The 72089-nt window shown below is 36.8% G+C and overlaps 2 protein-coding genes across 5 annotated transcripts; both read left to right on the plus strand.

Annotated features, from left to right (window-relative positions):
* Positions 1–34962: 34962 nt before the first annotated feature.
* On the plus strand, positions 34963–46177 carry LOC107806827 (uncharacterized). 4 transcript variants are annotated; one of them, XM_016631078.2, is made up of 12 exons: positions 34963–35556; positions 36580–36628; positions 37531–37968; positions 39740–40098; positions 40184–40378; positions 40457–40654; positions 40911–40985; positions 41061–41127; positions 41240–42293; positions 42385–42438; positions 45362–45436; positions 45588–46177. In XM_016631078.2, exons 1-12 carry the CDS (start codon positions 35221–35223, stop codon positions 45643–45645), a joined length of 2958 nt encoding a protein of 985 aa, XP_016486564.1. In that variant the 5' UTR covers positions 34963–35220; the 3' UTR covers positions 45646–46177. The 4 variants fall into 4 exon arrangements, with proteins under 4 accessions (XP_016486564.1, XP_016486566.1, XP_075097252.1 ...); XM_016631077.2 differs by having other exon boundaries at positions 34969–35556; positions 37528–37968; XM_016631080.2 differs by lacking the exon at positions 45362–45436 and having other exon boundaries at positions 37528–37968.
* A 3517-nt stretch (positions 46178–49694) lies between these two features.
* LOC142174377 (uncharacterized) lies at positions 49695–51492 on the plus strand. The gene is made up of 3 exons (XM_075240162.1): positions 49695–50168; positions 50300–50628; positions 51408–51492. The coding sequence occupies exons 1-3, from the start codon at positions 49695–49697 to the stop codon at positions 51490–51492; spliced, it is 888 nt and encodes a 295-aa protein (XP_075096263.1).
* The last annotated feature ends 20597 nt before the right edge of the window (positions 51493–72089 follow it).

Below are 72089 nucleotides of genomic sequence, written 5' to 3' on the forward strand. Positions count from 1 at the left end.
ACTGATCATAAGAAGCCCCATTTATAGGGGGAGGGCAAAGTAACCGATGGTGCCATTATCACCCTCGAAAAGCGTAACAACAAGTGCAATTAATACATTCATGGAAACTAAATCGACGGCAACATTATGACCCCGAAGAATAAGGAGTCACGACAAGTCGGACGACCAAGAAGAAGCGAAAGGGTGAAATGCCTCGACACTTGTAAAAGGGGTTGTGCCATCAGCATGACGTTATTATGGGAGCCCATAGATTGGGATGTCAAATCATTTCTTATCGCTTCCCTCTAAGAAATGCAGAGACTATCTGTGCACGGTGAAATCAGAGGACCAATTTCTCATTGACAAATCACTTTAGTAGGTTGCCTCGGAGGCTCGGGACATCGATCTAGTTACTTCCCTCAAGATTTGTCGATACCCAGCCGAGGATAGCATCGGCCAAAACCCCGACGAACATGGGAAGCCTCCGAAGAGTGTATCCAGAGTCGATTAGGTCTACCTGGGCAGCCTAACATTAGCCTACGTATACGTCATGAAGCTAGTTATCTGTCCCATCCCATTTCCTTTATCACTTAATGTATCTTGTACTAAGTTTGGACTCCCCCCTCTTATAAAAGGGGAGTCGTTAACACTCTATAAGGAAGAGCTCCAACTATTCTATACAAGATCAATAATCTTTCTCTCTCTCTCTCTTTTCTCTCTAACTCATTTGCTCGAGGCTACTTTCTTCGTTTCTTGCTTTCATAATTGTTCTTCATTTATTGCTTGGTATTGGCCATAAAGAGCCTTCTTTAATTATATTCTAGTTGTTATCCCTTCCTCGGTTACCCCTGATATCTCTAGCTCGAGTCGGATATCGACCCCGAGGCCCTTCATCGATCAGTCCGAAGCCCGGGCGGCAAGCCCCTCAGTTTGATTACTACCCCGTTTTAGCTTGTATCTCATCGTTAAACTTCACATTCTTAGCATCAACTTCTCTAACAACTAGCATAAAAATAGATCACGTATTTTTAGAGTCTCATTTACAAATTTAATTGTCGTTACCATTTTCACGGTAAACATTGTGTCTTTTTGTTGATGCCAAAAGGGGGAAGAATTGAGTGAATCGAGTCAGGGGGAACATATGTCAGGGTTAAGAATATAGTCAGTGGGAACATATGCAGTTGCTGGTACCTTATCTAGTTCAGTCAAATAGTCATGAATGTTAAAAATTTGTCATCATCAAAAAGGGGAAAATTGATGGGCTTAAGGTCTTTTAATCTATGCTTTGATGATCTAACAAACTTTCTGTATGGAACCAGATAAAAGACCAAGAATGATAGTAAAAACTCAAGGGGAACATATGAGGAAACATGTGTAAGTGAGGGCATAAAGTCAGGGGGAACCTGTGGTATCCTGTTATTCAATCTGGTTCTCTGAACTCTAACTTCTCGTATTCAATGTTAAGTTTGTCATCATCAAAAAGGGGGAAATTGATAGGTTTTCAATATCTTTGTCTTATATTTTGATGATCTAACAAACTTAATGTCAAGAACCAGATAGGGAACCTAACTCACTTGGATTACACTGCATCTAATGGATTCCAGCCAAATGTGAACTTGCTACAGCTTCAGGAGGTAGGAAAGCTTCAGAAGGTAGGAACCCAAACAAGAACCTGATACTCTTGTAGGTTCCTCACGGCAGTACAAAGTCAATTGGACACAACTGGAAATGAAGATTCTACCTCACTACATTATTTCTAGCGCCCACTCATTCTCTGACTAACTAAAGTGCTCATATCACTTCAAGTGATGTGATCAAGGTGTACATATAATGAGTTTATACAAAACATCATTCAAGTTACTCGACTCAAGACAATCTGGGCAGTGTGCACAAGAACCAGATCAGGAACCTGATCCCTTGGTGCTCCCCTGAAAGAAGTACAAGTCAACTATACAACTAGAACACAACTACAGAAAGTGACTGTTCGCAACTGTACAAAGAGGAACACAACACGAACCTAGTCCCTTAGGGTTCTCTGACAGAAGTACAAGTCAACTATATAGCTGGAACGCAATTGAGTGACTGTCCGCAACAGTACAAAGAGGAACACAACAGGGACCTAGTCCCTTAGGGTTCTCTGACATAAGTACAAGTCAACTACAGCTGGAAAGCAATTGCAGAAAGTGACTGCCTGCAACAGTACAGGAGGCAGTGCAGCAGTCACTTCTCATTGAGATTGGACATCACTAAGGAGGTTTTGTGTAGTATAAACTTTATGCAAGGCATAAGATTCAGGTTCAACACTTGCAAATACAAAAAACGAAAATTCTCTCAAGTGCTCAAGAACCTCTCTCGAGAACAAATCTGCTGCAACCTCAAGGACCTGATCCAAGATTGATGATATCTTAAGTCCTTAGGGTTGTTGAGTCTTTGTTATGTGTTTTTCATTGTAACTCCTATCTGGCTTTCTTAGAAGCGTTGTCTTAGGAACAAACCAAAATTCGTAAACTCCCAGAGTTTATGTTGTGGTTAGGATTAGTCATAAGCAAAAGTCTTTGTAACCGTAGTGTGACAAAGTGGCTTGTGGTGGAAACATCACAAGTTAGTCAAAGCCTTTGTAACCGTAGTGTGATAAAGTGGTTTGTGGTGGAAATACCACAAGTTAGTCAAATTCTTTGTAACTAGGATATTTATAGAGTGGCTTGTGATGAGAGCATCACAAGTTAGTTGAAGTCTTTGCAATAGGATTATTGTAAAGTAGCTTGTAATAGGGAGATTGCAAGTTAGTGAAGTTAAAAGCCTACAGGTGTAGGTCGTGGTTTTTTTATCCCCTTGTGTGGGATTTTTCCACATAAAAACCCTCTGCCTTATTTACATTCAGCTTTACCAGCATTCACAGCAGAACCCAATAAAGGACCAGGTACTCTACTATTTGGTGGATTCACACAAACTTAGCACTGTACCAAACTGATATAGGACCAGATCGCTATACAGTTTGGTTCATTAGTATTTTCAGAGGAAACAGATAGAGAACTCGGTTCTTTATACAATCTGGTGGACGCACAGAAACTAATAGTACACCACAGCATTACTCAGTAAGTGTCAAGCCTAACCTCGGTCGGGTAGTGACGAGGAAGGTCAGAGCCCTACTGAGGTTAAATAAAATACAAGGTATAACAGTATAGACTAAGGCAGTATAATTAAGTATGACAGTAAGGAGTAACATAGGATAGAAAGAACAGCAACAATTATAACAGAGACAAGACAATCACGGAAAACGAATACAACTCGACACAGAGATAACAACCGGGGATCTCTCGGTATCCCGAGGATCTCTTAGTATCCTCAATATGTGTGCCGTGGATCTCTCAGTATCCCGAGGATCTCTTAATATCCTCAATATGTGCTGGGGATCTCTTGGTATCCCGCACTACAGTCCAAATCAACATATATATATATGCAGGGGATCTCCCAGGATACCGTCTCGTAGTCCCAAAGTAAACACGCAGCAACAACACGAAGAATACTCAATTAAATTCAATTTCACACCAAGGTAAAACATGTATTTCAAACCTATCATACTTCACATAGTCCAAATAAGGCAGTTTGAGCAAATAAGGCAATTAGACATGATTCCCTAAGCTAATAGCAGGCTTAAATTGCAAATAGAATAAACAGGAAGGGAAAACACAATTACAGTTACTTAATGAAAATAGGATTTTCAACAATTAGCACAAGTACGCACTCGTCACCTCACGTACAAGGCAGTTCAAGTATCAACAATACCAAATCCTAAGGGGAGTTTCCCCCACACAAGGTTAGACAAGCCACCTACTTCGAACCGGCTCAAAATCAACCCGAAACCACGTTCTTGCCACGAGTACTCGACTCCAAATAGACCAAATCTATTTAATTCAATTACGTAATGTAAATATAACTTCAAGTAACTGATTCCACAAATAAATTCTAAGCTAATACACAAAATTAGGTAAAATGACCAAAATGCCCTCCGGGCCCACATCTCGGAATCGGGTAAAATTTATATTTTCAGAATCCTCATACCCTCATGAGTCTAACCATACCAAAATTATCCAAATCCAATGTCAAATCCCTAATCAAAACTCAAAATTTAAGTCTAAAAACTTTCCCCCAATTTTCCACCATAAATTCGAAATTAAAGAATGGATTTAAGTGTAGATTCATGGAAATTAGTCTAAACCGAGTAGGAATTACTTACCCAAATCGCCCAAGTGAAAATCTCTTCAATAATCGCAATTTCCCGAGCTACCAAGTCCAAAATATGAATTATGGCTTAAACCCTCGATTTTGGGTTTTTAAAATCTGCCCAGGTATGCATTCACTAAGATCGCAGAAGTCCAGCCGCGATCGCGAAGAGCAAAAACCACGTGCCTCAGATTTACAATACGCGAACGCGGAAACCCGTACGTGAACACAATGCTTTAGTTCTCGAAGACCTACGCGATCGCGGTTGGCTTCACGCAACCGCGTAGAGAAACAATTAAATTCACTGCCGCCTTATTTCTTCTACGTGAACATGGCCTAGCCCACGCGTTCGCGATTCAGCACTGCCCATATCTACGGGTTCGCATTCATCTTCACGCGAACGTGAAGAACAAAAATTTCCCTGTTCCAGATTAGCCTACGCGATCGCGAGCCTACTCACGCGATCGCGATAAAGGAAAGTCTGCAACACAAAAACCAGAAAATCTAATCTTTCTCCAAGTCCAAAAATGGTCCGTTGAGCATCCGACACACACCCGAGGCTCCCGAGACCTCAACCAAACATGCCAACCAATCCTAAAACATCATTCAAACTTGTTCCAACCTTCGGAACACTCAAAACAATATCAAAACACCAATTTAACATCGGATTCAAGCCTAAGAACTCCAAAAACTCTCAAATTATGCTTTCGATCAAAAAGTCTATCAAACATCGTCTGAATGACCTGAAATTTTGCAAGCACGTCACATTCAACATTACGGAGCTACTCCAACTTTCGGAATTTCATTCCGACCCCGATATCAAAATCTCACTATCGAACCAGAAACTTCAAAAATTCAACTTTCGACATTTCAAGCCTAAATAAGCTGCGGACCTCCAAAACACAATTCGAACACGCCCCTAAGCCCGAATCACCCAACGGAGCTAATGCAACTGACGGAATTCCATTCTGAGGTTGTCTTCACACCGCTTCGACTACGGTTCAAATTCTAAAGTTTAAGCTCTCATTTAGGGACTAAGTGTCCCAAAATACTCCGAAACTCAAAACCAAACATCCCGGTGAATCAAAATAGCAGAAACAAACACGAGGAAAGCAGTTAATAGGGGATCAAGGCGTTAATTCTTAAAACGACCGTCCGAGTCGTTACGGACTATCAGAAATGCGACCCTTGGCTCGCAAATGCGGACATTGATCCACCCAGGCTAAGTTGCAAATGCGACTATCACATTGCAAATGCAATGTCTGTCTCATCGCAAATGCCATCGCATTTGCTATCAAAAGACCGCAAATGCAATCCCCCTGCCCAGGTCCCCACTTTGCAAAAGCAACCACATGGTCGCAAAAGTGACCTGCCAAGCCCCAGAACCATTTCGCAAAATGCGACACTGGCTTCCCAATGGCGAAGCCAATGCATATAGTCAACCATCAAAAATGTGAATAGGATCTCGCATTTGAGAGACCTGCAGCACCAACCCAAAAACCACCAATCTGAACATCTACCCAAATTGTTCGAAACACGTCTGAGACTCTCCCGAGCCTTTGGGGCTCCACACCAAACTTTCACACAAGTCTATAAATATTATACGAACTAGCTCGTGAGCTCAAAACACTAAAATAACATTTGGAACCACGAATCGAACACCAAAATACATAGAATTCAAAATTAAACTCAACAATTGCTACAATCACAACCAAGCGTTTGATTCCTACCAAACCAACTCGGAATGACACCAAACTTTGCGCACAAGTCACAAATGACAAACAAACCTATTCCAAGTTCCGGAACCAAAATCCGAACCCAATAGCCATAAAGTCAACCCATGGTCAAACTTAGGAGATTTCTAAACCTTCAAATTGCCAACTTTCAGCGAAAAGAGCCAAATCATCTTCGCAACCTCCGAATTCAACTCCGAGTAGACGCCTAAGTCCAAAATCACTATACAAACCTATTGGGACAATCAAAACACCATTACAGGGTCGTTTTCACAAAAGTCAAACATCGGTCAATGCTTCCAACTTAAGCTTCCAAACTAAGAACCAAATGTTCCAAATCAATCCAAAACCTCCCTGAAACCCAACCAACTATCCCCGCAAGTCACATAACAAGAAATACACATACGGAAAGCTTCAAAAGGGGAAGTAGTGCTCAAATACAAAAAATAACCAATCGGATCATTACATTCTCCCCCTCTTAAACAAATATTTATCCTCGAATGCTCCAAGAGTTATTCCAGAGCAATCAAATTACTGTATACACTCATCATACACATACACACGGGTAATATCACATCACCTCAAACCATAAAATCTCGTGCAATCTCGACTGAATATTATTCCTTCAACCTTAACTGATAAGCCTCATAACCAAATTTCAATATTCAAGCCTCATCCTAAGACCGGATTCTCACATATACACATATTATTGACCCCAACTAGCTGCAACAGATCATAAATACATTTGCAAGGTATAACCATATGATGTAACCTATCGCTTATATGCCCATAGAAACATCCCCGACCACAAAAGTTGCCCATTACCAAACTCGGTATCACACCTCCTTTTTCTACCCCCGAAATGGTATTAGGGGTTTTTTTTCCAATTTAAAGTGACAATCAAAACGGGATTATTATTTAAAATTCAGAGTAGCCACTTAGGATAATTTATGGTGTCCCAAGTCACCGGTTTAAATCCCGAATCGAGGAAAAGACTGACTCTGTTTTACAGTCCGCGAAACACAGAAATTCGGGTAAGGAATTCTGTTAACCCGAGAGAAGGTGTTAGGCATTCCAGAGTTCCGTGGTTTTAGCACGGTCGCTCAACTGTTATTATTGGCCTATTATCTGATTTTAATATATATTTTTAGCCTATGGTATATTTTAACTTATTAAGCCGCTTTTAATTATTTTTAGAAAGATTCAACGTTATTTAAAACACATCTTGAACCATGCCACATGAAATGCACCCTCGGTCCATGATACATTTTATCTAACGTTGTTGAAATTTGGATTTGGGTCACATGAAATGCACAATCGAGTTTAAGGAAGTTAATTTAAATTACACACCTAAAGCAACTATGCACTTTCAAGTTTGGGAGGGCCCTGGAAAATTCAACTAAATGGCACACCTCGATTTCTAAAAGATTAAAGTTAATTAAGTGAGGGTCGTGCGTTTTGGGATTTTATTCGGCATGTCACACCTTGATTCAGATTTTAAAGGAAGCTCGGACTAAACTTTTAAGAGCCATAAACTATATCTTACTTAATATGGCACATCTCAACTAATTAAAGGATCTAACTAATTGAATAAAAGGCTAAGGGAATTTCCAATTTACTTTAGGCAAATGTTTAAGCTAAACTTTAATAACCAATGAACCAGTAAGGGGGCCTAGGCTGTTTGATATGTTGAAGGGGGCCCTGACTGGCTATAAGCCCAAAAGAATGAATGGGTAATGGGCAGTCCAGGTGATTAAATCTTTCCACTGACTGGGCCAACGTTGAGCCAATTCATAAAACAACACGTTGTATAAAATTGTTTAATACACAAATCAGCTAAAGCTCATGAAACCTGAAATCGAATCAATATTTTAAATTCTGAATTCTAACTATTTGAGCACAAATCAACAGCTGAATTTCTGAATTTTAACATTCATGCATTTTGGGCCAGGTCTGCCTTAGACCCAACTGGTCGTAGCGTCCAAAAATAAACATTGGGCCCAAAAAGAGCCCAAATCTGATGCAAGGCCAACTGTTGAAGATCTGGGACTCAAGATCGAGTCCCTCCAGAGGAAAGCAATGTGTACTGAAACTCAGAAAAATCAGACAAGCCTAAAGGAACTTCAGCAATATACAGCTATAGGCTAAAGGACTAAAGCATTACTAAAACATATTACATTTTAAGGGAAGTGTTGTTTGGGTCCAGCTATGTTAATAACATACAAACACCAAAAATGGTTCAGCATTCAACTTTAACTTTAATCCAAAACTAACAGAAAGAAATTCATGATTTGAGTTCAAAGGTATTACTGAAATACAAACACAAACTATATAGCATTCCACTCTAAATTTTAACCCAAACTAACTTAAGAACAAATGATATGCAAATCAAAATCTTGATTAAACCTTTATAACATACCATATTAACAAAACCTTGGTGAGATTGACATTGGACGACCATGTTTTTAAATATCTAGTCCAACAAAATAATATACAAACACACCCAAACGATTCAACACTGGCCTTGATTATTATTGTAAACACAACAGGGCATTTCCCCTCAACTATAGCCAATTTCAAACAAGCTGGCAGCTAAGCAAAAGAAACATACAGCTTAAAACTTCAATCTAATGTTAGGACATCACACTCATGGTCAATAGACTAATCCAAGTACCTCTAAAACTAAATATTATAGCCATAAATGAGATTGAAAGAAGAAGAGATGAGGTTCAGCCACAAAATAACACTAGTTTTATCACATTTCTAATTCCAAATTCCACATTACATTCAAGTGATGTCCATAGTTCCAGAAAAAGTACCTGAAAAAGCCAAAAGAAGAGCAAAGAGAGTGAGGGAGTAGCTACAGTAGCAGGCCAATCAACAATGTAACAGTAATAACCAGCAACTCAAAAACCAGCTTTCAAATCAGCTTAAAATCTTCTTAACCCAGATGCATGACTTTGAAACCTCCAGCCAATTTCCAGTATTTTTTGAGCTTTTAAAGAGGCTAAGCTATTTTTCAATTTTCAGTATTTTTTTAGTCTCTAAAAAATCCTCCTTGTGTGTGAAGAAACAGTCCTTTTATAAGGAGCTTTTAGGGCAGCAGAAAATGAGTCAGTTTATTGCCCTTGAATCCTTTTTCAATTTTTATTTTTGCTATTTAATCCCTAAGTCCAAATTTAGCTTTTCAGAACAGTCCTTAATCCTCCTTCTAGGAAGATTCCTAAATCAGTTATAATAGATTCCCCAGCCTAAAATCCCTGAACTACCCCTTAAACCCTTGTTAATTACACGGGAACCAAACGAATATGGGTCAAACTTGACCCAAAACTTAACAGGGCTTTGAAGTGGGATGAAGAATGGCCTCAAGGCCCAAACAATCAAACTGATCCAAGCCAAATTCAGTGATTTTACCAAAAGCAGAAGAAAACAAACACTTAAATGGTTCGAAAACTAAAATTAACTACATGACTAATTAATAACATAAACAAACATAGAATGAACTAGGCTATTAAATCAAAATGAACTAATTAAACTGGCTAAAACAAAAAGGACAAAATCCAACAAAAATCAGAGAACAGGCTTAAAATGTGAAAAGAAAAGCAAATGGAAAAACTAAGTACACAAATCAATCTAGAAGGGAAGACCTAGATTCAACAACTTGGTCGAATTTCAGTCAAAATACAGACTAACTAAAGGAAGGAAGAATAAAAGAAGAGGAAAAAGAGGTGAAGCGGACCGAAAAAGAAGAAGAAAACTTACCAAGCGAACCCGGAATAACATTGGACATCTTGATTCAAACGAAACTAATGCTAATCACTTGTTCTTTATCAAAGACAAATGAGCAGCATCAATTTGCGTTGAATCAAACTTCAAAATTCCAAAGAATCGGAAGCCTATGGTCATGCATGCCAACAGACTCAACGGAAATTGATTTTGGGCTTCAAACTTAGATTTAAAATTCGAAGGATTCTAGAAGGGTTTGAGCGAAATTGATTAGGGATTGGGAGATGGGATGCTGTGAGGGTCTTGTGGTGTTAATTTTGGACCGATCTGAGGCGGCGGCGGTGGCCGGCGAGGTTTAGCGTTTAGGGGCGGCTAGGGTTACTGGTCTCTGAAATTAGAGACGATGAATAAGGGAGGTGAGAATGGGGGGCTAGGTTCCCACCGTTTTATAATTAAAGAAGATTAGTTCCAGCCGTTAGATCAATAGTGATCAACGACTGGGATCCTGAGAGAGGGACGACGTCGTTTGGTTAAACCACCACACGGACCGAGTTGGAGGGAGTGGACTTGGGCCTATTTTGAGTGGGTTTGGACGGGTTTCAGGGGAAAAGTGTTTAGGCCTGGGGGGAAATTCAATTAACGAGCCCAAAATTAAAATTCTCTTGTTTTAAAACCTTTTTCTCTTTTTCAATTTCAAATTTTCTTTTCTTTTCAAAATTAAAAATAAAACTTAAATTAAATCCAAAACCAAATTATCCCGTCAAATTAGATTAATTACTCAAAATAATATTTACAGCAACTAATTAATTTCCAAATTAAAAGAAAGTACAAAATTAGAGTTAAAAAGTTAAAAATGCAAAATGAGTCCTTTTGTGATTTTAATTATTTTTATCAGACAACTAAATTGCTAATTAACCTAAAAATGTAAGATTAAATCCTAAATGCAAATGTAATATATTTTGTATTTTTCATGAATTAAATAAAATTAAACATGCACAGACAAATGCAAACAATTAACAAAATGCTACCAACAATCTACGAAATTGTAAATAATGGGAAAAATTTATTTTGAATTTATGGGAGTAATTCACATAGGGCAAAAATCACGTGCTCACACTCGGCACCGGTAAATAACCTCATATCAAATAATCTTGTTCCAAACCATCACAATACTGCTAATGATTTAAGAAACATGTGGAAACTCATGACCACTCACCCAACTAACAAACCATATAGTTCTCTCGCCCGATAAGAACAATGCAAAGCTCTAAGCTGATCAACATCATTCTTATCTTGATAATCCTTATCCAAGTTCGATCGCACTAATTTCAAGTCCAGTGATCTCATCTCGTCCAGTAAAGCTATTCAACTAACAAGCCACACCAAACGCTACCTAATCACATACGTCGCAATATGTACCCAATAAGCACAAGTCGAATATAACTGAAGATGGAATGAGAAATGCATGAGAGAATTATCCAACAAGTCCAATAGCTACAACTCGCATCGATACCATACTATGAATACATTCCACAAGGGAGAAGCAAAACATACAAAATAACAACAAATAATCTCATCCTAACATAGCCCCACCATGGCACGTAGCCCGGTCCAAACATACCGATCAATATGGAAACACGAGGATCCCATCCTCAACTCTGAATCACAAGTAGGATAAACATCTCATCAACTGAAAACCATTCACTAACTCAATCTTGTAGAACAAAAATCACAACATGCAACGGACTCCCAAACTCTCGGAACCTACTTAGACCATTTTGATAGTCATCCACTCCAACCTCAGCAACTCTGGTATAGCCAACGTCACGGTCTTAGCGCAAAAATCAAGAATAGTATGATATAGAGATAGCTAACCCATACCCAAAATCACATTAAAATCCACCATATTATGTAACAAAAGGTCAACCCAAGTCTCAAGACCCCAAATAGTGAACAAACAATAGCGATAGACACGAACCATCACAATAGAATCCCCAACGGGCATAGACACATAAACAGAAGTATCCAAAGAATCACGAGACACATACAAATAAATAGAACCCGAATTAAATAAGATTGATGCATCTCTATCGTAGAGCAGAACAATACCTGTAATGACAGCATCTCGTGCAATAGCCTCAGTCCTACCAGGAAAAGCATAATAACGGGTCTGACCTCCCCATCTAGGATGCCCTCTACCCGTCTATCCCCCATTTTTGGCTAGTTGTGCATATGTAATAGCAACTGGAGAGAAAACTATAGCCTCAGTACTTTGTTGGGGTATACTCGCTCGGAGTCTAGGACAATCTCTCACTATGTGCCGGATATCCCCACACTTAAAGCAACCTATCTACTGACGTGGCTATGGAAATTGTTCGAAATGAGTGCTCTAGGACCCTTGGATAACTGGAACACCACGTGAGACATGAAGCTTAGACTGAACTAGTTGGCCAACAAAACCTTAACCGTGATGCCCCCTGCCCCCGAAGTAGGGACCAGTAGATTCCCTGGGTCTACGAGGCTTCTTAGCCTCCCAATCCTCCCTCTCTAGACTGCGGATACATTCCAACCTCCTAGCAATATCCACAACCTAATGGAATAGAGTCTCAGTCTCCAACTCCCATGTCATCCCAAATTTGAAACTATAATCGAGTCCCTCAAAAAATCTGCGGACTCTCTCTAATAGTGGAAACCAAAGTAGGTGCATGACGAGATAACTTAGTAAACCTCATAACATACTCAGATACAGACATACTCCCCTGGCACAACTGCTCGAACTTGGAGCGCAACGCATCCTTGAGGGTCTGTGGAATAAACTCCCTCAAGAAAAGATCAGTGAAATTGAACCAAGTAAGTGGCACTGCACCAACTGGCCTACTCTCCTCATAAGTCTGCCACCATATATATGTCGGCCCCGTCAGCTGAAAAGTAATAAGGTCGACCCCTCTCAATTCTACTATGCCCATAGTATGCAGAATGTTGTGACACTGGTCTAAGAAACAATGTACATCCTTAGAAGTTCTGCCACTGAAATGAGGAGAGTGATACTTCTAGAACCTCTCTAACCTCTTCTGATCCTCCTCTGATGCAATTGACCTGACCTCGGCTGAACCACAATTATGGGCTGCACCGGTGTAATACCCAGGGTCTGATCAACATGAGTCTGCTGCTCTGGAGTACGGGCGGCAGGAGTTTGAGCTCTTTTCCCAGCCTATGAAGTAGCTGGTACAACTGGAATCAACCCCACCAGAGCCAAGGTCCCAAACAAGCTCAGAAAGTGTGCTAAAGTCTCCTAAAGTACAGGAGTAGCAACAAGTGCCTCAGGTGCCTGCTCCCCAACCAGAGCTACTGGTGGCTCATCCGTTGCTGCTTTGGTAGGTCCTTTAGATGTAGCATTTTCCCCTCCTCGACCTCTAACTCTACCCCGGGCTCTAGCAACACTAGCCCTGGGGGCAGCATCATCAATAACTGCAGCTCATATCCTCACCATCTATAAGAGAATAGATAGACAAAGGCTCAAACTCCAAAATCAATAAATCCGTACGAAAGGAATGAAAGAAGTGAAATTTCCTAATAGTTTTGTAGCCTCTCGAAGATAAGTATAGATGCCTCCATACTGATCTGCAAGACACTACTACACTTGCCTATGACTCGTAGAACCTATGAACTTAGAGCTCGGATACCATCTTGTCACGACCCAAATTCCCACCATAAGGGTCGTAATGGCACCTAGTTCCTAAGACTAGGTACGACTATCATATGACAAGATCAAACAGAATATAACATCTTCAAAATGTAAATAAAAGCGGTGAAAATCTATAACGTAGCCAAAAATGAGAATACAATAGTTGTAATCCCAAAACCCGATAATACTGTGTCATAAGCTCTAAAAAGAATGAATTATAAGTCTCAAACGTTAATCATTGTTTGGAAGACACAAATAGTAGAAAAGAAGTAGGATGGTGACTCTGATGCTTGCGAGTGGAACACCATGTATACCTTGAAGTCTCCAACAGCTTGGCACCACTTTCTAATGACTAACACGATATGAGGTACCTGGATCTGCACAAAGAATGTGCAGAAGCATAGTATGAGTACACCATATTTGATAACTTAAGTATCAAGACTAACCTCGGTGGAGTTGTGACAAGGTTCAAGTCATGATACTCACTAGTCAGAATAACCTGGGCAAGATATCAAAGAATGGCAACAGGAGGAATAACATATGGCAATAACTGTAATCTCATCAGAACAAGTGAGAACAATTTAATATAATAAAAACTCAGTTTCAACAACAAGTCATTAATTAGAATCTCACACGTAAGGCACCTTGTGACCACGTTATTAATCACCCTCGCATGGTAAAGACGTTGTGCTACAATATATGTCACACCCGCACGGCAAGGATCTCGTATCACAATATAATCATACTTGTACAACAAAAACCTCGTGCCACACATATAATATGATCCTATGTCAATTGTTGATAACACGTTCAAGAGAACTTTTCAAGAATCAAATATAGTAAAGCATGATAACAACCTTTTTACTTCAATCTATTATGCTACCAACAACTCAATCGAATATGAGATAACAATTCCACTTACGTAAATCTATCTTGGCAACCAAATCATCAAGTAATAACAGAGATATAGATTGGCATGTTATAAATCACACAACAAATCATATAAAAATGCATGACACACAAAAAGAAGTCATAAGCACAAAAAAGAATACCTCTTTTACACCATCTCACAAACATCATCAATAAAACGTCCCAAGCTATCACATTTCATCCCCACAATGCCACCCTTGTCTCACTGCGTGCGCAACAATAAAGTAAATGCCCACCTTGTCTCTCCACACGCGTATTAACAAATCATCCCACCTTGTCTCACCACATGTGCAAACTCGATATAGCATGCCTTGTCTCGCCACATGTGCATTATCAATAATAATGGAATAGTAGAAACCTCGTGCAAAAACCCTAACAATCCGTCCAACAAATCCACATATGCCATAATCAAAATAACACAATATTCCAATAATTGTCATCAAGACAAAAACTCACAATCTGTCAATGCAGTGCACAAGGACAAATCAATAAGGTAATGCGGATGGGTGTTCAACATATAAATATGAATTCAGTTAACCCAAATTAGCAACAATCTCACAAACACCTAACTTGGTTAATTAAGGAAATACAATCCTAAAACATGATCTCAAGAATGGAACATAAGCTCAGGTAATGAACCAAAGTGAATACACGTAGCACAGAAACCTCTGAATCAAAACAAGGAAATAGGAGCAACCTCGGGTCAAATCCGGTCATAAATCACATATACGATCGTGTACATAGTCATCATCTTGTGTACACATCATTTTACACATACCACAAATAAGCAAGTTAAGCTGAATCCTAAGGGGCATTTCCCAACACAAAGTTAGGCAAGATACTTACCTCAAATAGCCCCAATCAATAATCTACAGATGTTTTTCCTTTAAAATTGACCTTTGTTCAACACAAATCTAGCCAAGAATGACTGAATAAAATCAAACAATGCAAGAGAAACCAACTTCGATTAATGAAGTTAAGATATTTACACAATTCCCAAAAAATCAACGAAAGCCAACCTCGGTCCCGCCCGGTCAAGACTTGAGTCGGATGGTAGATCTTGACTACCCGTAACCCAACGAGTCCAAATATGTGTTTGGTTTTTAAATTCGAGTCAAATTGGACACTCAAATCTTAATTTTTATTTTTCAAAACATAGTCAAAATCTCAAAAATTTCTCTTCAAATCTAGTGGATTAGATGTTAAAATTCATAAATAACCATGCTATAATATTAAAATTGAGTCAAAATTACTTATCCAGTAGCTTTGTTTAAAAAAAAACTCTTCTAAAATCACCTCCAAAGAATCTAGGGCTCAAAATGTGATAAAACGAGACTAATAGCCTGTTTGGCCAAGCTTTTTTTGGGGAAGCTTTTGGAAGGAAAAAAAGTGTTTTTGAGGAGAAGCAGAAGCAGTTTTGGAGAAGCAGAAAAAAGTAGTTCTCTCCAAAAGCATTTTTCTGAGAAGCACTTTTGAGAAAAATACACTTAGAAGCAGTTTTCAAAAACTTGGCCAAACACTAATTACTGCTCAAAAGTGTTTTTCAAATTAATTAGCCAAACACAAATTGCTTCTCACCAGAAGCACTTTTTTTAAAAGTACTTTTGAGAAAAACATTTTTCAAAATAAGCTGATTTTAGAAGCTTGGCCAAACGTGTTATAAGTCCCAAAATTCCAATTATATGCCCAGTCGTAAAAAATGACCTACATTACTTGGAATATATGCAAATTCATAAAAGAATATAACATAATGTCAGTAAATATAACGTGAGTAAAAACGCTACATAGTTCACAAGCTAGTTTGAAGTAAAGTTTATTTGTATTTTTGCACTTGTATAGGTATTTAGGTGTCAAAAGATCTACTTAACTAACTAGAACTTTAGAAATTTGTATATAAGATTAGTATGATATGATATTTAGAGAACTTTCAATTTTAGAGAATCATACTTTATTTAAATTTAATTATTAAGTACCTAAAATGTAACGAGCCCAAATATAATATTTATATAGATATATTAACTGAGTTCAAAATAATACAAATTGTTCAACCATCTTTTGTGATACTATCACAGTTTTTCAGTTGGAAAGAATATCGAACAGTCTAGAAAATAAACATTTGATATATTTTAGAGAAGAGATAACAAATATAAAAGGATTTACATTTTATATTAATATTGTAACTATTTTTGAACTCTATTGTAGTTTAGCTTTTAGTTGTGAATTAATTACTATACTAGTATAGCGCCCGCGCAGATGCGCAGATACTAACCATGTTAAATATTTGAGTTATTTGGATTATACGTAAAAAATCTTAAAATTTAAACCTTCTCGATAAATATAGATAATCATTGGATATTAATTAAGACATGAAAATGATTAAACATTTCTCAAATCTCCTAGTTATAATTCTATTTTTCTTTTTTAGTACCATTCTCGTCGGTGTCATTGGATCAAAAAAAAAATAGTCAAAAAGCAAAATAATAACTCATATTTATGGCAAAACTATCAAAGGTTGAGACTATGAAGGACTCTTTGGATACGACTTGACTCTTTTACTACTACTTGAACTCTTATTTGGTGTGTTGATATATTCTAAAATTATTTCTATTTTAAATTTTCAGTTTCTAAAATTTTATTTTTCAATAATAATTATTTTTATAACAATGTAAGTGAAAATATTATCCGTAATTCAAAACTCATTTTAGTCGGCTATCTAAACTTTAAAAAGTTCTTTAGCCAGTGATTTTCTTTCTAGTATGACTCCATTTTGATATTTGACATTAACCATGTTAAATATGTGAGTTATTTGAATTATATGTAAATAACCTTAAAATTTAAACGTTCTAGGTAATTACATATAATCGTTAGATATTGTTTATGAAACACCACATGAAAAAAGGCTAACATTTTCTCAAATCTCGTAGCGATAATTTTATTTTTGCAACATTTTTATTGGTGTCATTGGAACCTAAAAATAGTCACGAAATAATAACTTGTATTTATGAGCTCTGGAAAAGCACAAAGGTTGGCACAATATGAACGATTCTTTGGTTACGACGTGACTCTTTTACTACTACTTAAATTCTTATTTGGTATGCTATTATGTTTAAAAAAATATTTCTATTTTAAAATTTCAATTTCTACAACATTATATATATTTCAATAAAATAATTATTTTTATAATGATGCAAGTGAAGATATTATCCTTAATTTAAAATTCGCTTTAATCGGCTAGCTAAAAATTTAAATGATTCTTTAGTCGGTAAATTTTATTTCAGTATGACTCCATTTTGAGTTTATCGATATCTCTAGCCACAAATTTCAAATTTTGAATACCCTATACATATACATATTTCTTGTTCTTTGAATCATTAAAAGTTAGATTAATTGACTGTTATTATATAACATTGTATATATTGTCTTAAAATTGCTAAGCAATTTTTTCACTATGTTTGGCTTAACCTCAATGCAAACTACTTAAATTATAATTAAATTCAAATTCGAATATCATATCACTTTGTTAGCAATAGTGATTTTTTTAAAAATGACACACAATGTAAATAAAAAAAAATATTCTAAGATATCCTTATCTTATAATCTATGTATTTGAGTTGAAAAAAATATTTGAAATCGATGAGATCATCTTCCAAATTTTTTACACTCAACAAAGATGAAACAGAAGAAGAAATTCATTGTCGTCTCTTATTTCTGGTTTTTAGATTTTTCATACATTTTTTCTATATTTATTTTCTTTTATCCTATTTTTTTATGTTTTTCTTTCTTTTGTTACACAAAATTAAGTTATTTCGTAATAAAATGATGAGTTTAAATAGAAATTGTCTACGTAAGAACTCTATTTATATTTTTAATCTTTGGTTGAAATTTTGTCATATTTTTCTTTTGGCTTTATCTTATCAACCTAAACAGGAGCTCACCCGACCACTTAAACTAAAAAATTGAGGATGTGTAATTTATTTATAATTCATATGTAACATGTGTATAATCGTGTGTAATAAGTATATCATCTATGTATATTAGCTATAAAAAGTAAATAATAAATCTGGCCGGATATTTATGTAATAATCCATAAGATTTTGGTTTCTTGATTTTATCCATAATATGACTTCTATTATAATTATTTTAAACACTCTCTACTAAACTTTAAAAATATCTTATCTTTTATTTTAAAATTTTCATTATAATTTAAAAAATAATCCCATTTCGAAATAATTTGTTTACATTTTAAAGATAACTATTTCACGTCATACCAATTTTTTTTAAATATACTTTTCCTTACACTTGAAAATCGCTATAGAAATTATCAATTAGAAACCAATATCCCTCCTTTTGAATTCGAGAAAAAAATCCTTCACATAATCTAATGATTCAAAACAAATATTTTTCAATGAAAAAAATACTACATCCTTACAATGTTGGTTTGACTGCAGCTAAATAAAAAAGTTTCGGCTTATATCCTTCAATTCCTAGAAGGTGTTAAATTAAGTTTGATGTCCATTTATATAAATTGACTCTTCAAACAAACATTTTTCAAAAAGAAAAAAAACAACTTGTGTTGAATATTGATTGATTTTTGTAATGTTTCTTTCTCCAGCATGTAGGTTTACTTCATTATATATGCAAGTAAATTTTCATCAACTTTTAAACTTTTTTTTTGTTATAAACATAGACGTGTACCTTATATATTATATTTATTTTAAAAGAAATTTGCTTTATTCAAATCTAGCTATAGTGTTTTAAAGAATTATAATTATAGGATTTTAAATGTAAAAGAGTTTATAGTTATATGGAGTATTATTTATTTATTTTTTCCAGAGGCGAAGTAGTATTTACATAATTTGAATTAAGATAACAAAAGTTCCTAATATAATTGCATATGATCACTAACCGAATTAAGTATGATAACATGGTAATAAAAGATATTTTAATGAAATTGATTTCCCTAAAGAATGGGTCATAGAGGAAGCTGTTGCACCTCGAAACACTGGTAATACTGAGATTACAGAAATAGAACAAGCCTCAGATGACACTGTAAAAATCAGGTTCAATGAACCAATACAAACTGATAATATCAGTTTATCATCTAGGTTAACTAGATCAAATTCTTCATACATTTCTCCAATTGATTATGTGGTAGACTTTCCATCTAGAGCATCCACATCTCAAATTAGAGAAAGCAATAGAATAAATGATATTAGCATCAGTAGTAATAATATTGTCAAGATTAATACAAATCTTGAACTCACTGCATCCGAAATGAATTTTTCAAATGGTATTAATAATGGTTAAAAACCAAATAGATTTTAGTCCGGGTTCACCGGCAAGAAAAATGATTTTAGAAGAATTTCTAAAACTCAGATGGGCTGTTTTTAGAAAATGGTTTCATGAAAACATGACTCCTGAATTGGTACAATTTTTTAGACATGACTTTTATACAGACATTAGCAAGAAAAATAAAATTATTGTTTTTGTTCCATGGTTTATGTCTAAACATGTTTATAACTATATTTCTGTGTTAGAAAGAGATTATACGCTCACAAATGGAAACATTGTCAATTCTATTTTTTCACCCCAACAATCTTTTCATATAGGGGAAAAGGATAAAATTATTTACTACACTGCTTTTTCAAAAAATTTGAAAATGATGTTGCTGCAATAACTGCAAAGAACTTGAATACTATGCTTACTCAGAACAATTATACTAACATGTATGTGAGTATTCTGGGTGAACAGGTTATTAAGATCCATGAGAAATTGGACAAGCTTATAGCTGAAGTCCAAAAAATCCAACAAAAGGATACTAAAGGTAAAGAGAAGATCGCTACTACTAGTATCCAACCACCTCCTGAGGTAAAAGACTTTAAATTGAAAAGTCTGGATGACGTAAGTCTAGAAAATATTGAAGAACTTCTTGCTAAGAAGTTAGGTGAATTTAGACTTAGTCCTCTAAGTTTAGAGCATGCATCTACCAGCAATCTGAGAGTAGATGACGAGATTAATAAAATCTCTGAAAAGTATGCTCGGAAACCATACCAAAGAATATTTTACTATCCAAGACCAACTCCTCAAGATGTCTTAATAGAGGAACAGGACAATGACCACTACCACCAAGGTTACAGTGGGTCAGATATCTATGAATGGAATATAGATGGTCTTGCTGAAAGACAAATCTATACGACAGTACATAGAATGCTTATGTATAGTATTATCTGTAAAGTTAATAAAAATACAGATAGAGTAATAATAGAAATGATTATTGTTGGATTTACTGGTCAACTGAAAGGTTGGTGGGATAATTATCTCACCCAGGACCAGCGCTTTCAAATAATGAATGCAACGAAGACTGAAGATGATAAGATTGTTCAAAACTCAGTCTATTCTTTAGTCATGAATATCATTGAACACTTTTCTGGAAGATGGTCTGATAATAGTGAGACTATTAGAACAATGCTCCAGAATCTGAGGTGTAAAACCCTCACATCTTTTAGATGGTATAAAGATGTTTTCTTATCCAGAGTGATGGAATTACCAGAGAGTAATAGTACTCATTAGAATTCTAAATTCATAGATGGACTCTCGCCCTTATTTGCTGAAAGGATTCGAAAAGTCCTTAGAGGCACAAGAATGAGTATTGATTATAATAACTACTCATATGGTAAACTATTTAATGTATGCACTCATGAAGGTTTAGCTTTGTTTAATGAGATCAAGCTAAATCAACAAATTAAGAAACATCGTCTCACGGAGAGACAACAACTAGGTGAATTCTGTGAACAATTCGCCATTGATATACCATCCAAAAGAAAGAAATCCCATAAAAAGGATTTCAAGAAGAAGAAGGGTTTGCCGAAGAAACAGCGTGGAAAAAACCCAAAGAAGAAAGGCTTTTCATAAAGACAGAAAGGGTTTTATTAAATCTAAAAACCCCCAGGCCTATTATAAATGTAGAAGAGTAGGCCATTATGCAAAAGATTGCAAGATCAAAGAACTGGATTTAGATGATCATATCAAAGATTCTTTATGCAAGATTCTTTTGAATTCTTCTCCAGAAATATCTGATACTGATGAAGGATCTTCATCAACAAGTGAAGACCTAAGGGTAATTCATGAAGAAAGTTATACTTCATCCTCTGAAGAAGAGCGATTCTTGTAATAAGGGACGATGCTCAAATCATTGTTGTAATACTGACGATGAACTTTTTAATATCTACTCCCAATTTTAAGGACTTAAAGATCAATGTTCTGTCTAATGACAATTTGATTGATCTACTAAGAGTTATTAAAGACCCTGAACTAAGGTCCCAACTAATAGATAAAATTCCTACCAATCCAGAAACAGGAACAGAGGTGGAAGAAATTCCATCTCAAAAAGGACCTTACACCATGTCTGAAATCAGAAAAATGGAGAAAAATAAGTCTCAGCCTGAAAGGCTTGCTACTGTCCAAGATTTAAGTAGTGAGATAAGTTATCTCAAGAAAGAAATCTCGGAATTAAAAGCTTCAAATGTAGCTTTATATGAAAGAATTTTCAAATTATAAAATTCCGGGGTAATTAATACAGATCCCAACATTAAGATTACTAAGATAGATAATATTGCTAGTCCTTCAGAAGAAAATACTGCTAGTACTTTATTGGCAGTAATGGATTTTCCTGAAGATGAATTTTTAGAAAAATTACAATATTTTATCACTCAAAAGTTTTTAATAAAAATAACTCTTTTAATTGACTACAATTTCAAAAAAGAGTTTGTTGCTCTATTTGATAGTGGAGCAGATTTAAATTGTGTAAAAGAAGGAGTTATACCCTCCAAATATTTTCATAAAACCACTCACCGTTTAAAAAATGCTAGTGGTGGTGCAATGGGTATTTCATATAAATTACCTAAAACTTATATTTGCCAACAAGACACATGCATTCCTGAGAGTTTTGTTTTGGTAAAAGACATTCAATAAGAAGTAACACTTGGTGTCCCATTTTTCATCAAATTAATGCCCTTTTTATATTGGGATACAAAAAGTTTCACTGGTACCTATAATGGTAAGAGTATCACTTTTGAGTTTATAACTGAGCTAGTCTAGAGATTTTTAAATGAGATTATTTCTAATAATATTTCTTCAAAAGTCAATCAAATTGAGTTTTTGAAAAATGAAATTTGTTCCATTACAATTGGACAGGATTTAAAAAAATCCTAAGTTAGCAGAGAAAATCAATTTTCTCAAAAATCAATTTTCTACTTCTATTTGCGGTGACCATCCGAATCAATTTTGGAGTAGAAAAAAGCATATTATAAGTCTTCCATATGAAGAAGACTTTTCCGAGGATAATATCCCTACCAAGGCTCGACCTTGTCAAATGAACTCTGAGTATTTGGAGTTATGCAAAAAGGAAATTGATTCCTTACAGCAAAAGGGTTTAATTAGACCCTCAAGATCTAAATGGTCTTGTACTGCTTTTTATGTAAATAAGCATGTTGAATAGGAACGAGGAGTTCCTAGACTGGTAATTAATTATAAACCCCTTAATAAGGTGTTAAAATGGATTAGATATCATATCCCCAATAAAAAGGATTTACTGGATAGACTTCATGATGCCATTATATTTTCAAAATTTGATTTAAAATCAGGTTATTGGCAGATTCAGATATCTGAATCAGATAGATATAAAACTGCTTTTAATGTGCCAATGGACCAATATGAATGGAATGTTATGCTCTTTGGTTTGAAAAATGCTCCCTCTGAATTTCAAAAAATTATGAATGATATTTTCCTTCCTTATACGGATTTTATAATAGTTTATATTGATGATATTCTAGTATTTTCAAAAAATCTAGAAGCTCATTTCAAACATTTAGACTTATTATTATTCAAAATGGTTTAGTTATATCAAAATCAAAAATGATGATTTTCCAAACTTCTATAAGATTTTTGGGTCATAACATTGAGAAGGGAGGATTATTCCAATAAATAGAAGTATTAAATTTGCTTCTAAATTCCCTGATATAATTACGGATAAAACCCAACTCCAGAGATTTCTAGGAAGTTTAAATTACATTTCTCCTTTTATAAAGGACCTTGCTAAAGATACTGCTATTCTTTATGATAGATTAAAGAAGAACCCCAAAACTTGGACTGACAGTCATACTGAAGCAGTCAAGAGAATTAAACAAAAGGTTAATAACCTTCCATATTTAACTCTCGTCAATCCTACTTAGGCAAAGATTGTGGAAACTGATGCCTCTGATATTAGTTATGGAGGAATATTAAAACAATGTTCTCCAATAGATAAACAAAAATATTTTGTTCAGTTTTATTCTGGTAAATGGAATAACTCCCAGAAAAATTATGCGACTGTAGCTAAAGAAATTCTTGTTATTGTCAAATGTGTTATAAAATTTCAAACTGATTTATATAATCAAAAATTCTTATTAAGACTGACTGTCAAGCGGCAAAGTTTATCTTTAATAAAGATTTTAAACATGATGTTTCTAAACAAATGTTTGCAAGGTGGCAAGCTTTATTAGCCCCTTTTGATTTTGAGATAATATATAAAAAAAGGGTCTGATAATACGCTTCCTGACTTTCTTACAAGAGAATATTTGAACTAATAGTTCTTTATTTTGTTCTACATATTATGAGGCCTACATATAGACCTCCTCGAGAAAGAGGAAGAGGAAGGGCATCTGCCGAAGGCAGAGGGAATAATATTCTCGCTCAAATGGGAAGCCAAAAATTAATTGTTGCTAATATAGCAGGAGGTAATACGGATCATCCTTTATATAAGGAATTCATGAATTTTATACAATCCAAGAAAGATGAGGGTACATCATCTAATGTACCAACCTATTCCTCAGTTATATCAGAGGATAGCAACGAAAACCTTGAGGTTTATAACCGAAAGGATACAAAAGAGTTAATAATTCTTTTGGAACAATCTGACCTTAAATGGAAGGATAACCCATGGCAATTAATGACCAGATACTTTGATACAACGTCATACGCTACTCCTGCTTATAAATACAGGATGCACTATGAGATTATACTCTCAACGACAGGATCAGCTGAAATTCAGCATTTTTATCCTGCCAATACCAAGAAAACTTATAGTTTTTCAAAAATTATTATCAAAAAGGTTATACCTGCAGATGAATGGGGTATGAATACCCTTAAGGATCGAGAATATACTCATCTTGATCAGAAAGTCTCAGTTAAATTTAATTATTGGGACTATGTTGAAAGTTTTAATAAAACTTTCCTCTATGAGAATCCTAATAGGAAACACTCATGGTTCATTAAGCTATGTTCTAATATGAACAGCCAGCAAATTTCAAATTGGTTCTTTAAATGGTGAAAATCATATGGTCCATCATTAGAAATACTTCCTCCTCTATTTAAGAGTTTATATACTCAATGGGTAGATATATCTCCCAAAATTATTTCATTACAAAAAGATAATATTTTTTACGATGGAATTGCCGCTATGTATTTTTTCATAGAATTTTCTATTCCTTGGATTATGAAATGGGATGTAGAAGTTGGTTATACCAACGAAGGAGTTCCTTGCCTCCAAAGAATTGTTTATAACAAATTCTGGACAAAGTTAGTTCAAACAAACCAGCAGGGAAAATTATTTGGTGAAGAATTAATTCAACAAATTAAAGACAAAATTGATGTGTATGTCAAACAAGAAAGGGCAGATATCAATGAAGGAGAAATCAGCCCTTTCCAACAGGTCACCAAAAAGCTCCAAATGAAGAAGGGAGTCATATCCAAAAAAAAATCCTCGCTTCATACTTCGAGGAAATAAAGAAGGATCTTGCAAAAAAATTTGAAGCAAGAATATGAGATGATATATCTATGACCTCACTAGCAACTACTTCAGATGAAGGAGTATGTGTAGCAGGAGAAGCACAGAGTACTTCTGACACAGAAGTAAACATGGAAGAAATTGAAGATTTTCTTGCAAAACTGAAGGAAATCACAGAAGAATCTTCTGTAAAAATAAACGACAAAGGGAAAGATAAGGCATGAAGGATAAGAAGGCCCCATACAATGAATTATTGGGGTAATAAAATAACTTTAATAAAGTAAATGGTCCCTCCATTATTGAAGGGAATCTGCTTTTATAAAGCAATCTGTCCGTTTGTAATTATAGATTTTATCTTTTTATCTTGTCGGCCACACCTGTAATTATTTTGTCGGCCAATTCTACTTTTTAGTTTTATTTGTTTGTAGACTGATCCATTATATAAGGATTATTTTCCATTCTCTAGAGGCAGACGTTAGCCAAAGCATTAGTTCCGCCTTCTCTCTAGTTTCTCTCTCCACTTGTAAAGAACCCTTCTGTAATATTTTCTATTTTAAAATAAAATCAAAAAAGACTGTTTGGCCACAACTAAGGGTCTCTGGTCTGGTACTGTTCTTCTCCTTCTCTCTTCCATTTTTGCAGTACTGTTAGCCTAAATGATAGGCTAAACAAGTAAGTGTTAAACTTGGTTTTCGAATGTTATTTACTATGCATGCTTGGTAGTTAGGAGTTTACTGTATCAACCCGATGGAGTTTTTGGGTTAAGAACTATATAGACCAGGCAGCTACCAATCAAGACAGTAGACCTTAGGACAACCTAACCGGTGGGGCTCGTAAACCCGTTTAGGCAGGTGACCGTTGAAGGGTTGTGAGGAGCCTCGTAGTTTAAGGTTAACTGTAGAGGTTAGTAGCTGGCCAGGACTGATGTTCTTGTAATTCATTCTTGAGCCCTAATCGGAAGCGATCCTGTACTCCCGTAAATAAAAGATATTTTTTTTATTTTAATTCAAATTTAAAAAATTTATATATATATATAAATTCAAAATTATATATATATTTGACTAACATAGTTAAATATAGAATAAATTTACCATATACTATTGATATTTATTAGTTTGCCACTTGGCTTAACTACATAATCAATTATTTATGGCAACTTTATAGCTTTAATATATATATAGATATGAGAAATTAATTATATTCTTTCATAATAAACATTTAGAATTATCTATCTACTATTGCTGAAGAATTAATTAGTTCAATTGATAGAGTTAAGAATAAAATTAGAGCTTCGTACTGATAACGTGTAATAAAATAAAAGTAATGCAGTAAAATGTAAATAAGAAGAGATAGAAAGAAGGGAGAAGTGTTTTCTTCTTTCACTTTGGTGTATTTTTCCATTGCAATTACATGACCTTTTATAGGCATAAAAAGTAAAGATGATGGACATAAAGTAGGAAATTTAATCTTTAAGTTATTCACAACATGGGCATCCAATGTAGCATCCAATGTAGTATCCAAAGTAGTATCCAATGTACAAACTATTCATAATATTCCCCCTTGGATGTCCATGTAAGATAATGTGCCTCATTAAAAATTTACAAAAAAAAATATTGGGATGTACATAGTTATTTATAATATGCATTGCTTGCTGCCTCATTAAAAACCTTACTAGGAAAACCCAGTGGGACAAAACTTTGGTTAAGGAAAAGAGTGCAGCGTGTAGTTACTCCCCCTGATGAAAAATCACTTAATGTCTCGAAGACGACGCATTCCAATCTTATATATCAGCTTTTCAAATATTGAGGTTGGTAACGCCTTAGTGAACAGATCAACCAAATTATCACTTGAACGAACTTGTTGTACATCTATTTCACCATTCTTCTGAAGATCATGAGTGAAAAAGAATTTCGGTGAAATGTGTTTTGTTCTATCTCCTTTGATATATCCTCCTTTCAATTGAGTTATGCATGCAACATTGTCTTCATACAATATTGTTGGAATATTCTCTTTCGAAGAAAGACCACATGTTTGTTGAATGAGTTGAGTTATAGATCTTAACCAAACGCATTCTCGACTTGCTTCGTGAATGGCTATTATCTCTGCATGATTTGAAGAAATAGCAACCATAGTTTGTTTTGTCGAACGCCATGATATGGTTGTACCTCTACTTGTAAATAAATAGCCTGTCTGAGATCGACCTTTGTGTGGATCAGACAAACATCCTGCATCTGCATAACCAATCAATAATGGCTTGGATTCATTTGAATAAAATAAACCCATATCAATGGTCCCTTGGAGGTATCTGAATATATGTTTAATACTATTCCAGTGTCTTTGTGTTGGCGAAGTACTAAATCTTGCCAATAAGCTTACTGAGAAAGCTATATCTGGTCGGGAATTATTGGCAAGATACATTAATGCCCCAATTGCACTAAGATATGGTACTTCGGCACCAAGAAGCTCTTCATCATTTTCATGAGGTCGGAATAGATCTTTCTTTATATCAAGTGATCTCACAACCATCGGGGTACTCAATGGATGTGCTTTATCCATATAGAATCGCTTTAAAATCTTTTCGGTGTATGTTGATTGATGGACAAATATTCCATCTTTCATATACTCAATTTGTAGACCAAGACAAAATTTTGTCTTTCCAAGATCTTTCATTTCAAATTCTTTGTTCAAACAGTCTACTGTTTTTGGAAGCTCCCCAGGAGTTCCAATGATATTTAAATCATCAACATACACGGCGATTATAACAAATTCAGATCCAGACCTTTTTATAAAGACACAAGGACAAATTGGATCATTCTTGTACCCTTCTTTCAACAGGTATTCACTCAGGCGATTGTACCACATACGACCTGATTGTTTCAATCCGTATAGAGATTTCTAAAGCTTTATTGAACAAGTTTCTCGAAAACTTTTATATGCTTCTGGCACTTTAAATCCCTCAGGTACTTTCATAAAAATTTCGTTGTCTAATGATCCATACAAATAGGCTGTAACAACATCCATTAGATGCATATCAATTTTTTCTTGCACTACCATATTTATGAGATACCTGAAGGTGATAGCATCCACTACAGGAGAATATGTCTCCATATAATCAATTTCAGGCCTTTGGGAAAACCCTTGTGCCACAAGTCGCGCTTTATATCTAACGACTTCATTTTTATCATTTCATTTTCGCACAAAAACCTATTAATATCCTACTGGCTTTATGCCTTCAGGTATTCGAACTATGGGTCCGAAGTTTTCCAAGTGAAGTTAACTCTTCCTGGATAGTGTCTTTCCATTTTGGCCAATCATTTCTCTGTCTACATTCATTGACACATTTTGGTTCAAGATCCTCATCTTGTTGCATTATTTCAACAACAACATTATAAGCAAAAATGTTATCGATAACAATATTATTTCGGTTCCATCTTTTCCCGGTTGAGACATAACTTATTGATATCTCTTCATTTTCATTATTTTCAGGTACTTAGACCTCTCCTAAGGTCTTATCATTTGTTACCTCTTGGGGCTCTTCTTGAGCCACTACCTCTGTGTTATGTTCACTTTGATCACTTGCTCCTTTTCTTCTTCGAGGATTTTTATCTTTAGAACCGATTGGTCTACCACGTTTCAAGCATGGCTTAGACTCATTTGCTTTAATTAATTGTCCTGCCGGGATATCAACTCGAATTGGAGCATTAGCAGCTGGAATATGTGACTTAGTCACCCTTGGTAGGTCAGTGAATACATCTGGCAATTGATTTGCAATATTTTGTAAATGAATAATCTTTTGAACCTCTTGTTCACATTGATTTGTTCGAGGATCTAAACGAGACAGTGATAATGCATTCCAATCTATCTTCTTTTTCAGCTGCTTGTTTTCTCCCCCTAATGTTGGATATACTGATTCATCAAAATGGCAATCAGAAAATCTTGCCGTAAATAAATCTCCAGTCATCGGCTCTAGATATTTTATAATAGAAGGAGATTCATATGTTACACCCCAAGTTTTCATATGTGAGAGTACGTCGTAAGTCATTGATGTAAGCTCGGAAATGAGATTATATTTGGAAGCAAATAAAGTAAGTTAATCATGAATAACGAGTACCAAGAGGGTTGGAAATCTTAGAAGCTAAACCAATTGAAGAAAATAAGTTTCGTCAAAAGTCGACAAGTTTGGAATGTTATAACATGTACTTTAGGGTGAGACTAGGGTTCTTAACATGATAAGGAGGTTATTCTATGAGTTATTTTAGTCGTATGATAATCATTTTCTATATTTTGAAGGCAAGCAAGTTGTGGAACAGGAGTTGGCAAAGGTCATCACAAGTTACATTCATAAATTTGCTGAAATTTAGGTCAAATGTATCTGAGAATTTCTCCAAATATACTTGGAATCATGGGGTTTTCTACCTACCAAATTGAAGATCTATGAGTCTAGTTTCTAACGCATTAAACCGTTCATCAATACGACATCGGAGTAGAGAGATATTCATATTTTCGCGAGACCGCGCAAGCAGCTCCCAATGGGACCCACTTAGGTGGTGGTTGACCTACTTCAATTTATAAACGATTTGAATGCCTATTTTTGCTCACTTTTCAACTAAAATTCGTCTCCAAACTTCTCCTAACCCTCCTAAACATATACCACAAGGGTTTGAAGTGATTACACCATATTTCAACATCAAAACTTAGTTCTAGTGAAAAACAACACCTCTTTGAGGTTGTGTTGTCATTGAGAATTGTTGTGGGCTGTATTTGGATGAAATTCCAAGTTGTTGCTGCTGTCTAAGGTGAGTATAACAGCCTACTAATTGTGCTTAATATTACTTGTATGTTGGTTAAGTTGTTAGGATGATAAACTACAAGATAATACTTGGGTTAACTTAAGTCACTTCTATGGTGTTGTATTGCTATTGAGGGTTGTTGTAAACTGAATATGACTTAGATTTTGACTTGAAGTTGTTGTAGGAGGTATTTATATTGTGTTCTTACTTGTGCCTAAGGTTATCTTGATGTTCATTAAGTTAAATGGATGGGCTAGACATGAATTAGTGAATAAAGTTGCTAATTGAGGATAGCATGTTAATGATACTTTTATGTTGAAGTAAGAAGTCTATAAGGATTGATAAGAGGTATACGGATTCCAATCGGAGCTTGCCGCTCGTCGTAATGTAGTTGTGACTTGTTGTTGTTATATGGTGTCTTGATATTGATAATTATGTATTGATGGATTGCTCTGGTCATTGTTGTTTGTATATGGTATTGGAGGAGACCCTTGTTTCAAGGGAGAAGCTGCCAAAATTTACGTAAACGAGCTACTAGCTTAAGTTATAGACTTAGCCTTTGCTCAGCACTGATTTTGAATCTCCTTATACTATGATAGATTGAGTTAACTTGTTTGAAGAGTTGCTTGGAAATGATTAGGGACTCAGCAGGTTTAAGGTATGTTAAGGCACTTTCTTCTTTCTTTTGGCATGATCTAAAGTGAAATGAATACGCTACTTCATAACGGATCTACTCCTAGTAACTAAGGTTGTCCATGTTGTTTTTTCCTTATAAAATTATTCTAAGCAAATGTGTATGATCCTTGAATCCTATTAAGGTTCATATTGAGGGTATGGATGTCCATAGTGTTCTTAAGTCACTCCAAAAGGTTTAGAAGGTGATTCCATGAGTCTAGCATGCATTATATATAATATCTATTTTACTCTACCGAGCCGCGCTATAGTCGGCCGGGTACAACACCTATTGTGCAACCACTGATCAGTTGGGTTTACCGAGCTCCATGTGGCCGGGTACGATTCTACCGAACCTTATGATGGTCGGGTATGCTTTTACCGAGTCCTCTTTGAGGCCGGGTACGATATGATGATGATGATGCCCACAGAGGCGAATGTTTTAAAAGGTTTATGTATATATATGTATTATGCATTTCATATCAGTAACCCCCAGAGGCACTCAGATGTTACAGGTTGTATCTCCTCTATCTCTCTCTTTACATTACTGTTCTTGTTTAAGCTTTCCTACCTAACATACTCGGTACTTTATTCGTACTGACGTCCCTTTTGCCTGGGGACGCTGCATTTCATGCCCGCATGTCTCGATTGATAGGTTGACAGTCCTCCTAGTAGGCTATCAGCTCAGCGAAGGTGTTGGTGCACTCCATTTGCTCCGGAGTTGCCTATTTGGTCAGTATGCTTTGGATATGTATCGATTGGTATGGCGGGGCCCTGTCCCGACCTTTATGATTTTATGTACTCTTAGAGGCTTGTAGACAGATGTTAGGTGTATGGATAATTGTATGGCCTTGTCGGCCTATGTTTCGAGTTTACTAATGGTCATGTCGGCCTTATAGGCCCGTATGTCACATATATTAGTTTGTATATCATGTTGGGTCTTCATATGTTGAGTATTCCCTTATGTTTTATTCTTGTTATCTCATGACAGGTTTTCTGGCTCATTTACTCATGATAACATGATAAGAAAGATATGTTACGTTGGTACTCGGTTGAGTAAGGCACCGGGTGCCCGTCGCGGCCCTTCGGTTTGGGTCGTGACATCATATCCAACATATATCTCCAACCTTCTTTGAGGACCCATCTTTGTGCGTTGTGGTGGAGTAATTGGAACATATATCGTACAACCAAAGATCCTAAGATGGGAAATATTTGGCTCCTGACCAAAAGCCAATTGCAATGGGGAGACTTTATGATAACTTGTGGGCCTTATCCACACAAGTGCTGCTGCGTGCAAAATAGCATGACCCCATACTGAAATGGGAAGTTTTGTTCTCATAAGCATTGGTCTAGCAATTAATTGGAGGCGTTTGATCAATGATTCTGCTAGACCATTTTGTGTATGAACATGAGCAACTGGATGCTCAATTGTTATCCTAATTGAAATACAATAATCATTAAAGGCTTGGGATGTAAACTCACCAGCATTATCAAGACGAATTGTCTTAATTGCATAATCTGGAAATTGTGCTCTTAGCTTTATTATTTGAGCCAACAATCTCGCAAATGCCATATTGCGAGTTGATAGTAAGCACACATGTGACCATCTTGTAGATGCATCTACCAAAACCATATAATATTTGAATGGTCCACATGGAGGGTGAATGGGCCCACATATATCACCCTGTATACGTTCTAGAAATGCAGGGGATTCCATCCTAACTTTAATAGTTGATGGTCTAATAATTAATTTTCCTTGAGAACATGCAGCACAAGAGAATTCCTTAAATTGAAGAATCTTCTGATTCTTCATTGCATGTCCATGTGAATTCTCAATTATTTTACGCATCATATTAGAACCAGGATGGCCCAACCGGTCATGCCAAATAATAAAATTATCTTGATTAGTAAACTTCTCGTTTACTATGGCATGTGTTTCAATCCTGCTAATACTTGTGTAGTATAAGCCGGAGGAAAGAGCAGGTAACATTTCAAGCACATATTTCTTACCGGACATTATTGTAGTAATATAAAGATATTCAATCTTTTCATCATTTGTAGTCTCAATATGATAGTCATTTTGGCGAATATATTTGAAACTTAATAAGTTTCTTTGAGATTTACTACAATATAGTGCTTCATCAATAGCCAAATTTGTTCCTCCTGGTAGTAATAAATTGGCTCTTCCAGAACCTTCAATTAATCTTGTACTACCGGATATTGTATTAGCATTCGCTTCTTTCATTACCAAATAAGAGAAATATCTCTTATCTTTTAAAATAGTGTGTGTTGTAGCACTATCCAGAAGACATATATCATCTTTATTAATCTTGAGTCCAACTGAAGACTGGGGAATTTTCATATTCTTCATAAAAAAAAATAATACATCATAAGAAATATGAAAGACAAGCGGAAAAAAAAATTAAGAAATAGATTAGAAATATAGAAACTAGCAACACATGATGCATTAGGAAAATACACTCAAGAAAAATAAATTAGTTGCAAACATAAAAATAACAACTTTTATAGCTTCATTCCCTAGTAAGATGATTAGTTCTTCAGTCAATATCCTCAAAGAAGTCTCCAACTTCTAAATGAGTAATATTTGTAAGGCCTTCAAAATAATCATCTTTATATGCAAGATGTGCCTTAGAATCATATTTATTTGAGGGACCTGCTTTATCATCATTATTTTGAAAGGTCAAGTGTGCCTCCACATTATTTTCTTTTTTCTTGAGGGAGGCTTGATAAAGTTTGACAAAATGTTCTGGCGTACGACAAATGCGTGCCCAATGATCTCTCATACCACATCGGTGACACATACTAGCTTTACCTTTTGAATGATTAATTTGAGAACCCTTATTGTTCTCCAATTTATTTCCACCATAATGACGATAATTGTTTCGCCCCCTGCCACGTCCACGTTTACGACCATGTCCACGACCACGATAATTATTTTGTTTTCTTTCAAACTTATCATACGTTGCTATAACATTCACTTCCGGAAATGGAGCTGACCTAGTGGGACGAGCTTCATGATTTTTCATTAATAGAGTATTATTCTGCTCAGCCACAAGTAGGCATGTGATTAACTCAGAATATTTCTTAAAATCTTTTTCACGGTATTGTTGTTGTAACACCACATTTGAAGCGTGAAAAGTAGAAAATATTTTTTCCAATAAGTCCTCATCTGTGATAGTGTCTCCACATAATTTTAATAGAGAACTTACTTTAAAGATAGCAGAATTATACTCACTTACGGTTTTAAAGTCTTGCAACCTTAAATGTATCCACTCATACCGAGCTTTTGGTAATACCGTAAGTTTTAGGTGGTCATATCGATCCTTCAAATTAATCCATAATTCAAGTGGATCTTTTACGGTTAAATATTCAGTTTTTAACCCTTCATGTAGATGATGACGAAGGAAAATCATAGCCTTCGCTTTATCCTGATTTGATGCTTCATTTCCTTGTATAATAGTATTTCCAAGACCTTTAGCGTCAAGGTGAATTTCAGCATAAAAAACCAATGATAAATAGTTCCTTCCGGTGATGTCAAGTGCCACAAATTCAAGTTTTGATAAATTTGACATAGTGAAAACTATCATAAAAGATGAATAAGTTAGAGAAATAATTATAATAATAAACAATTAATGAAAACAAAACGATTAAGGTAAAAGAAATAAAAATAGAGCTATATCATGTTAACAATCTACTATTTCATTTTTTTCTTGCCATAAAGTAGAAATTACATACTTGTTTCATTTCACTTTATATTATTGATATATATGTGTTAATAGAATTGAACGTGACTAACATTATTTATATGTTCCAATAAATATAAAGTAATTAAAAAAAATTATTGCTTGTCAATTCATTTCTCACAGTTCTTCAAAATGCCTTAAAGATATGTTTTGATCTAGGGAGTTCATGACATTAGTGCATAGCTAGTTTGATGACTTTGAGGTCCTCTAAGAGTTGAGCACGGAAGGAAATAGTTATTTAATCACTGCAATGTACTTAAACTATTTAAGATGCCCAAACGCACAAGTAATCTGCAAACAGTGAGCATATGATATGTACTGCCATAAATAAGATGATTACAATGATACATACCTTAATAAAATATGGCTCAACTTAGCGGGAGTTAAGAATAAAATTAGAGCTTCGTGCTAATAACGTGTAATAAAATAAAAGTAATGCAGTAAAATGTAAATAAGAAGAGATAGAAAGAAAGGAGAAGTGTTTTCTTTTTTCACTTTGGTGTATTTTTCCATTGCAATTACATGACCTTTTATAGGCATAAAAAGTAAAGATGATGAACATAAAGTAGTAAATTTAATCTTTAAGTTATTCACAACATAGATATTCAATTTAGTATCAAATGTACAAACTATTCCTAATGCTCAAATTAGAAACTGAGCCAAACAAAATAAAAATAAAACTAGCTGCAGTCTCCTTCTGCAGGTTTGCATTAACGGTCTGCCCTTCCCATCTCGTTCTTCAACCTAAAACCACCGTTCCTAAATCCTACCTGCTTCTCCACCAAATACTTCTACTCCATTTTCTCTCTCTATTCACTTTTTCCACCGACCACCGGAACAACAATCGGGCTTCTTAAACCGTAAACCTAACTCTCTCAAAACCCTAAAAAAAAGCATGGACTTCCAACAACCGCATCCGTATAGTAGTAGGCCACCACAACAACAACCACCGTTACCGCCGCCGCTGTCCATGGCGGATCCCCACTATCATCAACAACGCCCGCCGGTCCCACCACCTGGTTCATGGTACTCGAACCAATTCCAATACCACCCACCCCCACCTCAGCATTCTCCCCCGTCTTCTCAGCCACAGCAGTGGGGTCCACCCCCTCCCCCTCCTCCTCCATTTCCTGGACCTTCTCATGGGTCTTATCATATTCAACAACAGGCCCAGGCCCAGTATCCACCTCCTCTTCCCCCAAGGCCTCAATCTTTTCCTCATGGAAATCAGGTAATTAATGCAGCTGGCATTCTGCAAAAATATACAGGGCATAAAAATTAAAGTCGGCTTGTAATACTAGGCGGAAAATGGTGCATTTTGAATATGTTTGTATAGTAAGAACACTAAAATGAGGGATAAGTTCATTGGTTATGCAGTTACTGATGCTAGACTAGGAGAAGTGTTCATTATGGATTATGACGAGGCTTGCTTATTGTTCTATTCTAGTTATCTATTAGTCTAGGATGAGTTACAATGTATGTCAAATGCAAAACTTATTTGGTTTACTTAATCCGTGCGACTATTTTTTTCCCCTTTGATTAATGTTATATGGGAGCTAGTATCGGCCTATAAGACCCGATAGATTCTCAAGATTAAGTGTATTAGAAATGCAAATGTTAAGATAGTTGCGCAGTTATACTATATTAGACAATAAAATTAATCACATTTGACATAATGTACAAGTAGCAGATATAGAGGATAAAATGAGAGTATCTTTGATATAGTTTGAGCATGTTTTAGGTTGATTTTCAAAATTACATTTGATCATTAGTGTCATAGGCTATGATGATTGAAGGTAAGAAAAAGGGATGATGTAATCTAAATCATGTGAAACTAAGTTGTCATACAAGACCTATTAATCTCTAGCTTCAGCAAAGAACATAACACACTAGGAGTAAATGATCCATATGGATGATGCTAAGTTGCTAACTAGTTGAGATTAATGTCTAATCATGTGGATACTCAGGTCTGAAGATTCATATAGGCGATATTAATTTTTCAGGATTCTTTTTATTTTGGTTAGAGATTTGCGCGTCAGTAGAAAATGTAGAGAATCCATATTGGACATACTAGAATGAGTCTGAATGGGGCAAACTGTATATTGAGGATTCGTATAGCCAACTCCAAAAAGTTTGGAATTGAGGTGTTGTAGTTGTTATTGTTGTTGTCGTGGTTACATGGTTTCCTTTCTGCTAATGGATTTTTTATGATATGCTTGACTTTTTCCAATTAAAGATTCACACTTGCTTGCAGGAACGGGGCAATATGAACTGGGGTCAACAACAAAGTTGGGAAAACTCAGGTTTGGAAATACAGTAATAATTGGAGTCTATGCTTGTTTAGTAATTCAATATGCTTTGGGATCTAGTTTACTGGAACCCATTTTCGGTTGAAAATTGTTTGGTATCGAGTGCTAGCTGTTTCTTCTTACTTAGACACTATTTCTCAGAGCAGAGGTCACTTCCTTTAAATTTCTTCATGATGTTTAACTCTTCTAGTGCTTCTGCTTGTTGTTCCTTTTGTGGGAACACAGACATGCTTTAGAAAATAATTGGATTTATTTGTTAGAATTCAAATGATTAGAAAAGGTGTCACAATTTTGGTATATTCCAAGTTCTATATAGTTCTATGTGTCTTTCATGTCATGTGGGACCAATCGGTGCTTTCTTCTTCTTGAGTCGAAAAGATAAATCTAAGCTGTTGTTGAGGAGGTTTGCTAAAGAAAATATTAATCTCTTAACAAGGTCATTAGGTCTTAGGGGCGCAAAAACTTACTTTTAAAAAGTCATTAGGTTAGAACCTCAAATATGAAAACCCCATTCATCGTATGAGAAGAGATTTTTGTAGAATTTAATGGGTTGCTCTATCCAATTAGAACTCTGGAATTATCACTGATAAAAAACCCTGGGATTGTCTCCTCCTGCCCTTTGTTTATTTATTTATTTATTTATTTATTTATTTATTTATTTATTTATTTATTTTTGCTTTTATTTCTCTTTAGCATGGGCCATATTCTAACTTTGTGGAAACGGTATTTCGTTTCTATTGTGATGTGCACTTGTATATTTCCTTCTATTTTTACCCATCATTGAGGACTCCTTCCTGCCCTTGGTAAATGAAAGTAGAGAAATTTTGCATGGCCTTTTCCTGTTCCCCCTCTGGTACTTCTGTGCCCTAAAGATTACATCTACTATTAACTAGTAGCACCTAGCAATGAAGATTGGGCTGCAAAGGCCCGAGCATGGGCAGCTGCCAACGCTGGTACTGACTATCAGCACCAGCACTCGCAGTTTACACATGATAGCAGGCCGGAAGAGCAGAGTCATTACTATGGGCAATACGCTCAATCTGCTGATCCACATTTCCAAGACATTCAACAACCACCAGTTCTGCCAGCAAGTAATCAACACTCTATGAATCCTGTGGCACCTCCTCAGAGGGCGTCGTTTGGCCATTCACAGGAGCCTGCCTTCTTCACCTCTGGGCAACCTACTTATGTTCCTGACATGCGTTTACCTTACACTGCTAGAGATGGAAGTTTCACTGGAGATTCAGTTGCTTCATTCCCTCAGCAAGGAAACTCATCCATAAGTCCATTAGTCCATCAGCAGGAGGTACCTTCTAGTTATTCTTCTATTGCAGGTAAAAAATTTAGTTAATATATAATTTTGCATCTGAAGTTACTGTGCTTTTGGAATTGTTTCTGTACAGGGGCTTTTAGATAATTTTTTCTGCTTTATGTGGCTTCTAGTTACTCTTTGGGAAGTTGTGTTTCCTTGAGCCTTTGAGGCATAAGTTCAATAGTTTAATGAGGATATCTATAATCCTTTCACTAAAATTTCATGGTGCGATGGTTCCTTTTCTTATTTAAGGCTTCAGCGCGAGGGTATTCACTTGAGACAATTGATGCTACTTTATCTTGATTTCATGGAATATTGGCTCCGTCATGCCAGCATATCTTTCCGTTCTCCATCCTGCTAACTTGGTGTTTTGTTTTTCAGGAATACTCCTGTTTTGGATAAGTTGTTTCCCAAAGATTACAAAAAGAGGAACAGTTGAAAATTAGATACTATTTTGAAGTCCACTTGAGTTGATATTAATCACGCTATTTATAAACTTTTAGGCAATCTCCTTGTTCTATTCAGCTAGAGTAGGCAGAAAGGATTTATATGATCTGCTTCTACTTGTCAATGAGAACTGCTTGATTGCACATTCCTTATGTGTGCCCCTCTGTTGATTTTTCTGCAGTTCTTGCTAATAATGTAACGACCTATTTAAATCCTTCTTGGGATTGGCGGAAACTTGGTCTGTCCAATGATTATTTCCTCTTCCGTATTTTCTCTATTGAAATTAAATTGATGGAGGAGAGGATCCAAATTATTTGATTGTGGCGAACGATGAAGATTTAATTCTCATGTTGTGCATTAGTATCATCTAAGAAGAGATTACTGACACAGTCTAAAGGAAGTAAAAGCTGTAGGAAATATATCACTTTTGAAGGAGTACACATATCATGGGACGCATGAAAAATGCAAATTAGTATGGCAAAGTAACTGTTTGCAAGAATAGAAAACATCAGTTCAACTTGAAGATACAGTTGCTTAGAGAGTTTTACAGTTTTAAATTTTTAGTTCATTTGCACTCCATCTTTTTTTGCAGCTTATCTCTGTGTTGGTACCCATACCAATAAATCGCTGTTTCTTACACCAAAAAGACCAAGTATTTCAAACATTGTAAAAAATTGTAACTAAATTTTTTCATTTATCTTTCTTCTCTCCTTCAAAACGTCTCAGTAGGCTCTGTAAGAGAAGTCAGTCTTGTATCCATAAAGTTTTTGGGTAGAGAGAAGGCCAAAATTGAGGGCCAGAGTCTCAAGCAGCATAAGTTTGATGCTGCTGACAGAGAGGTTCTTTTTGAAGGGTTCTTTCCCTATATAGGATAGTTTTACCTTCACCACATTTGATGCTTGTGCGAGTGCGGCTAAAGAGCGTTGCATTTGTCTGAACAAATGTGCAAGGGAAAGCCATTTATGTTTGTAACATAATTTTTAATAATAATTAGGGGAAAGGTTACGGTTCCGTTAAAAAGTATACGTTATTATCTACTAACAATGTGTAGTTTATGCATGAGATATAAAACCTTACCACAGGGCGAGACTTCTCTTTCACTGGCTTAAAAATGCTGGACACCTCTTGCCCGATGGAACCACAAATTTAATAGGAATAAGCAGGCCAGTTCTTGTAGCAATTTGTTTGTCATGTATTAACATATCATCGAATTGAGAATCCTACATTTCATAAAGTTCAGGAAATTTTATTGTTGTGAAGTTTTTGTGGTTGCAAATCCGATGGTACAGTAAAATGTTCTGTTGATTTCCAAGTCTTCAGTTTCTGAATGCTCGTTCTAATGTCAGGTAAAGAAGAGGCTGGGAATCAAAATGAGCCGTTCTATGGTTCTTCACCTTTTGGCAACTCTACTCAGCAGCATCATGCACAACCAATGCCAACAGCACCCAATAAACCTGCAGTGACGGAAGAGCATCGTTATGTGATGGGTCCTGATCTTAGTGATCAGCCTTTGGACTTTGCACCTCATTTTATTCATGAGCATGACCGGCATTCCCAGCCCTATTTTGTTCGTGCTGATTCTGGAGGCTCTGTGGGGGTTGCAGATCCTGTTTCAACAATGCCTTCCAATTATGCATGGCCTTCTTCTGCTGCTCCTGGTGCTGCGTATCCTCCTCTTCCTCCATTACCTCCAATGGGGTCTCAGGTTTTATTTTAAACTCCAAGGTTAACTTAAATCCAATGATCTAGATGCCATAATAGAGCTTCCTTATTGTCACTTTATACCGCAGGTTGATCCTACTGTCATTGGAGCTTCTCCAGTTGCTGAACACACTGGACCATTCTTTGGTAGAGTACAGAGTTCAAGCTTCAACCCAACTGTCCCATCGGTTGGTGCACACTTTGGTGTAGGCGCAGGGGCTGCCCTGCATCCTCCAGCAGCTTTTCCAGCTGATGCATATGGGATTTCTGATCGCCCTAAGAAGGTTTGTATACTTGTTCGATGGGCGTTCATTTTGTAAACTACAGAGTCATGATTCATCTGTATGCCTGGCATTTTTTAGGCTGCTGTGCCAAACTGGCTTAGAGAGGAAATAATTAAGAAGAAAGCTGTCATAACAACTTCAGCTCCAGACATTCAAAAGGAGGATTCTCAATCTATTGAAGATGAAGGTGTTGATAAATCTTATCGGAAAGGTGACCAGGCTGATAGCAAGAGCATCGATTCTTCAAGGTCAACTGAGGAAGAGGATGATGATGAGGTCAACTATTTTTTCTTGATTACTCATTCGCCTGAAGATGTTACTTTTTGTTGAATTTGTTGTGTAAGAAGTCTGTTCACTTGGCGTAATATACCCTTCTGCTGGATTATACTGTTTCAACGAATTCATAGTTTTGAAGCTTTCCTGTCCTTTTTTTTCTTGAGATAATTTTCTTTTGAGTAGTTTCTTCTTTGACTTTACCTTAGATACATCATAAAAAGTGTGGGCTTATCTGAACTTTTATTTGTCCATGCAGGTTGAGGTAGAAGCAGCACGAACTGCAGCAATGAATCAGGAAATAAAGCGTGTCTTAACTGAAGTTCTTTTAAAGGTTACTTATGATTAGTGTATGATTGATTTCTTTACTTCATTTTTGCAGATGCATTAACTGGATGCTGTTTTACAGGTTACTGACGAACTATTTGATGAAATTGCAACAAGAGTTCTAAGCGAAGAGGATCTCACTGTTGATGGTTGGTGTCTTGCGTTTTTCAAATCCTTCCCTCTTTAAATTTCTTCTTTTTCCATGTCTTTGCTCCCAGGTCATTTATTTTGGGACTAAGTTGGTCTTCTTTGTCTTTTAAGTTGAGCAACAAGCTGGTGTTTCCAGCCAGAAGGTATCAGCATCTGTTCAACCTATTACAACTCCCAAGGCCTCTGCCAAGGTTCTGATACCACCCAAACTTAAGGATGCTCATTCAGTTGATGCCACTGAGAAGTCTACTTCCAGTTCTCCTGGGGATCTTTTAGGCCTTGCTAGTTATGCATCAGATGATGAGGATGACAATGAAATCCCGAGTTCTGATAAGCAAAAGCCCAAAGAGCATGACAATGGACGATCTCATGAAGAATCTGAGAAGCATGATAGATCTCCTGTAAACCTGGAGAAAAATCCTCGCAAAATGAGTCCTAATGTTGGAACTGTTAGGAATGTTGCTGTCAGCTCTAAGTTGACTGATGACAGGACAACTAGATATTCTGCTCATGAAGATTCTGGAGGCTCCTTTAAGACTGAATCAAGAGTTCCGGAGGATAAGATGCTGGGTGAGAAGGGTGTTGTGAAAACTGAAAATCCATCCGAGACTCTTGATCTCAAAAGGACTAAGGTAGATAACTCCAGAAGTGAAGACAAAAGAGATAAGTCAGATAAAAGTGGTAAACGTGAAGTTAGAAAGGGTTCTGGCACAAATGATAATGGTATTGACATTACAAGCTCTAAGGACAGAAAAACTGAGAAAGAAGAAGGAAACCGTAGGAACCATGAGGAAGGACATGTTAGAAAGGAAAAGGTGGACGATCTAGATGGTTCAAAAGATAGAGTGAAAGAGAAAAGTCGTAAGTCAGGGGAAAAAGCCAAGGAATCTGACTCAAGGAAAAGGCCCTCTCCTTCTAATGTCAAGGAAGAAAGGAAGGAGACAGAAAGACACAGCAGAGCTGGTGTTACTACAGATAATGGAAGAAAAAGAGAGAGAACAAAGGATGAGAAAAGAGAAAAATCTAGACATAAAGAGGAAAGGGTCTCCAGCAGACGTAAGAGACATCGTTCATCTTCTATTGATAGCAGGGGTAAAGAGAGCAAGGGCAACTCTGTTAGCCGTGCCAATGATTCCAGTGATAATTCTTTAGATGATTCTAGAAGGTTTTTATATTTTTTATTTTTTTATTTTCTGCTATTCGGTGCAATGCATTGACCCTCATGTAATTGCTCATCTTTTTCTTGTGGATTGCAGGAAGGTGCATGCAAATAGACACCGATCCTCATCGTCAGTCAGGTCAAGGAAAAGGTAATTTTGAAGGTGCCTGAATGCTCTGATTATTGTTTCCATTAACTCTTACAATACAAAATTTCCTTATAAAAAAAAAATTGTTCCAATTTAACTCAAAAATCTCAAGATCAATGTTCTGTACACCAATTATTTCACGTTTAGTTGGTCACGATCTTTCATTTTCCTTGCACAATGATCTCTTGGTGTTTTTTGGGTTTAGGAATTAACTGTTCACTATGTTGGGTAGTCCCAGAGATGTTGGCCCCTTTCTCTTTTTTCATTATTTTTCTTTGATCTTTAACTCTATTATTTACTATTCGTATTGCATGCAAACATTTACGACTCCTCAGTGTCTCGCCTTTTGATGAAGTAATAAAATTCATTAATGGCATCAAGAAGATGCATGATGATAAGTACAAAAGATGAGTGTTAGCTCCAGAATAGGCTATAACATAGTTCCAGGGAGCTAGCAAAATCCAAAAAAAGCTCAGGAGAATTTACAGGCGAGAGTTTGCACCAACTAAAGAGTAACAAAAACATTTAGGCTTGAGTGTATCTCTGGGACTAGTAGACTACCCAACCTTCAATAAGGTATATGAGTCTCGCCTTATGTTCAATAAGGTATACGAGTCTTAAGAGATATTGTGGAACCAACATTAGGTCATGCAGGTAACTTGCTTATGTGTAAAAGAATTAAGCATACTTCCTACAAGAGAGTCAATTATTAGTGGAAATGGCAAAGAAATTTTCTTTAGGTTGGTGCTTTGGTCTAAATAAATTAGTATTCTGAGAAGAAACTTATCTGAAGCTAGTAAAAACCTTACTAAAGATCGATTGAAGTATAAAACTAGTCCAGTGAATAATTTGATGAAGAACACCCATGGAGGCATGGACTGATGAAAAAACGTACTCCAATGGACAAATACACCCATGGAGGCATGGACAGATGAAAAAACGTAATCCAATGGACAAGACTGTGCAGTTGAGTCAATAATAATTAAATGTGCTTAGGAGGCTGTATAACAAAGGCATGATGAGGATTTAATCATTGCAGGTACTTATGGGTTAAGACAGCTAGATAAGCAGCAGCAGAGTAATCCTGGTTTCTGTCTCGTTGTGCATTTGAATAGATTTATAATGACTTAGAGGGATAATGTAAGAAGAAACCAATGAATAATGTGTCACTGCTGCTGACTCCTAAGATTGAGTCCTTTAATTTTCATCATGGTTCTATTATCTGGTCGGATAGCTTTGCTAACATTCAATCTAGCATCAATAATTTGGAAGGCATATCCACATATCTTTGCAAGTGTTGCACTTGCCATCTGTCTGATTTAACATCTAAATGTTTTAAAAAGAAAATGTGGAGGCTCATTAGGTTAAAGATATGCTGGCTAAAGATGTGCTGGCCATGTTGGACCCTTGCTGTTGTTTATATCAATTAAAACTATTAACAGTACTAATACCATATATTCTAGTGGTCAACAAATTAATTATTCAGGTTTAGATTACTTACTCTGTTGTCTGCTACTTTTTGCTAGAGTCATTGCTTACACTGTAGAGAATGGTCTCTATGGACATGATTATTAGTCGTTTAGATGCTATGCCTTTTTAAAAAAGGCTTCATGGAGAACTCCTATTCTAATACTTCCAATATAGATCCATGGTTAGAGTAATTGCTTGTTGTTCCAAATTCTTGTGCTCATGTCTTCTCCGAATCTTTTCGTTTAAGGTGGTTTCTGGAAGGGTGATTTATTATGTCAAGAAAATTTGTAAGAGTAGGACTAATGTCTGTTGAATACTGTTCATGTGGATATTAGCCCTTGGAAAAATTAGTCAAATCTCTTAGAAGAGATGACTTTCTGTTAAATTCTTTGAGGTTTTCTTTTACACATTGAATATCTAGGTAAGTTCTGTTTTGATGTTTCCGTAGTGAGTACAGGTTTCCTCCCACGGGACTACTTAGCTAGAAGTTCTGATTCATCCTCGTATGCATATTGCACAAAGGATTATGCAATTTTCTTTTGAAATGATAATTTTTGCACTAAATTGGTAGATGCCAGAGTTAATTTTTTATAAAAAGGGTACAAATTCCATATTTATAGTTGCTTTAAAATTGTTTACTGAAAGAGTAAATTCATCCTTCATTAAGTGACTTTTTAAGTGCAAGTGAAATTCTCCCCATTACAGGGATTTCTCCTATATCAATAAAATTATTCACCTTATCAAAAACAAGTGTAAGTGGTATTCCTCTAAATTATTGGAGTCTTGAATCTTGTAATACCTGGATCAATCTAAAAGTCTCTTTGTGGATAAGTGGCTTCTCTTGAAGTTTATATCTTAGCCAACTTTATATAAGGTACCATAAATTATAGAGGGAGTCATTTAATGGTAAAGAGGCTCACTAAAATGCTTTCTCAAAAAAAAAAAAAAAAGGAAAAGAGAGGCTTATTTTGAAGTTGCTATCCGTTCAATGACTTTTTGATGTTCTATAGTATTGTTCGTCTCTAAAAACATTATTATAGGTTGTTTCAGGATCTAGGACTTTTAACTTGTGGATAAATTTTGATTTGAAAATCTAATGATAGCGTTGCTTGATAAAGTGACTAGTTTATTGTTTGGATAAGCTCTTCTAAAGAAGCTACTGTTACGGGATTTTGGATCAGAAAATAGTATCATTAAGAGGGGAAAACTACAAACTGGCACCATTGTTTGAATTGGTGAAATTTATATATTCTGAGTCTTTTTCAAGATTGAGGTAATTCATCCTCAGAATTCTTCGACAATGTCTTTAGCTATGTTTCAACTTGAAAATAACGCAACAATACAGTGGTCAAATTCTTCTAGAGCCTGAATGTATAAAAGGCTGAGAATTTGTATCCAAAAATTCTCTCTTTTTGTTGCCACTTACTGGTTTAGCCTGTAATCTTTTTATTTTTAGACATGTTTCGCGGTCTCCTCATAGCAAGCACTCTCAGCGCAGGCATTCTCCGTACCCTGCCAGTGAAAGGATCAGGTATCTTGTTGGGTGTTCTTAAATTTATCGTCTTGATATTTTTCAGTCTTAACCATCCAATCAGCATAACTAAGAACATACAGGTGAAACAATCTAATAAATGCACTTTAGAAATCTTATAATGTTTATAAGCTGGTTCATGTAATGGCAGGGGAAGGAGATCAAGGTCAAGATCAAGATCAAGATCCCCTGTTCGTAGGAAAAGATGAGCAAGGGAGTACCGGAAGGAAGTTAAGATAGAGTTATGAAGGCCAATAACTTGCATACTCCTATTGGGCATGGACTTTGGCTGTTAATTAGAGAGTGGATATGCGAGTTGACCTGTTTGAAATCCTCTGTTACTGCCTTTGGCTGTTAAGTATGACAATGGATATGCCAGTTGAGCTATTAAAATCCTGTGTCACAGGTTTTGGAGGCCAGGAGGAAAGCTGCGATATCCTCATACAGAGGATTAGTGATATGAGCGGTTCATGGTGCCTCTATGATAGATCAGCTTGCTGTTGTTGGCATTTTCGACAGTTTATTTATTATAATTTTGAAGTTGATAATTTGGTTAGCTGTAAATTTGTATTTGGAGGTAAAGGCGTCTAAAGAGGAGAACCAATACTTGAACAAACGACGAGCTTTTTCCATTTTATAATATTCCTTGTAAGCTTCATTCAGGAGTAGCAGATCTCATTTTTATGCAAGCTTATACTGTTGTGAGGGGAATAAGAGAATATTTGGCATGATGTACCCAAAGAAGAGCATTGTGTTTGGGGAATCTACAGACAAATGGACGTATGCTAAACGTGGTAGACGTGCTTATGAAACATGAAAGAGTATCAGGTCATGCATGATTTAAGATTTGATAGAGAAGTAGCTGTGATTGCTTTCCAGAATGGGTGATAAATAACTCGGTAGACGCCTATCAGAAAAGAAAAACTTGGTAAATTGTGGATCAGCTAAGAAAGAGTACTTGCATTTTAAGAATTGATCTTTTATTCTGGTTATCTCAAATAAGAGAGGAAAATTAGAACTAAAATGTTTTGTATTTACTTGGGACCATTGATACACTACTCACTACAATATTTCGTAATCACAAAAATAATTTGTGTGTATACAATAGAACATTAATCTGCTTTAAAGGGTGAATTATTTACTAGTAACGGGATGGAGTAGGTTCGAAAAGAGTGGAATATATAGAAAATTCTTATTGCAGAACTGGATTAGTTTGAAATTGAGATTTTTGATCAATTGGTCAATCAAATTGTACTTCAATGGGAAAATCTTATTCTATCAGATGTTTGTAATCCAGTAACAATTTCTTTTTAACTGGTAATCCAGTATTCTGTATCAAACTAGTGAGTTATTTCTATTTAGCTACACCTCGTTCTAAAATAAGTTGGGCGGGCTATATTGCGGTCTTCAGTATTTAGATTTAGATTCCTTTATTGAATCGCTGGTTGTCAACTAACAACTCCGTTTTGTATGGGCGATGTGCATAGATAGCCATTGATAGCACATGTCTTTATTTTTAAGTCACTGTTTTAAATGTCTTTAGTTTTTAGCCGCTGTTTTAATAAACTTTTACCTGCCTGGACGAAAATACCCTTCTGTTATAAGCTTATACCTACGCTCCTTATTAACGATCAACATCAACAACACGTAACTAATTTCCGAAGCAGCAGCAGAGACTGTGATCGTCCAAAATTGCAGAAGCTCCTCTTCCAATTTCAAACTATAGAATTCAACTTTCTCGTCCAAAAATCGACATAAAATTACAAGTTATGCTTTTGTGTGTTTCTGTTGATTTTTATTTCGTTACTAGGAATTTGATGCTAGGAATTTGATTTTTTTTTTTTTTTGCTTTTCTGGATTGATAAGGTTAAGGACATTGCGTCCTGTGATTATTCTATAAATATTGAGGACATAATGTTAAGGATTTGGTGTCCTTAACATGACTGTTGTTACTAATATTAAGGACATAGTGTCCTGATTTTGCAAATTGTATTGAAAAAGTTAAAGACACAATGTCCTTAACTTTTTTGCTGTTGTTCTGAATATTAAGGACATAGTGTCTCGGTTTTGCAAATTGTTTTGAAAAAGTTAAGGACACTTGGTCCTTAACCTAGAGTTTCAAGTTCAAAAGTTAAGGACATTTCATCCTTAACTTACAGTTACAAGTTCAAAAGTTAAGGACACTTGGTCCTGAAGTTTGAGTTCCAAGTTCAAAAGTTAATGACACTTGGTCCTGAACTTCAAGTTTCAAGTTCAAAAGTTAAGGACATATGATCCTGAACTTCAAGTTTCAAGTTCAAAAGTTAAGGACACATGGTCCTGAACTTAGACTTACAAGTTCAAAAATTAAGGACACTTGGTCCTGAACTTTGACTTACAAGTTCAAAAGTTAAGGACACTTGGTCCTTAACTTGGTCATGAACTTACAGTTCTTGTCCTTAATTTATACAAGGATTGCTCTATAAATATATCCTGAATTTTCCATTCTCTTGACTTGCATGATGGAAACAATATGTATTATCGTTGCTTTTAATGGTAGATGGACTGCAGACTATAAGTATCTTGATCATCAAACAAAGCTTGTTCTAGTACATGAGGCAATTCGATTTGAAGATTTCATTAAACAGGTCTTTGAAGTTATTGAATTGGACAGAGACAAGTTTGAAGCAATGATATGGTTTGATATCAACTTGGGAACAAGCAAGGGAATGCTTGTATCCAGAGATTTAGATCTTCACACATGTATAGAGTTACTAAAAAGTCATTCACTCTTCAAGGGCTGTCGTTTCATTGTTGATGTTTCGGAAAGTGTTTTTGGATCTACAAGCACCTTTGAACATGTCAACAGATAAAATCAATATGACAATCAAAACAAATGCCAATAGATAATGGAAATAGATATGATTGAAGCTCAACCAATAACTGAAGAGGTGCTTCAAACATTTGATTCTATTCAAGTGGAAGGATAAAGCATTATATAGATTGACAACGAACAAGCTTTGGGTATTCAAGTCTTAGAGAGTGCACCGGTAATAAAAGAAGTTGCTGAAAAAACCTCTACTCAACTAACTAGACGAAGCTCAAATTCGAAAAAAAGAATCTCCAACTACGATATTAAGAGAAAATGCTTCATTGGATGAAATAAAAGTGGGATCAATATTTGACAAAAAGAAGAGCATAATTAACTATTTTTCGAATATAGCAATTATAGGACATTTTGAATTCAAGGTTGTTAGATCAAGCTCAACAAGATATTCCTTGAAATGCAATGATGGTAGGTGTGGGTGGTGTGTGCATGCTTTCAGAATTAAAGATTCAACACTGTTCAAGATAGTAAAGATTGAGAAAAATCATGACTGCTCAGTTAACACTATGAAAGCTGATCAAAGGCATACAACTTCAAAGTTGATTAGTGGTTGCATTATTGACAATCTTCGAGACCCAAGGTTTGAAGTTACACCAGCTTTTGTCATGGTAGAAATGCAAAAATTGCATGAACTAGACATTGGGTATCACAAGTCGTGGCGTGCTATTCAACGTGCTTCAGCTTTAATAAGAGGAACTCCTGAAGAGAATTATGAATTATTGTCTTCATACTTGTATATGATGAAAAGTAAAAACCCAAGAACATATACTAACATAAAGATAGACGACAACAACATGTAAACAATCAAAAAAAGATTATTAGTCTGTTTTATAAACTTTAGGACATGCTGTCCTTAACCAATGAAAAAGTTAATGACGTGCTGTCCTTAACTTTAATGTGTGCAGTCAAAAAGTTAAGGACACTTGGTCCTTAACTTAGAGTTACAAGTTAAAAAATTAAGGACATTGTGTCCTTAACTTTTGAACTTGTAACTCTAAGTTCAGGACTCCATGTCCTTAACTATTGAGCTTGTAACTCTAAGTTAAGGACTATATGTCCTTAACTTTTGAGCTTGTTAGTCTAACTTCAGGACTACCTATCCTTAACTTTTGGGCTTGTAACCTGAAGTTCAGGACTACATGTCCTTAACTTCTATTATACTATATTTTCAGGTTTCTTTATATGTTTTATGCATACAGATCATCAATAACTGGTTGGGATCATTATAGACCAGTGATTGCTGTTGATGCAACTTTTTGAAGTCAAAATTTTGTGGTGTTTTAATAATTTCAGTTTCAAAGGATGCAACTAACCAAATTTTCCCACTATCCTTTGGAATTGCAGAATCTGAAAATAACAATTCCTATAAGTGGTACTTTAGTGAGCTTCGCAATGCAACTGGGAGTCGTGAGAATTAATTTTTTTATCAGACATGCATCATCTATTGCATATGGCATTGCAAAGGTATATCCTGAAAGCTACCATGGGATTTGTATCTATCATTTGGAGCAGAACCTAAAGCGAAGGAAAGTAAAAAGTGAGGTCATAAAACTTTTCCAAAGTACTGCAAGAGTATACAAGCGCAAAGAATTTGATCTATACATGTCAGATATAGCAAAATTAGATAAGAATACTTATGACTACTTGATGGAAGAACCACCGGAAAGGTGGTCACGTTCTTGTAGTCCAAGACGAAGATATGACATGCTCACAACAAACATAGTTGAGTCAATGAATTCTGTGCTATTAGAAGCAAGGGATCTTCCTATATTAAGAATGATGGATTTCATCCAAGTGAAGCTACACCGTTGGTTTTATGAAAGAAGAAATAAAGTAGAAGGAACTTTTTATGAAGTTTCTTGTTGGGTAGAAGAGGAATTGAAGAAAATATAGATTTAGCATTTACTTTGAATGTAAGTATTATGTTCTATGTTTAGCTTATTATTTTAATGATAATTTAACATAATGTACTAACTTAGAATTTTTCAACATTGAAGGTCTTCCCTGTTGATTCATGGCATTCTAGAGTTGAGGAAGAAGGAATTACTTTCTTGGTGGACTTAAACAAAAGAACATGTGATTGTTTTCAGTTTCAATTTGATGAATTACCATGCATACATGCAATTGCAGCTATCGAGAAGAGAAACATCAAGAAGTCCAACTTTTGCTCGTACTGGTACTTAAAGGAATCTTGGCTGAAAATATATGAAAGACAAATACATCCTATAGGACATACTGATTCTTGGATTGTAATAGAGAGCGTTAAGTCACAAATTATTAAACCTCCAGATTTCAAAGTGCCACCAGGTAGAAGGCAGAAGAAAAGGCATATTCCAGCTATCGAGTCATCAAAAATAACATTCAAATATGGTCGTTGCAGAAGAATTGGTCATAATAGAACAACTTGTATATATTCTCCGGCAGTCCATCTGTTTTCAAGGAAGCATAGAGAATAGTAGATATATCCACTTATGTTTATCTACTCTTTTATGTTTTTGCTATAAATTGGATTCATTTAGATTGTTTTTATTTGAGCAGATGTCCTGATTTTCAAAGTTTCTTTTCGCTTACGTGCTTTTTGTTTCTTTTGAGTTCCAAGTTCAAAAGTTAAGGACCGGCAGTCCTTAATTTAGAGTTCCAAGTTTAAAAGTTAAGGACACTTGGTGCTTAATTTTGAATTCCAAGTTCAAAAGTAGAGGACACTTGGTTCTGAACTTTGAATTCCAAGTTCAAAAGTTAAGGATACTTGGTCCTTAACTTTGAGTTCCAAATTCAAAAGTTAAGGACACTTGGTCCCGAACTTCAAGTTTTAAGTTCAAAAGTTAAAGACAGATGGTCCCGAACTTAGACTTACAAGTTAAAAAGTTGAGGACACTTGGTCCCGAACTTCGATTTTCAAGTTCAAAAGTTAAGGACACTTGGTCCTTAACTAATACTTACAAGCTCAATACACTTAATTTAGGGATTGCAAATGGACAAATCAATGCTTGACAAAAACAAAGAAATTAATAACATGATGCCTTCATATTACTTCTGAAACTGTAATTTGGCATATTTGTGACAAAAAATTATGGTTAACGACTTCATCTTTGTTTTTCTCTACAGACAACACTACAGATACATTAGTTTGCTTCAAGTCGTCAATTCTACAATGAATTGTCAAATGAAGAGACAAAAACTAAGGATATAATTTTTGAAATGTACTCGCAATTTCAATTATGAATATAATATTTAGGACACAATCAATACCTGTGTTGTCTACACTGCCTTCTTGTACTTTTTCAATAGACAATCGAGCTGACATATTGGTTGCATTTTATTTATCTTGCAACTATGCATTTTCTTTATCTTGTAACTATTCTCCATGATCTTCGATTGCAAGTTCACAAGATTCTGCAAAATATTTACAAGAGCTAACACAATTAGTACTTGTTACTAATATTTGATTAAAACAAACATGTATAAAATTAAAAAAAACTCCGTCTAACCTTTTGCAACTGTCAAGATCATGCCAGTTAAATTATTATCTTCACTAGCATTTTCTTGGATTCCAATATTGTCGGTAAGAAAGCGAGGTGTAGAGAGATCATATGTTCCTTCTATACATTTACATATAATCTCACTTATGCTTGTTTCTTGGGTATTTTCTAAGTTTTGAGATTGTCCTCTACTTTTCTCGATAGTCCACTCCATCTTCTTCCCTTGCAGCTTCAGAAGATTCTGTAACATTTACAATTAATACCCTTTACTAATAGTTTACTAAAACTAACATTCAACATATCATGAAAATCCATCTAACCTTGATTGACATCATTTTGATTTCCAAATTTCTCTTTAAGTGAGAGAGGTGTAGAGAGATCATATATTCCTTCAATACATTTGCATACAATCTCACTTATACTTGTTCCCAGTGGATTTTCTAAATCCTGAGATTGCACTTCGCATTTACAAATTGTTTCTGTTACTCTTGTCTCTTTTGGATTTTCTTGGTCTTGATATTCTACTACATCTTGAACTTCCACTCCATCAATATATTATACACATATTTTTAATCACAAAAAGTTTATATATATTACGCTATTAAATATAAATTTCAATGACAACAAATTTAAAATCTATATCTAACATTTCCCAATTTCAGTGCCAATATCAGTTTCATCTTCTAGATGCGCATCTCTATAATCGCTTTCATAATGATCTTCTGCATGCACATCTGTACACATTGATCATCACTTGCATCTTTGTTAATTGGAACAGCAAGTTCTGTACCATCACAATGATCATCAACTGCATCTTTACAACTTGGAACACTAGATGCTCTCTCTATTTTCCTTTCATCAGGTTTGACAAGAATCTTCAACAAAGTATCAATCTTTGATCCTAGGTTTTTCTTTAAATCCTGTGAAAGAAATTAAGTTAAAAAGTTAAGGACAGGTAGTCCTAAACTTCAAGTTACAAGTTAAAAAGTTAAGGACAGGCAGTCCTTAACTTTGAGTTCCAAGTTCAAAAGTTAAAGACATGCAGTCCTTAACTGTCACGACCCCAGTTTGCCCTCCATGAACCATCGTGACGACACCTAGTCTCTAAGACTAGGTAAGCCTAAATTGAGGAAGATAAACCAAATTTACGAAAGAAAATAATTTAAAACAAAAATAGAGTAAATAAACAGCGTTTAAAAGTGTCGCTCAACATACACAATATTAACTCTTAAAATCGATACATTTTCCCAAAACCCGGAAACCCATGAATCACAAGCTAAGAGATACATAAGATGCTCTAACTCCAGAAATGTCTAACAAAAAGGGGAATACTGGGCTATACTATTACAGAAATATAGAAAGCGACTCCTCGGTCTGCGGACGCGGCAGATAACCTTGAAGTCTCTACAAAAGCACCTCGCTTCAAAGATGATAAGACAGAGTGAAAGTACCTGTATATGCACATGAAAAACATGCACAAAAAGGGCATGAGTACACCACAACGGTACTCAGTAAGTGCCAAGCCTAACCTCGGGTAGTGACGAGGAAGATCAGGGCCCTACTGAGGTTAAATAAAATACAAAGTGTAACAGTGTAGAACAGACAGTATAATTAAGTGCAACAGTAAGAAATAACATAGGATAGAAAGAACAACAACAACTAGAACAGAGGCAAAATAATCACTGAAGGAACACAACTCAACACAAAGATATCAACCGGGGATCTACCAGAATACCGTCCTGTAGCCCCCAAATGTAAATATCCAGTGGATCTCTCGGGTGTCGTCCCGTAGTCCAACTCATAGTGTGCCGGGGATCAACCGGAATCCCGTTCCATAGTCCCCAAATGTAAATACCCAGTACTGGGGAAATCTACCGGGTGCAGTCCCGTAGTTCCATATAACTGTGCAGGGGGATCTACCGGAATCCCACATCCGTAGTCCCAAATAAACAGACAAGGGAAATCTACCGGAATCCCACATTCGTTGTCCCAAATAAACAGGCATAGGGGATATACCGGAATCCCACATCCGTAGTCTCAAATGTAAATACACAGCAGCAACATGGAAATATATTCAGCAAATATCAGTTTCATATTAAGGCAAACATGTAATTCTAGTCTAGCATGCTACACAAAATTCAGGTAAAAACAGTTCGAGCAAATAAAGCAATTAAACCACTTAGACATGCTTTCCTAAGCTAACAACAGGCTTAAAGTGCAAGTAATATAAACAGGAAAGGAAACATACTAGTAATTACTTAATGAAAATCGGATTTTCAATAATTAGTACAAGTATGCACTCATCACCTCACGTTCAAGGCATTTCAATTAACAATAATACCAAATCCTAAGGGGAAGGTCCCCCACATAAGGTTAGACAAGCCACTTACCTCGAACCGACTCAATAATCAATCCGAAACCACGCTCTTGCCATGAGTACTCGACTCCAAATGGCCCAAATCTATTTAATTCAATAACATAATGTAAATAATACTTCAAGTAACTGATTCTACAAAGAAATTCTAAGCTAATACGCGAAATTAGGTAAAATGACCAAAATGCCCCTCGGGCCCACATCTTGGAATCGGGTGAAAATTACTTTTTCAGAAACCTCGTATTCTTACGAGTCTATACATAATAAGAACACTAAAATCGGAGTTCAATTGACTCCTTAAATACCCATGTTAATGTCTCTTAATCTCAAGCCCTAATTACCCATTTTCCCCAAATGTTTCACCACGAATTAGGTCTTTAATCACATATAAACGAGTTATGAAGTCAAAAATATTACCTCCAAGTGATTCCCCTTTGGTTTCCTAAAAAATCCCCCTCAAAAGCTTCAATCCCGTTCAAATATGGTGGAAAAATGAAGAAGGTTCGCAGATGGGCTATTTAAATACTGCCCAGATTTAAACCCTACGCGATCGTAGAAATCCCTATGCGATCACATAAGACAACTTCCTCAAGCTACGTGATCGCAACCAGCCCTATGCGATCACATAGAGCAAATTCTAGTACCCCCACTGCCACACCAAGTCCTTCTACGCGAACGCAAGGGTCCTTATGCGAACACAATGACCAACCAGCTCACCCTATGCGATCACACTCCTTCTTCTGCGATCGCAATTCACAAAAATATGCATGACCTCAACTTACCCTACATTATTGTGGATGGTCTCACGCGATCGCAGTGAACAAATCACTGTTGCAAAAATACTAGAAAACCAACAATCTCTCAAAGGCCAAAAGTGCCCGTTTGAGCATCCGAAATATGCCCGAGGCCCCCGGGACCTCAACCAAACCTACCAACATATCCCATAATATCATTAAAACTTGTTCCAACCTTCGGAACGCTCAAAACAACATTAAAACACCAATTTAGCATCGGATTCAAGCCTAAGAACTTCAAAAACTCTAAAAATATGCTTTCGATCAAAAAGTCTATCAAACCTCGTCCGAATGACCTAAAATTTTGCACACATGTCACATTCAACACTACGGAGCTACTCCAACTTTCGGAATTCCATTCCGACCTTCAGATCAAAATCTCACTATCGAACCAGAAACTTCAAAAATTCAACTTTCGGCATTTCAAGCCTAAATTAGCTACAGACCTCCAAAACACAATCCGAACACGCCCCTAAACCCGAGATCACCCAGCGGAGCTAACGGAACCATCGAATTTCCATTCCGAGGCTGTCTTCACACTATTCCGACTATGGTCAACTTTCCAACACTTAAGCTCTTATTTAGGGACTAAGTGTCCCAAAACTCTCCGAAACTAAAAACTGAACATTCCAGCAAATCAAAATAGCAGAAATAAACATAGGAAAAGCAATTAATAGGGGACCGGGGCGTTAATTCTTAAGACGACCGGACGGGTCGTCACATCATCCTACACTTAAACATTCGTTCATCCTCAAACGAGCATAAAGACATACCTGAAGTAGTGAAAAGATGAGGGAAACGACTGTGCATATCCTGCTCGGTCTCCCAGGTCACTTCCTCGACTAGCTGACTCCGCCACTGAACCTTTACTGATGAAATGTTCTTTGACCTCAACTTTCTAACCTGCCTGTCCAATATTGCCACTGGATCCTCAACATAGGATAGATCCTTGTCAAGCTGGACTGAACTGAAATCCAACACGTGCGACAGATCACCGTGATACCTCCGGAGCATCAAAACATAAAATACCGGATGAACTCCAGCCAGGCTGGGAGGTAAGGCAAGCTCATAAGCAACCTCCCCAACACGCCTCAATATCTCAAAAGGGCCAATAAACCTCAGACTCAACTTCCTTTTCTTCCCAAATCTCATAACGCCCTTCATAGGCGAAACCCAAAGCAGAACCCGCTCTCCAACCATATAGGAAACATCACGAACCTTCCGGTCCGCGTAACTCTTCTGTATGGACTGGGCTATACAGAGTCTATCCTTAATCACCTTAACCTTCTCCAAAGCATCCTAAACCAAGTCTATGCCCAACAATCTAGCCTTACCCGGCTCAAACCAACCCACCGGGGATCTACACCGCCTACCATATAAAGCCTCATACAGTGCCATATGAAAACTGGACTGATAGCTGTTGTTGTAAGCAAACTCTGCCAATGGCAAGAACTGATCCCAAGACCCTCCAAACTCAATCATATACGCACGGAGCATATCCTCAAGAATATGAATAGTGCGCTCAGACTGTCCGTCCATCTGAGGGTGAAATGCTGTACTCAACTCCACCCGAGTACCCAACTCATGCTGAACGACCCTCCAAAATCGTGATGTGAACTGATTACCTCTATCTGAAATGATGGACACTAGAATACCCTGCAGACGAACAATCTCCCGGATATAGATCTCCGCTAACTGCTCCGAGGAATAAGTAGTACATACATGAATAAAGTGAGCGGACTTGGTCAGCCGATCCACAATCACCCAAATAGCATCGAACTTTCTCAAAGTCCGTGGGAGCCCAACTACAATGTACATGGTGATCCGCTCCCACTTCCACTCCAGAATCTCTATCTGCTGAAGTAACCCACCCGATCTCTAGTGCTCATACTTCACCTGCTGACAATTGAGGCACCGAGCTACAAATCTAACTATATCTTTCTTTATCCGTCTCCACCAGTAGTACTGCCTCAAATCCTGATACATATTCACGGCACCCGGATGAATGGAATACCGCGAGCTATGGGCCTCCTCTAGAATCAACTCTCGAAGTCCATCAACATTGGGTACACAAATCCGACCCTGCATCCTCAATACCCCATCATCACCAATAGTCACATCTCTGGCATCACCGTGCTGAACCTTGTCCTTGAGGACAAGCAAATGAGAGTCATCATACTGACGTTCCCTGATACGATCAAATAGGGAAGACCGAGAAACCACGTAAGCTAAAACCCGACTGGGCTCCAAAAGATCCAATCTCACAAATTGGCTGGTTAAGGCCTGAACATCCATCGCCATAGGTCTCTCCGATGCCCGTAAATAAGCCAAACTCCCCAAACTCTCTGCCCGGCGACTCAAGGCATCAGCCACCATATTGGCCTTGCTCGGGTGATACAAAATAGTGGTATCATAGTCCTTCAGCAACTCTAACCACCTCCTCTGACGTAAATTTAGATCCTTTTGCTTGAATAGGTGCTACAAGCTCCGATGATCAAAATAAATCTCACAAGACACACCGTATAAATAATGGTACCAGATCTTCAAGGCATGAACAATGGCAGCTAACTCAAGGTTGTGGACCGGATAATTCTTCTTATGTACCTTCAACTGTCTGGACGCGTAGGCAATCACCCTACCGTCCTGCATCAACATCGCTCTGAGGCCAATCCTCAAGGCATCACAATAAACCGTATAAGATACTGAACCTGTAGGCAGTATCAAAATTGGGGCTATGGTCAAAGCTGTCTTGAGCTTCTGAACGCTCGCCTCACACTCCTCCGTCCACTGGAACGGAGCACCCTTTTGGGTCAATCTGGTCATGGGGCCTGCAATCAAAGAAAACCCTTCCACAAAATGACAGTAGCAACCTGCCAAGCCAAGGAAACTGTAGATCTCCGTAGCTGAGGATGGTCTGGGCCAACTCTGCACGACCTCTATTTTTCTTCGAATCCACCTGAATGCCTTCACTCGATACCACGTGGCCTAGGAATGCCACTGAATCCAACCAAAACTCACATTTCAAGAACTTAGCATATAACTTCTTCTCTCTCAGAGTATGAAGCACAGTCCTCAGATGCTGCTCATGATCTTCCCGACTCCGGGAATACACCAGAATATCATCAATAAAGACAATGACAAACGAGTTAAGATGCGGCCGGAACACACTGTGCATCAAATGCATAAAGGCTGCTGGGGCATTGGTCAGCCCAAATGCCATAACAAGGAACTCGTAATGACCATACCGAGTCCTAAAAGCAGTCTTTGGGATATCTGGCTCCCGAATATTCAACTGATGGTAACCTGAATGCAAGTCAATCTTAGAAAACACCCGTGCGCCCTGAAGCTGGTCAAATAGATCATCAATACGAGGCAAAGGATAATGGTTCTTCACTGTAACCTTTTTCAACTGGCGATAATCGATACACATACGCATAGAACCATCCCTTTTCTTCACAAACAAGACAGAATCACCCCAAGGTGATACACTAGGCCGAATAAAACCCTTACCAAGAAATTCCTGTAACTGATCCTTCAACTCTTCAACTCATAAGGAGCCATACAATACGGAGGAATAGAAATGGGCTGAGTTCCCAGCAACAGATCAATGCCAAAATCAATATCTCTATCAGGCGGCATGCCTGGAAGATCCGCTGGAAATACATTGGGAAAATCCCGTACTACTGGAACTGAATCAACTGAAGGGTTATCAATATTGAAAACTCTCACATAGGCTAAAGACGTGTCACACCCTCTCTCAACCATACGCTGAGCTTTAAGAAAATAAATAACTCTAATGGGAGTGTGATCTAAAGTACCCCTCCACTCAACACGCGGTACACCTGGTATAGCCAATGTCACGATTTTGGCGTGACAATCAAGAATAGAAAAATGGGGAGACAACCAGTCCATGCCCAAGATAATATCAAATCTACCATGCTGAGCAGCAATAAATCGGCTCTAGTCTCAAAACCACTAAGAGCAACCAAACACGATCGATAAATGTGGTCCAGAACAAGAGAATCTCCCACAGCAGTAGAAACATAAATAAGGAACTCAAAGAATCCCGAGGTACACCCAAATGCAGAGCAAAATAAGAAGACACATAAGGATAGGTGGAGCCTAGATCACATAAAATCTATGCATCTCTATGACAAACCAGGACAATACCTGTGATGACAGAATCGGAGGCGACAACCTTGGTACGGGTAAGAAGGGCATAATATCTGGCCTGGCATTCCCCTCTAGCTGGCTGAGCAGGTGGGGTAGCAACTGGTGCTATGATCATAGCCTGAGAACTCTGCAGAGCACGCTGTGGCTGAGAAGTTTGTGGAGGTGCACTTCTCTCAAGTCTAGGGCAATCCCTCACCACATGGCGTGTGCCACCATACTCAAAACAAGCTCTAGGAGGATGTGGCAGTGGGAACTGTGCGGTATGGGTACTCCAAGACCCCTGAACACTTGAAATACTGTGTGAAATCTAAGATACAAATTGAGCTGGCTGACCCACAAAACCTCTACCATGCCGTACTCTTCCTCCAAAATAAGGACCAGTAGGTCTCTCCAGTCCACGAGGTTTCCTCACTTCCCTATACTCTCTCTCCTAACCTCATCTATCCTCTCTCTCCTGGACCCACCTGTCCTCTACTCGGTGAGAGGTCCTCACTACCCGCTGAACTGGGACCACAAGCTGTGTCATTATGACACCTGGAACCCGACCAATGAGAACTCACTGCTCTGGAGTGGGGGTGGCGGAAGTCTAGGTTCCTTACCCGATATGTGAAGTAGTTAGTACAACCTAAATCAACCCCACCTGAACTAACGTACCTAACATGCTCAGGAACTGTGCTAATGTCTCCTAAAGTACTGGAGCAGTAGGCGCATCTGGTGCCTGGGCTCTGGCTGGAATTGCTGATGGCTCCTCGGTGGCAGCTCGCGCGGGTGCTCTGGCTGCACCTCGTGCACATCCTCGGCCTCTACCCCGACCCCGACCTCTGACGGCTCTCGCAGGGGGCGCAGGTTTCTGATCATCTCTGGTAGCATGTGTCCTTACCATCTGTGAGAGAATGGAAGACAAAATTTTAGAATTGTAATGCCAAAATCTCGCACGACAAGGAAATCAAATGAAGTGAAATTTTCCTAATAGTTACATAGCCTCTCGTAGATAAGTACAGACGTCTCCGTAGTGATCAGCGAGACTCTAATAAACTGACTTGTGATCCATGACTCCTATGAACCTAGAGCTCTAATACCAACTTGTCACGACCCCAGTTCGCCCTCCGTGAACCATCATGACGGCACCTAGTCTCTAAGACTAGGTAAGCCTAAATTGCGAAAGATGAACCAAATTTGCGGAAGAAAATAATTTAAAACAGAAATAGAGTAAATAAACAGTGTTTAAAAGTACCGCTCGGCATACACAATATTAACTCTTAAAACAGATACATTTTCCCAAAACTTGGAAACCTATGAATCACAAGCTAAAAGATGCATAAGAAGATCTAACTCCAGAAATGTCTAACAAAAAGGGGAATACTGAAGGGCTATACTATTACAGAAAGATAGAAAAAGACTCATCGGTCTGCGGATGCGACAGAAATACCTCAAAGTCTCTACAGAAGTGCCTCGCCTCAAGGATGATAAGACAGAGTGAAAGTACCTGGATCTGCACATGAAAAACATGCACAAAAAGGGCATGAGTATACCACAACGATACTTAGTAAGTGCCAGGCCTAACCTCGGTCGGGTAAGGACAAGAGAAGGTCAGGGCCCTACTGAGGTTAAATAAAATACAAAGTATAACAGTATAGAATAGACAGTATAATTAAGTGCAATAGTAAGAAATAACATAGGATAAAAAGAACAACAACAACTAGAACAGAGGCAAAATAATCACCGAAGGAACACAGCTGAACACAGAGATAGCAACCGGGGATCTGCTAGGATACCGTCCTGTAGCTCCCAAATGTAAATATCCAGTGGATATACTGGGTATCATCCCGTAGTCCAAATCATAGTGCGCCAGGGATCAATCGGAATCCCGTTCCGTAGTCCCCAAATGTAAATACCCAGTACTGGGGGAATCTACTAGGGGCAGTCCCGTAGTTCCATATAATTGTGCAGGGGGATCTACCGGAATCCCACATCCGTAGTCCCAAATAAACAGACAAGGGGTATCTATCGGAATCCCACATCAGTAGTCCCAAATAAACAAGCAAGAGGGATCTACCAGAATCCCACATCCGTAGTCCCAAATATAAATACACAGCAACAACTTGGAAATATATTCAGCAAATCTCAGTTTTATATTAAGGCAAACAGGTAATTCTAGTCTAGCATGCTGCACAGAATTCAGGTAAAAAATGTTCGAGCAAATAAAGCAATTAAATCACTTAGACATGCTTTCCTAAGCTAACAACAAACTTAAAGTGCAAGTAATATAAATAGGAAAGGAAACATACTAGTAATTACTTAATGAAAACCGGATTTTCAACAATTAGCACAAGTACGCACTCGTCACCTCACGTTCAAGGCATTTCAATTAACAATAATACCAACTCCTAAGGGGAAGGTCTCCCACACAAGGTTAAACAAGCCACTTACCTAGAACAAACTCAATAATCAATCCGAAATCATACTCTTGCCACGAGTACTCGATTCCAGATGGCCCAAATCTATTCAATTCAATAGCAAAATATAAATAACACTTCAAGTAACTGATTCTACAAAGAAATTCTAAGTTAATATGCGAAATTAGGTAAAATGACCAAAATGCCCCTTGGGCCCACGTCTCGGAATCGGGTGAAATTTACTTTTTCCAAAACCTCGTATTCTCATGAGTCTATACATAACAAGAACACTAAAATTGGAGTTCAATTGACCCCTCAAATACCCATGTTAAGGTCTCTTAATCTCAAGCCCTAATTACCCATTTTTCACCACTAATTAGGTCTTTAATCACATATAAACGAGTTATGAAGTCAAAAGTATTACCTCTAAGTGATTCCCCTTTGGTTTTCTCAAAAATATGCCTCAAAAGGTTCAATCCCGTTCAAAAATGGTGGAAAAATAAAGAAGGGTCACGGATGAGCTATTTAAATACTACCCAGATTTAACCCTACGCGATCGCATAAGACAAATTCCTCAAGCTACGCAATCGCGTCCAGCCCTATGCGATCGCGTAGAGCAAATTCTCGTACCCCACTGCCACACCAAGTCCTTCTACGCGAACGCAAGGGTCCTTATGCGAATATAATGACCAACCAACTCACCCTATGCGATCACACTCCTTCCTCTGCGATCATAATTCACAAAAATATGCCTGACCTCAACTTACCCTACGCGATCACGGATGGTCTCACGTGATCGCAGTGAACAAATCATTGCTGCAAAAATATCAGAAAACCAGCAATCTCTCAAAGGCCAAAAGTGCCCGTTTGGGCATCCAAAATACACTCGAGGCCCCCGGGACCTCAACCAAACCTACCAACATATCCCATAACATCATTAAAACTTGTTCCAACCTTCGGAATGCTCAAAACAATATCAAAACACCAATTTAGCATCGAATTCAAGCCTAAGAACTTCAAAAACTCTAAAAATAAGCTTTCGATCAAAAAGCCTATCAAACCTCATCCGAATGACTTGAAATTTTGCACACACGTCACATTCAACACTACGAAGCTACTCCAACTTTCGGAATTCCATTCCGACCCTCGGATCAAAATCTCACTATCAAAGCGGAAACTTCAAAAATTCAACTTTCGGCATTTCAAGCCTAAATTAGCTACGGACCTCCAAAACACAATACAAACATGCCCCTAAACCTGAAATCACCCAACGGAGCTAACGGAACCATCATATTTCCATTCCGAGGCCGTCTTTACACTGTTTCGACTACGGTCAACTTTCCAACACTTAAGCTCTTATTTAGGGACTAAGTGTCCCAAAACTCTCTGAAACTAAAAATCGAACATCCCGGCAAATCAAAATAGCAGAAACAAACATGGGGAAAACAATTAATAGAGGATCGGCCGTTAATTCTTAAGACGACCCGCCGAGTCGTCACATTAACTTAGAGTTCCAAGTTCAAAAGTTAAGGACACTGGTCCTGAACTTTGGGTTGCAAGTTCAAAAGTTAAGGACACTTGGTCCTTAACGTAGAGTTACAAGTTCAAAAGTTAAGGACACTTGGTCCTGAAGTTTGAGTTCCAAGTTGAAAAGTTAAGGACACTTGGTCCTGAAGTTTGAGTTCCAAATTCAAAAGTTAAGGAAACTTGGTCCTTAACTTTGTGTTCCAAGTTCAAAAGTTAAGGACACTTGTTCCTGAACTTTGAGTTCCAAGTTCAAAAGTTAAGGACACTTGGTCCTGAACTTTGAGTTACAAGTTCAAAAGTTAAGGACACTTGGTCCTGAACTTGGAGTCGCAAGTTCAAAAGTTAAGGACTCTTGGTCCTTAACTTTGAGTTCCAAGTTCAAAAGTTAAGGACACTTGGTTCTGAAGTTTGAGTTCCAAGTTCAAAAGTTAAGGACACTTGGTCCTTAACTTTGAGTTCCAAGTTCAAAAGTTAAGGACATTTGGTCCTGAACTTCAAGTTTCAAGTTCAATAGTTAAGGACATTTGGTCCTGAACTTAGACTAACAAGCTCAAAAGTCAAGGACACTTGATCCTGAACTTAGACTAACAAGCTCAAAAGTTAAGGACATGGTGTCATTAACTTAGAGTTACAAGCACTGAAATAAATGATATTACCTTGATGTCATTTTGAATCTTTTTTTTGATATAGCTATTTTTTGATTTATTCTAGTAACTTCTACCTGCATATCCTTTTTAAACTTCTCCGATAATCTCTGAATCAAAAACCATAAAAACAAAAAAGTCTCTTAAGCAAAAATAATCAAATAAAAAACTAATGCTATTCAAAGACAGAAAACTTACTTTTACAATTTTCTTAAGCATGGCTTCATCAAATTGTGTGGAGGAAGGCATTGAATTTTGATCTTGAGACAATGGCCCATGCACACTAACAGGCTCCGCATCTTCTTCAATAGAAACCAATGGTGCCACCTGGATCAACATATACACCTAATATATAAGAAAAAAAAACGTAAGTTTTTAGAACTAAAACACATAAACAAAAAATAGCTAGTAATCAGATTAACTTACATTTTCATTATGGAAGTATTTTTTACACAGAGAATTATATTGTGGAGATTTCATATCTGAATAACATAACATCCAAGAAAACCCACATTCTCCGATACAAATTGTTTTCCTGGAAAATTGGGAATACTTCCATAATCCAAACACAAAAAGTGAAAGGGAAGCCAAGTATAGTATAATTGTCCTTGTCTTTCTCTTTCTCATTCTCATTCTCATTCTCATTCTCATTGGGCTTCAAACAACTCTTCAAAGATTTTACTAACGTTTCATAACAAAGAGAGACCCAGTTGAAAGGAGAGCAGAGTTCATCATCATCTACAATTTTCATTACCTGCTCGGACACATTCCGATTCTTCCGCTTCCCCATCAAAACATATTCAACAAAATAAATTGTTGCCAACTTCACCGCATTATCATCGATACCTACAAATGATGCAGCTGTACCATCTGGTGCTGGTATTGCTTCACGAACACGAAGGGCTTGGCGTGTTCGTGAAGAAGGTCGGACTGGGCAGTGTTCTTTTAAATTGGGAGTTTTGCCATTTTTATCCCATTTCCTCCATGGGAGCTGACCTAGGAGCAATTTTGGAGTGCCATTTTCATCATCGAGCATGAGATAAGTTAAATCTACTACTTGTGAGTTACATACATGGTTTATACATGGATTTAGGCATGAAAATTGGTAGAAATTTGGGATTTTGAAGTAAAACCTAGAAATTTATATTTTTGGATTTTGACCAAGAAATTGGACATGGAATTTGGAATAAATTATATATTTGAGTTCATGGTGTTACAGGTAAAGTTTGTCATGGAAATTTTTTGAAATCCGGGCACGTAGGCCCGAGGATGACTTTTATCGACTTTCCGAGCGGAGTTGAAAACTATTGTAAATTGGATTATAATGAGTATTAGAGTATATATTTATGGATTTGCACATTTATTGACTAGTTTTGGAGTGTTGGGCATCGGTTTGAGTTGTTGGAAAGGCTTAGGAGCCGGTTATTGAACTTCGGAGCGAGGTAAGTCTCTTGTCTAACCTTGTAAGAGGAAATTAACCCAATAGGTGAATTGAATTCATGTGTGCTCTTATTTGCGGGGGATACGTATGCACAAGGTGACGAGAGTTCATACGTAGCTACTGATTATGCCTATGTCCGGGTAGTTTTAGGTTTACACCATGCCTTGTCGATACCGTTATTTGATTATGTTTATTATTTGCCTTGAAAAGAGTTGAGATTGAGTATGCTTACTAATTGTCTTGAAAAGAGTTGAAATTGAGGATTTCGAGATTTGGAAGTTTTCATTTGAATTTCATATTTTTGAAAATAATTGAGGAGTATTATAATAATTTGGGAAATCTATGTTCAACCGCGTCGCAAATATATTCCGCGAGCGGAGTAAATTTCCGCTACTCTTATGGGAGTAGGCCGTTTGCCTCGGCAGGTTAATAGATGCATCCATGATTCGTGTCGTTCGACCTTTAGTAGTGCACAATTTATATTTATATGTTGGATGGGGACGTATGACCTCGGCATGATTTGCGCATGATAAATCTTTGGAACTAATAATAATTGATATTGCTTCATTGGCTTAAGATATAAATTGTTTAATGACGAAAATAAATTTTGAAATTTTCTAATAATAAAAGAATTGTTTACTTACTTCTTGTTATTGAGTTTCAGTTGTTTTATGTAATTCATGCTTAATTATAATATCAGTAAATTATTGATAGCTTGTAGTAAGTGTCGGAGTCGACCCCTCGTCACTACTTCTTCGATGTTAGACTGGATACTTACTGGGTACGCATTGATTTACGTACTCACACTACACTTGCTGTATATTTTTGTGCAGGTACATATATGTCTAGTGGCCTTAGGGGCACAGAGGCATGGTTAATGCGGGGACTTAGGTGAGCTGCATTCCATATTACGATCCGTAGCCAGCAGAGTCTTCTTCAGAGTTATTTATATTTTCTTGTCTAACTTGTATTCCGGATAGATGTTGATTTTATTTTACTCCCTAGTTGATGCTCATGCACTTGTGATACTAGGTTTTGGGGGTACTTATTGGTTGTTCGGTATTGTAGTTGTGAAAACATCTTCACTTACTCTGTAAATTTTACCTCTTATTATTTAATTAAAGGAAATTATGATTTCAAAAATACTAAAATGAGATTAAGTTAATCAAGTATTGTTGGCTCGCTTGACAGCAGTGTTAGGTGCCATCACGACCTTTAATGGATTTTGGGTTGTGACAACATGGTATCGAAGCACTAGGTTCGCTTAGGTCTCACGATTCATGAGCAAGTCTAGTAGATTCTTGGGGATTAGTACGGAGACGTTTGTAATTATCTTCGAGAGGCTACAGGGTTGTTAGGAGCACTTCCCTTCCTGATTCCTCATCGTGCGATTTGATTATTTTGGGGCTTATGCCTTTATTTCTTTCCTATTCAATCTTATGCGACGTGAAATGCTTGTTATTAATTGGGAATCGAGGAATTGTAACAGTACTAGAAATGTGGTGCATGAAGTTTCTCCCTGCGTATTTGATTGGGCTAATATCGTTGCCTTGTGGAAGGATGTTCTGTCATTTCAGCTCAGTAACGGTATTTCTGATGGTTTTGAGGCTATGCGTAGATTGCTATGATGTTCATGAATTGTTATCTCACAGTATTGATGTAATGGTGGTATGCTTATCTATGTGCCAGAACAGTGAATGACTTGAAAGGAGGTTTTTCTTAGTGCATGATTCAGAGGTTCAGTGTTTTATATCCAGTGGGGGAAAGACAACTAGACTATGAGTGTTCAGGTTCGGGTCGATGGAGTAACGAGACTTGGTATTTTTGAATGTGCTGAAATTTTCATTTGTGATGTGGTGCCGTCGTCCTTGATTGAATGTGTTAAGATCGTCGGTGTTATGGTCTTTTTCAATTTACCTTTGGGACAAGTTATTGTGAAATGGTACTAGGGAAGCGGTCGTCGGGAATCTCGGTATGTAGGGGTTCAGGACCGAATCAGTGTTCCTAGTAGTGATGGCTCAGGAAGGATGATCCTTGGAGAGGTTTACAGTTGGTAGCGATCTATTGATCCAAGTGCTACAGAGATGGATTTTTGATTTAAGGCAACAATTGGGCAGCGAAGGATAAGGAAGGACATGGAGGAAGGAAGTCTCACGGTGGTTGAATTACCAGTATGTTAAGTATGAAAATCAGAAGTTAGGAAGTTTCTTAAAGGAGAGGGTTTAACCAAAGTGGGAGAGTGGCAGAGTAGCATGGGAGTTTGTGGTAGGATAGCCACACACCTGTAGGGAAGTTTAGAGAAAATTGGGAATCATAATGGACAGTGACTAGGTCTACGGACTTAATTTGGAATATTGGCCACTATACTAGGGAAAATTGGATAGGACGGAAAAGAGTGCTTGATATGAAGAAGAATACAACATGACTTCGGATTGGAATGTATTGTAGCACATGTAGTTGATGTTAATGAGGAGTGAATGGACTTGTTCAGCTGGTGAATGAGCACGGGCTCAGGATGGTTTATGGATTTCATAGTAATTATACTTAGTGCAGCGTCATTGGAAGGTGTCGGCATGGAATTTCCACTGGTTATTTATCTCCTATGAACAGGTTAGCAGTTGCACGGTGTTGACAAAGCTTCTAGGAAGAATTTTATTGGCTATCCGGTAAGAGTTCGAATATATAAATATGGCTAGTGATTTAGAGTGTTCATGAAATGTTAACAGAAGAATCTTGAGGAATTTGACGGGTTGATTGTGCAAGATCATGTCAATGGGGGATAAGGAATCTTGGTGGATTCCAAAGTTATGTAATGGTAGCTTCAAGCTAAGTGGGAAAGGCCATCACTTGTGATTGGATTGTATGGTTGTCTATTTATGAGGTTTCTGGTTATCGGCATATTGGTGGGTTATTACGACTAAGGAAAGAGAACATCAATGGTAATTTGAGCAAATGATTTGAGGAATGTGTGCTATAATTGGCCTTATCGATTTGTGTTCATGCCTTGGGAAGACACAGAGTTTATGCTTCGTGTAGATGTGATGTACAAGAAAAGTGATTCAGTGACGTGTTTCTTAGAAGGGGTGTTCATGTGCTAGCAGGGCCTTGGAGTTTGATTATATTTGGGACCAAGTCAGATTGGATGACTCTCAACAATGGTCCTAGTAGATTCAAAAGTTAAAGTGCGGTGCCTAAGTATCGAGCTTTGTAGAGGATTATGAAAAGGGGGCTTGGAGTGTTCTAGGTTATCTTCGGTCTACGGAGTAGCATTGGAGGAATGGGAGAAAATAACTTCAGATTCATAGAAGAACTATCAAAATGGGTATACCAATTAAAAATGCGAATGTGCCACCAGGAGGGTATGAGATGGTTCGTGGGTTTTGAGACAACGTGGTCTCGTGAAATAACGCCACTCAGGGTGAGCTAGATTAGATTCGTTATATTTCAAATGGAGCTATTGTTATTTCCAAGGAAAGTCCACAGTAAATCAGAAGAGGTTGGTTCGAATAGCAATAGTTGAATCGGTATAGTGGTGGCAACGATCAGTTCCTTCAGAGTAACAAGTTATGCAGGTGATTGTGGCGGTACGTGCGAGGATTGATGGCCGCCGTAATTTAATTTATTTGGAGGCATTCGAGTATTATGGCATGTTATGTATAGATGGATCCCAGAAGAGTTATGGTGGTTTAGACCACTACTTGAGGATGGTGTTTTCTAAGGTTATGTGAATTCAGTCACGTGTATGGTTCTCCCGAAACGAGTAAAGTGGAAGGTTTCAATATGATGAAGTGTGTATCCTATTAGTGGTTCAGGAGTTATGATGAAATTCTTGATCTCTCACGTATTGGTAAGATAGGTGTGGCGAGCGGCACGAAATTTGAAAGTTGAGGATCAAGGTTGTAGTTTGGTATTGACAAGAATGTCACGGGCTCGGATGAGCAAGAAAGGATTCAGATGTTTAGAGTAAGCTGGTATTGTCTTTAGCATCACCTGAGATCAGTGCCATGTGTGAGAGGCTTTGTGTACTGATTTGCAGATTCTTGGTTCGCTCTACAGCCTTATGGCCGGTGGTATGGATGTGCAGACTTGTTACCTGGTGCGGAAGGTTGTGGGAGTGTATTCCACGGGAAGATTGTACAAGTATGACATGTAGTCACTTGATTGATTAAATATTGAAACCAAGTATGGAAATTATGGTACTATCGCTAATGTTAGAATTTATGCCTGAAGGGTGCTCGGTTCATTTGGTTGTGGATTGGGGAAGTTTGTTCCGGATTTGATGGCCGTTCTTGTGTGTCATGCGTAAAAGGGGTTATTGTGGATCCTTGAAAGGTTATTAGCCTAGTGCGGTACAATCAGGATCGGCTTGAGGTCCGTGCGTGGACATAAATGTGAATGTGGGCTCTATATCAGGCCGGATGGGTTCATTTCAACATAACATTGTTTACGGAGGAGTCTTCGGGCCTTGGATGTTATTTCTATCGTCAATCATTCCATAAAATCTCTATTGTGTCATGTGGGTTATGAGGCGGTTTGATTATTCGCACTCATATTGAGATCCCGTGTAGTTTTTGGTGTTATATATGAGCAGGATGGCTCTCGAGATGCAGGTCATTTATTGCACCTTAGTCGTGCTTAAGTTTTGTTACGTATGGTGCTATTTGTCTCCCCATGGATGGTATTATGCACTTGGTGTGCTTGTGGTCGACATTTGCGTATTTCGCAGGTATGAGCATTCTAGCTTGGTAAGTATTTCCTTATATATTGTTATGTGTGGATCGGGTGACACACCGCCATAGGTATATTGTTTGGACCGGTGGCACGCCGCAACGGTATCGTGTGTGGATCGAGTTGCACTATAGTACAGTTCCCCATATCTATTCTTGTGTGTGTTGTTTCTCATTTTCTGAGGAAGGCTCATTGTCACACCTCCTTTTTCCGCCCCCGCGAGGGTACAAGGAGTTTTTTCCAATTAAAGGACAGTCGAAACGGGATTGGTTTATTTATTTCAGAGTCGCCACTTGGGAGATTTAGGGTGTCCCAAGTCACCAATTTTAATCCCGGATCGAGGAAAAGAATGACTCCATATTACAATCTGCGTACCAGAAATCCGGATAAGGAATTCTGTTAACCCGGGAGAAGGTGTTAGGCATTCCCGAATTCCGTGGTTCTAGCACGGTCGCTCAACTGTCATATTCGGCTTATTTATCTGATTTTAAATACAATTATGAACCAATGTGCAAATTTAACTTTTTACCACTTTATTATTATTATTATTATTATTTATTTTTTTTTTTAAAAAAATTGTGAACATCGTTTAAAACATGTCTTTGGATTACGTCACATGAAATGCACCCGCAATCCGGAACACATTTTTATTCAATGTTTTAGGATTTAGATTTGGGTCGCATGAAATGCGCATCCGAGTTTAAGAAGGTAAAATTGATTAAATCGCGCCTAAAGAGTCTAGCGCGTCATTATCTTTGGGGAAGGAAGTGAAATTCACTAAACAATCCATCCCAAATTCTAAGTAATTTTTTTAAAATAATTAAATAAATAAATGAGATTGGAGAATCCTGTAAATTTTTGTATTATTTACATCTATTTATTTTTAGCGAAATCCTTCCTTATTTTAAGAATATCCTTTAATGACTACCTTTTTATTATTACTAAGTTTGTTTATAAATATAAAATCAATATCTACATTCTTGAAAATGACATATTAAATAGAAGAGAAAAACAAATATTAACAGAAAGTAATAAAATTATAATCATAAATACAACATGGAATTATCGAAAAGTAAAAAAAAAAAAAACTAATTATCCCATAGTTGGATTAAAATTCAAATTGTTAGTAAGACTTAAGCTTATTGAAACTAATTATTTATAAATACTGAAAATTGAAAGAAATAAAAATAAAAACTTGAGTACTAAATCATATTTCTAAAAATTTAAACAATTTAACATTAACTAACTTTGTTTTAATTCATCATGTCCTAATACTTGTTCGCAAACTAATTCATATTATAACTGAAATTGACTACATGATTCGGATTAACTTACTGAAATTGACTACATGATTCGGATTAACTTATCGTTGACGAAAAATCTTATGAATAAGGAACTTAGTTAATTTTTGCCAAACTGATTCAATAACACCATTCTTTACGGTATTTCTTCTATTTTTTTTATTAAACAGTTTTAATTAATAATCAGGCTTAAATATATTTCCTAATAATCTGGTTAAGGCGTTATTTAATATGTCGCTATAATATGCCTAGTTATGCCAAATGACAGTGATTTACAGAATAATAATACATGAATAACCTAAATACAATACAAAAAATTAAATTAAACTAAATTAAAAATTTAACACTCCATTCTTCATTTCAGCTTACAAAATGCCAAAATTACAGTTGTGTACCTGATATTGCCAATATAAGAAGAAGAAAGTTAGCAACGTAATACGTAACACAGCAACAACAACAATAACCAGCAATAACCAGTCAACGAAAATCCCAGTGACAACTTTGAAAAATTCAAAATAAAATCCAGGAATGCCGAAAATAACGGACAGAAACCAAGGGAAATTTTCAGATTTTTTGAAAGGCTAGTTAATCTTCAACCCTTAATTTCTACACTTGTATACCAGAATATTTATCAGGTGTGTACTACTTTCTCTTCTAATTTTCAACTTTTTTTTTATTTTTCTTTGTATGTTTTTCTTTTATTGAGAGTTTCAATTTTTTTTTTTCGGAATAAATGTTCAGCTCTTTTTTTTTCTCTAATCTCTTTTTTTTCTTTTTCCTCTCTCTATCCTTTCAGACCTCTATATATAATCCCCACCCTTTAATCAATTAAAATTAATCCCTTTCTCTACCAAACCCATTATCTTTCCACTCATCCCTATTACATTAAATAAATATATCACACCACCCCATTATATTTTGTCCCCCATG

This window comes from Nicotiana tabacum, chromosome 20, assembly GCF_000715075.1.
Source record: "Nicotiana tabacum cultivar K326 chromosome 20, ASM71507v2, whole genome shotgun sequence".
Lineage (NCBI taxonomy): Eukaryota > Viridiplantae > Streptophyta > Magnoliopsida > Solanales > Solanaceae > Nicotiana > Nicotiana tabacum.

Bases quoted from the DNA above. Each gene is read 5' to 3' on its own strand.
- LOC107806827 (XM_016631077.2), top strand. From the start codon at position 35,221: ATGGACTTCCAACAACCGCATCCGTATAGTAGTAGGCCACCACAACAA. The intron at 42,294-42,384 runs GTTTTTATATTT...TGTGGATTGCAG, and splicing joins TCTTTAGATGATTCTAGAAG to GAAGGTGCATGCAAATAGAC. The intron at 45,437-45,587 runs GTATCTTGTTGG...ATGTAATGGCAG, and splicing joins CCTGCCAGTGAAAGGATCAG to GGGAAGGAGATCAAGGTCAA.
- LOC142174377 (XM_075240162.1), top strand. From the start codon at position 49,695: ATGCAACTGGGAGTCGTGAGAATTAATTTTTTTATCAGACATGCATCA. The intron at 50,169-50,299 runs GTAGAAGAGGAA...TCAACATTGAAG, and splicing joins TTTATGAAGTTTCTTGTTGG to GTCTTCCCTGTTGATTCATG. The intron at 50,629-51,407 runs GCATATTCCAGC...TTTTCTCTACAG, and splicing joins GGTAGAAGGCAGAAGAAAAG to ACAACACTACAGATACATTA.